We start from the raw sequence: 72,089 nt of genomic DNA, 5'->3' as shown, positions 1-72,089 counted from the left end.
AATATCGCGGCTTTTCAGGATTCACGCGTTACAGCTTCTCTCCAATTCAGTCATATCCCCAGAGGTCAGGGCCACCCCTTTGCTGTCACCTTGTCCCCCAGAATGTGTGCAGTGAGGTCTGACATGCTGGGGACCCCAGGGAATGGGGGCTGATAGGGGATGCTCAACGCCAAGGCCGCGTGTCCCAAACAGCCCTTTTATGTCTCACCCTCCCAAAGGACGGCCCCATCTGAAAACAGAATATTGTATTTATGAACCGGACGCCACAAGGTCTACTGGGCTTTGGGGTCCATGAATAAAATGTAAGCTAATTGTCTGACAGGAGAAGGCGTGCCAGTAGGGCATTTGGAAAATAAAGAGAAAACCAGAGTGAAGAATGCTCTGGAGCGTTTCAGGTGCTGCTTCCAGGCATTGGTCCGTCCGGGGCCACCACAGCTGTCTGCAGCGCAGCCCCGATGTCCTTGACCCACGTCCTGCCTCCAGGCTGCTGGCCGGGGCACGTTTCACCACGTCCACCCCGCAGGTCCGTTTCTTGTTCACAGAGGAGCACGGAAAAGAGACTCTTCCTGACACGAAGGCCACGACAGGGAGTTTAAGGAGCACTTGACCCCCCGACAGATATTTGGGGTTCGGTTCTGACTCTGCCACTTACGCCCCGTGCCACTTCCTCTGTCCACCAGGGTGCTCCCTCCATTGTCCAAGGGCAGAGAGGAGGTGGATAGAGACTTACCAGCTCAGAGACGGTCATTCCCCCTCCTGCACACACACGTGCGCACACGCACACACACGGACACGCATGCACACAGGCACGCGCACACCCGCACTCGGAGGGTGCGGCGACAGACATCGCAAGCCCATCCCAGGGCCCTGCCCTCTGAGCCCGCACAGCCTCCGCACCCTCCGCACGGCCCTCAGGCCACGCCGACTGCCACATTGAGAAGAAACCCCAGTTTCTCCAACCGCAAAGATGCAAATTGTGCGGAGGTCTTGCAAAACGCTGCTTCCCACAGCCCTGTGAGGAAGCAGCCGTGTCTGAGTAAGTGCATTTGTTTTTTCATGAAAGCTTTTCTGCCACATTTTGCGAAACTTTACAGAGATTATTATAACCTTTAAAAACCAACTAAAACAACATCCTTATTAGAACGTCCAATTAGAAATGCAAACACGCTCCGCTCCACAATCTCCGGATGTAATTGTTTAATAGCCAAACAGAAACTGAAGAGGAGAGTGCAAGCCTCGGCTCCCAGGGCTGCAGGGAGGAGAACTTTGAGTGTTGTCTCAGCTGCCGACTTCAGCATGTGGAAACCCGCAGGAGAGTCGAAGGGAGGCTCCAGTGAACGTGCTCACATGCTCGCTAAAACCTCACTGTTTTCTAGTGTTTGCTTTATAAAAAGAGCATTGCCATGCCCATAGCCTCTCACTGCATCTCTGCAACAATCTAGTGAGCCTGGGTGATCGTTACCCTGTTCAGAGATGATGGGGGGATGGGGTCTGAGTGAAAGTGACTCCCAGGCGCAAGTCCCACGGCAGGTGAGTCTAGACCAGGGGTGGGCAAACTTTTTGACTCGAGGGCCACAGTGGGTTCTTAAACTAGACCGGAGGGCCGGAACAAAAGCACGGATAGAGTGTTGGTGTGAACTAATATAAATTCAAAGTAAACATCATTACATAAAAGGATACGGTCTTTTTTTTTTTTTTTTTTTTTTTTAGTTTTATTCATTCCGGCCCGCGGGCCGTAGTTTGCCCACGGCTGGTCTAGACTTAGGATGGAGCCCAGAGCTGCGTGAGTCCGAAGGTCCCTAAAGAGAAATGCATGAGGCCGAGCCTCACCGTTACCTCTGAAGTTTTCATTCAGTCTCCTTGATGTACGGAGGAGTCATCTGAGGCCCAGGAAGTGAAGGGACTCACCCAAAATCATGAGACAAGATTACACTAGATCTAAAATAGACTCCTCATGAGTCCATGTCTCTGGATCCACTCCGTTCATCAGTTTACTTTGTTACTTCGATTCTACGTATGAGTGGGATCATGTGATATTTGTCTTTGTCTTTCTCTCCAGGTCCCTCCATTCTGTCTCAAAGGGTAGGAGATTCTTCTTTTTTACTGCTGCACATCCATTGATGGATAAAAAAGATCTAAGAAGAGCTAGCAAGGGCTCCCTGGGAAAGGGCGCTGGGATGGGGGTGTTAGATGCAGTGAATGGAGACCTGTAGGCAGAGGAGTGGGAGCTGGGAGGGATGCGACTGGGGAGGATCCAGGAAGACAGTTCCATTGGGGCGCAGCCACGCCCAACATTTCCTTTTTGTCTTTGCTGCTTCCTGCTGCGGCAGCCCCGCTGAGTCACTGTGAGGCCCTCAGAACTAAAGAACTACGCACTGGCCTCTTACAGAAAAGTATGCTGCCCACTGTGAGCAATGAGGCTGAAGGCTGCCGCCCTGGCGTGCCTTAGCCTCAGATCAGGTAGGCGACCGCAGGCAAGGTCCCTATCGCGCCCCAGGCTTCATTTTTCAGTTTCTCCATCTGTATCATGCCTGGCTTGGGAGGAATCTCCTCCAGGGCCCCATAAGATGTCCCATTCTGTAGCTATTCTCTCTACCCTCTCTTCCCCGTGTGAATCTCATGCTCTTTCTCTGGTGAAGAGTCCATGGACACAGGCCACATCGGTAACGTCAGTGGTGACTAGACCAAGTGGGAAGAGAAACCAACATGGAGCCAGACTTAGGCCATTTCCACAGTCTTGGATGTTCTTGCGTTGAGGATATTGGCAAGATCAAGGTTTCTGGGAAACTTGGATCTCTCCCTCCTCTTGAATAAAAAGTCGCTTCGGAAAATGTTTCCATTGTCTCCTTTGATCTTCACAGACCCCCAACTCACCCCAAACCACCTCTACAGCCCCCCGCTGCCTCTCAAACTCAGGGTCCCGGGCCCCATCCCTGGGGCCTCTGCGGAGTCACTGACAACCATGTCAGGAAATATTGCAAGGTTAACAAAAAAGCATATATCTGAAATCTGTTCATATATTTTATTCATATTATAATATAATACATATTATAATTGATCCACAGATATACATTTAGAATTCATAATTATTTAAATCACGTCTTGAGATGACCATTTATTGCATTTAAAAATGTCGCAGGTTACCCGAAATAGATGTCACTTTGACATAAACTTCCCGACTTTCTAAATCTTGCTTCCATAACGCTTGAGGCGAAAAATTTCATCTAAATATTATTGAATTCCAGCACGACATTAGCATGCAGAGATATTTACAATAACAGAGCCATTACAACTCAATCAAAAGCTGATTTCAGCCAGAATTATGCAGAATTAAATCTTGCAGGATTCGAATTATTAAAAATCAGAGACTCAATAAAGTGTGGTCTGGAAGTCCCATTTATCAAGGGAGCCGGAGTGCCTCAACAGCTCCAGTGACTTTTTCATATCTCGTCTGCAGGAATTTGCATGCATTTTAAAAGATCAGAGTTTCATTCTTATGGAATTCAAGTAACGCTGCTATATTTACGAGGCGATGGAAGCCAGCCCGGAAACCTTTCTCTGCGTTTGCCTTCCACGTCTCACATGTGAAAGGCATTGGTTTTTATTTCTGATTCCCACTCACTAGAAAGACCCACAGTGAGAACACAGCAGAGAGAGTAGCTGGCTCCCATAAAGGCCAGATCTGGGCAGCAACAGAGATAGCGAGGGGAAGCCCAAAGCCATTATAAAGCTCCTTGTGCAACTAACATGCTAGAAACGCCCCTCCTTGGCTCATTTGATCATCCCAATATTTTTTTAAATTATTCTTTATTGTTGAAAGTATTACATATGCCCCTCTTTTCCCCCATTGACTGCCTCCAGCCTGCCCCCACCCCCTACCCCAGGCCTTCACCACACTACTGTCTGTGTCCATGGGCCATGCCTATGTGCATACAAGGTCTCTGGTTGATTACCTCCCACCAACCCTCCCCCACTTTCTCTCTGAGATTCCACACTCCGTTCCATGCGTCCATGTCTCTGGATTCACTCCGTTTCTCAGTTTAATTTGTTACTTAGATTCCACCTATGAGTGCGATCATGTGATATTTGTCTTTCTCTGACTGACTTATTTCACTTAGCATGATACTCTCCAGGTCCCTCCATGCTGTTTCAAAGGGCAAGAGATTCTTGTCTCTTTTTTTTAATGCTTCATCGTATTCCATTGTGTAAATGTCCCACAGCTTTTTTATCCACTCATCTACTGATGGGCACTTGGGCTGTTTCCAGATCTTAGCTATTGTAAATAACACTGCTATGAACATAGGGATGCTTACATTCTTTCTGATTGGTGCTTCGGGTTTCTTAGGATATATTCCTAGAAGTGGGACCACTGGGTCAAATGGCAGTTCCATATTTAGTTTTTTGAGGAAAATCCATACTGTTTTCCATAATGGCTGCACCAGTCTGCACCCCCACCAGCAGTGAACTAGGGTTCCCTTTTTTCCACATCCTGCCATTTGTTGATTTGTTGATGGTAGCCATTCCAACAGGTGTGAGGTGATAATTTGCTTTTGTTTTAATTTGCATCTCTCTGATGATCAGTGACTTTGAGCATTTTTTTTCATAAGTCTCCTACCGATATTTTTTAAATGTACATTCCCTACCAGGACCCTTTCCAGAACACTTTAGCTAAATAGAAAAATAACTTATTTCAAGAAGAGAGGTAGGGAGAGACACAGAATAGAAACGGGAGATAAAGGGAAAGAAACAGAGAGAAAGAAACCACAACGTAGAAATATAGAACTTTTCCACAAGTGTGAGTTTTGCTGTCCAGAAGTCCAGTCCTCTTGACAAATGGCATTTACTTAACATCTATTCTATACCAAAGTCAAAAATGATGGGTGCATATCTATTGCCCTCCAGGACCCTCCCAACCTGGTTGGGGTGACTGAGGAATCAATAGACCTTGGCAACTCTGCAATTAAAAGTGACCATAAAGATATGGATAAACATTCACATAAGTCAGGAATGCAATTCGCTGCAGTATAGACGCATGTGAACATAGGCTGTCACAGGCTGTGCAGGGAGAAGCTAGGGACTCAGTACTGCCATCAAGAACCCAGCTGCCTTCCCTCCGTCTACGAAGCTATGCTTAGCGTGTGGATTTCTATTCTCATGCATATTGTCTCTTGGCTACAAGAGGGCTGCCACTTTCCAGAACATGCCCTGGGTCACTGGCCCAAGGAGGCTGATGGACCTGTGGCTCAGACCTGAACACCGGAAGCCTGCAGCCAGACCCAGCCACCCCACGTCCCAATAAAGAGATCCTCTACTCCCCCCCCGCCCCCCGCCCGCCTTGAAATCTACAGACAGATGAGCAAAACAAAACAAATGCTTGAATGCTTGAAGCTGTCAGCATCGGCGTTGTGGGGTGGTTTGTGATGGAGCCGTACAGTGGCAACAGGTAATACAATTACTACCCTTGCCTTTATTATTGCACGCCCCCCCCCCCCAGCCCCAATCAGAGCTCTCTGAAGAATCCCTTTTCTTTCATTTATTTGTTCATTCCTCCACTAATTCAACAAACACTACACCGGGCGCTGTCCTGGGTGCTGAAGAGGCGACGGGAGGAAGAAGGTAAGCAGAGCCGGCTGTCTCCCCACGTTCCCTCCAGTGGGTTTGCATGTGCCATCAGCTTGTCTCCAAGATCCCTGAGACCTATCATCACAAATGCCTTCACCTCCCCATCTCAGAGAACCTACTTCATGGAAAAACAAACAAACGAACAAGCAAGGAGGCCGGTCCTCCAAACAGCGTGGAAGAGACTCGGCAACTCACAAAGAATAACCATGAAAACCTCCTTCATTTCACAAAGTAACTGACACTGAGCTCTGGCCGGCTTCTCTGAACCCCACAGCACAGCCATGGCTCTATTTTAGGCTCAAAATAATTCCAAGCTGCTTTGTGCGAATGGAGGACTCACAGAGCCCCACAAAGCAAAGACGGCGTGGGCTTCTTTCACATTATAAAGCCTGACATCCACATGAGGATACCATTTGCTGTTGTTTCAAACACAGAGTGATTAAACATTGCTCACTGTGCATCTAAACCAGCCGTGGGCAAACTACGGCCCGCGGGCCGGATCCGGCCCCTTTTGAAATGAATAAAACTAAAAAAAAAAAAAGACCGTACCCTTTTATGTAATGATGTTTACTTTGAATTTATATTAGTTCACACAAACACTCCATCCATGCTTTTGTTCCGGCCCTCCGGTCCAGTTTAAGAACCCATTGTGGCCCTTGAGTCAAAAAGTTTGCCCACCCCTGGTCTAAACCCACACCGTCGCGGCTCCAGACTCTGGGCTGCCCATGCTACCCACCTTGTAACCTGAACTTCCCAAGTGCAGGTACTCAGAGGATGCACTTTAAGCAACTCAAAGAAAAATGGCTGGCAATTTGTAAACCACCTGGTTGGAAGTCAGCACACCTGATACCCTTGGGCCAGCAACCTGAGGTGTGCTTGCCAGAAGCCTTGCTCTGCAAGGTGATAAAACAGGTTCCTTGAGAGACACTGAGTAGAAGGAAGCTAAATGGGAGTCTTTGCTGCAGGACTTATCAGAGCCTTTACTACACTAACATGCAGAGGAGCCCCACAGGGAGGTTCTGTGAAGAAGTGTCCAAACACCCCTGGCCTGGCCTGGCCAGTCCACGGCTCCTGGGGCAGCTCACAGGAACAGCAGCCCAGAAACGCCTGCGGGAACTCAAGACAGAGCACCCATGCCCAGGCACATATCTCAGACCGCTCGGCACCACCAGAGGCCTTCCAAATGCCCAGAGTCCCAGGGAATGACAGCTGGCAGCCCATCAATCCGCATTTCTATAAGTTCACCTGCAATTCCCTCTTTCTTAAGGAAAAAAAAAAAAAAAAAAGGCAGCACTGAGAGACCAAGATGGCAGCGTAAGGCAAACACCTATACTCACCACCTCCCACAACCACATCAAAATTACAACTAAAATACAGAACAACCATCACCCAGAACCCCCGGAAAGCTGGCCGAATGGAAGTCCTATGACTAGAGAAGTAAAGAAGAAAGCCCACAGAGCCTGGTAGGAGGTGTGGAGGCACGGACCGGGCTGGCCCAGCACCCACGTGGGCCGCTTTTTTAATCGGGAGGGAGGTGTCTTGGCAGAGGCCACTTGGAGGAGCAAGGGGTCCCAGCCCCACACCAGACCCCCAGCCCAGGGTCCCAGAGCTGGGAAAGGAAGTCCCTATGGGCAGTAAGAACTACAGGCTGTAAAAGCCAGTGGGGACTGGGCTCAGCGACACAGAGGCTGCTGGAGACCCAGCTGATCCTCGTAAAAGGCCGGCACACAAACTGAACTTACCAGATCCCACTTCCTTTGAGCTCCAGTGCCAAGGTGAGGCTCTTGGAGATCCAGACATGTACAAGGAGGAACTGGATTGTCTGGCATCGGAGCAGGAACTTGGGGGCAGCTTTCTCCCAGACGGAGGTGCTCGCAGGGGTCATTGTTCCTGTCCTGGGAGCTCCCGGGTCGCAGGGCTGACTGGCAGCCATTTCTGTTTGCTCCTTCCTGGTGATTCCCTGAGACCCCACCTCATCCAATTTATAACCCCACCCAAGCTGCCTGCAGCAGCTTTTGCAAATGAATGGCCTTTCTCAGGGTAAAACCTGTCAAACAAGCTGCAGCTGGGTGAGGGAGCTGCAAACCTATCAATAAAGGGCCCAAGACCCGGCCCCAGCACCAGCCTGCCTTGCTTCACAGCTGGGCCTCATCTGGGCACTTCCAGACCCGATACAAAGAGGAGGAGTTGGCAGATCTCTCTGTAGCTCCTGCCGGGTGGCCCCAGGCAGTGCCTGACTTTGCACCTCCCTGGAGACCCAAGAGCCAGTATACCTAGTGGTCAGTGTCAGACCATACCAGATTACAACTCTTCACATTCATAAGCCAGAAGAAGAGAGAGAGCAAGATATTAAAAATCTATTTGAAGAAATAATAACAGAAAACTTCGACAGAGCACTCATGCCAACGCACACATCTCAGACCACTCGGCACCACCAGAGGCTTTCCAAACGCCCAGAGTCTTAGAAATAGAAAGAAATTAGACTTACAAGTCTAAACAACCCCCTAAGTTGGTTTAGGGCAGTGATGGCGAACCTTTTGAGCTCGGCGGGTCAGCGTTTTGAAAAACCCTAACTTAACTCTGGTGCCGTGTCACATATAGAAATTTTTTGATCTTTGCAACCACAGTAAAACAAATACTTATATTTTTGATATTTATTTTATATATTTAAATGCCATTTAACAAAGAAAAATCAACCAAAAGAACTGGTTAGCGTGTCACCCCTGACATGTGTGTCATAGGTTCGCCATCACTGACCTAAACCAACACAAAAAGGCCTTGGTTATTTGAAAATCACACTAAGATCTTGAGACTATTCGTGCTTGCGACACAAGGCATGATGTTTATGTCTTGATAGAGCAGATCTGGTTAAGGTGCACCTATGTTTGCTTTGAGAGGGTCTGAGCTTTCTATTTTCAAAACCAGCAGCTCGGTGGGAGCGAGAACTGTTAATTTTGCCCTGACTCGCCTTCTGCGGGTGTGACATTCCCAAGTTGATGGGTCTTAAATACAGCCCTTCGGGTGACTTCTGTCACAGCGAAGCCGATTAAATTATGAGCTGTGCCGTGCTGGTGTATTTTGCTGTGTTATAATTCTTTGAAAACCGGTAATTCGTGCGTGGCATATATGAGAACTCTCCATTAACCAGAGTCTCTGATTAATGGGCCCAGCGTGGGCCTCTCCCACCTGGATGCAGGCAATACCCTGACTCCCCCATGTTCCTGTTTGTTTTAAAGGATTATAACCGCATCACACCAAACAGTAATAGCACAGGAACTGGAGTCAGAAAACACGGGTCTGAGCCCCGCCTCCGTGCCTGTGTTGCTAGGAGAATGCCCCGTGTCCAGCGGGTGTTTAGTGAGTGATTACTGGATGAATGAGTGGGCCGGCGGGTAAGTACACAAGTGAGCTCATGAAGGACTGGGTGGAAGGAGGCTTCCTGACTCCTGCTCTGTCTGAGTCAGAGGCCTCTCTGGGCTACTTTCCCCACCTCCTGTGCAGACCTCTGACACCACCCGTGACATTGCAGAAACATTCCTGGGCGCCATGGGTGATACAAGACATCGTCAGAGAGGACTTCTGTCCTTGAAGGGCTTGGAACTTCACTGCGGCCCCACAATAAGGAGCTTAAGGGATGAGGAGGAGGAGAGTGAGGGACTGCATCCTGGTGTTTAAGAATTCAGCGGTGGAGGACACAGGGGCGTCTGGATTACCTGGGAGGACTTCCTGGAGAGGGAAGGACTGCAAATGAGCTTTGAAACATATGTAGAAATTTGCATATGTAATGAATACTGATTAGGATCATACTCAGCTACTAGACACAAATTCCTGACTATCGTGACTTAAGCAGGGGGAGGCACATTCTCTCATGTAAAAGAAGCCGGGCTGTAATAAAGCCACTACCTCTTCAGGAATGCTGTCTTCTGTCGATATTTCCCTCCGCAACAGAATGTCACTTCGTGGCCCACAGTGGCTGCTGGAACTCCAGCCATCGCAGCAAAGTTCCAGACCGGCCAAGAGGAAAAGCAGAGGAGCGCATCCCCTCTGAGCCGAGTCAGCGGCTTCTCCGTAGCTGTTCTCGGGGTCCCCCCACACATCACGGGCCAAATGCATTGCAAGGAAAGCCAGGAGACGCTGCTGTGCATTCTGGAGGGGGCGTCTAGCTAACAGTGGAGATGGTGCTACTAAAGACGGAAAGGCAACCCGGGGAAATGCCAGCGCGGGAGGGAGCAAGCATTTGGAGACAATTAGATGCCAGGCCCGTGCCCTTAGGGACTGTTGGGAAAGTATCGCAAACACTGCGGCCTCAAGCCCTGCCCAAATCATTCACGCTGACCCTGCCCAGCACAGGCTTTCTCTACATATGCCCTCTCTCCACAGTCCTTCTGGGGGGCTACTACGTCTATTTTGAGGATGAGGAAAGGGAAACTGAGGTTCGGGCAGGCTTCAGCTACGGCCAGGGCTCTGGTGGGTTCGCGCCAGCTGCCTCCTGTGCCGAGGGGCTTGTCCCCAGGGCTGCTCCCTTCTCCTCTGCCAGTGACACCTCGAATCTCCAGCCTCCTCGGCACACAGCCAACAGCTCAAACACGACGGGCAAAGAGGGACCATAACGCTCCTCTGGACCTGCACGTGAGGGAGGCCTGTTTGCTGGAGGGTCCCCGGGATCCGCGATGCATTCAGATCCCAGCGCCGACACCTTGATTCATCTTCCCGTAATCGGAGCACCTGCAGGGCCCAAACCACCAGCAGGCGCTTGCGATTACTTACCCAGACATCAAATTGAAAGGGGGGGGGGGAATGAATTGAGGCCGCGAGTCCCCAGGCATCCGGGGTCTTTGCGTGGATGCAAATGGACTCATGATTGAGTTATCACAGCAAATCCCAGCCACCTCCCTGGTCCTTCCCCACGCGGGGTTTCCAGCACGCCTTCCAAGATGAAACTGTTCATTTCCCACACGGCGTGCGTGTGCGTGTGCGTGTGCGTGTGCGTGTGCGTGTGCGTGTGTGTGTGTTTAAGGAAACAAGCACCTGGGAGATAATTTTGCAAAAACATAAAAACAAAATGGATATAACATCCACTTGCTTTTTCTTAAAGATGAACGGTGCAAAGGAGGGCTCAATTGCACTTGCTGCAGAAACCTGAGTTTCCAGAAGAACATCATGTTCTCTATGAAAATAAATGATTTCTTTCTGGGGAGCGCGCTCTCATGGCCTCTTAACCTTGACGGCATTTCTGATGTGGGATGACGAGGCCTCTCCACTGAAGAGGACACGTGTGCGTGTCCTTGTAAATTACTCCGCCGGCCAGGGGGTGAGGGGAGGGGGCCACGTCTCAGAATGTGGGGGGTGGGGGGTGTTCCTGACGAGAAAAGCTTCCTTCCCCGTGTCTGGAAGGCGGTTGCTGATGGAGACGTGTGTCCGGGGAATGCATTGCACCCGATCACTCATCCCCTGAGCATAAGCTAAAAGGGGTGCCCGTCTTTCCTACGGATGGAAACCATTCCTCCTCCTGAAAAAAAAATGAACAAAGACCCATTCTACCAGGTGCAATTAAATATAATTGTAAGGCTCTATTGAGATCCGCGTCGGATCTCGCCCTGGCGTGACAAGCCCCAAGACACCGGGGCGCCCAAATGGATCGTTTAAACCTTTGGAGGAAATTCGGGTTCCGTCTTCCTTGAGCCTGAAACAATGCCGGGCGAGGGAAACGCGAAGCAAGGATGTTTATTTAGAATTAGAATCGATTTTCATTTTACATAACACCTTTCATTTCCAAGGCTCCCAGAGTACTTTACAAAGCAATAAGCGAGACAGTAATATTGCTACAGACAAGTGTAGCCGTCATTATGCTTCTGTAATAGCTCGCAGGCTTGGAAATTAGAAATCGAGGGAGAGAGATGGAGAGACAGATGAAGAGGGAGTGAGGGGCGAGAAGGGGGCTGGGGGTGGGGGGGAGGCGAGGGACTGAGATGAGAGACCTGGAGGAACCAGGGGAGGCAGAGGAGGAGACGAAGCCGGCACAGAGCCCAGGGCGGCTTCCTCTGGTGCCTGGCTGTTTTGAAACGTTTCCCAGAAATGCTTTCTTCCCATCTCTGATGACAGGCAGCGACGTCCTCAGCCTCCCAGGACAGAGGGGGTCGGAGTCAGGTAGCCCCAGACTCATGCTCCTACCGGCTGAGTGGCCTGAGAGAGTCACTCAGCCTCCCTGAGCCTCATCTTCCCCATCTGTACAATGGGGTCATGCGGCCGACGCCACAGAGCAGGGGGAAGGGGCCCAGGCCCACGGGGATGGGAGGCAGGAACGTTCATCAGAGCCCTCCACACCCCTCCTCCTAGCCTCCCTGCGTCAGCCAGTGGGAGGTGAGCAGGTCCTATTGGATTTCCTGGGCACGGGAATTTAATAAGCGGCATGACGCCTGTGGTCGCAAAGCCCACGGTGTCACTGATGACATGAAGCCGACCGGCCGGAGCAAGGGTTTCACAAAGCACCGCTGACCTTGAGAGTCTACTGTCCTCATCACCATTTCACAGAAAAAGAGACGGAGGGTCCGAGGAGCTGAGGGCCCCCGGGACCAGCAGAGCCAGGGCTCAGCCCAGCCAGGCTGAAGCCCAGCATTCTTTCCACCAGGCCAGGCGCCGCCTCCAGGAGGGACGGGGCCCAGGGGACCCCCCACTTCTCTGCGATGCCCATCCAGACCCCAACACAGTGGAGAGCCATTGCAGGTATCCATTAACCCTTTGAAAACTGATTTTGCTCATTCTTTCTTTTTTTAAAAAAAATATATTTTCATTGATTTCAGAGAGGAAGGGAGAGGGAGAGGGAGAGAGGGATAGAAACATCAGTGATGAGAGAACATCACCCAGCGGCTGCCCCCTGCACGCCCCTCACTGGGGACCAAGCCCACAACCCGGGCATGTGCCCTGCCCGGGAATCGGCCCGTGACCTCCTGGCTCATAGGTCGCCGTTCAACCCCTGAGCCACGCCGGCCAGGCATGATTTTGCTCATTCTTTAGCTGCGAACCCAACGGGCTGCTTCTACACAGAGAAAATGTTTTGACTTTGCATCTTGGTGTCAGCGTACAGGGGCGCAGACCCTCATTACCATGGACCCCGCCACACGAGGATGGGCAGTAAACACGTGTGGTGAGTCTTGCATTGATGCGGTTGCTTATTCACAGAGACACGCCCACTGAGAGCCGCCGCGTGGGCACGGAGCTGGAGCTGGGCGTGTGAGCCACCGTGTGGGCACGGAGCTGGGCGCGAGGCCCCGAGGATGACACAGAGACCAGGCTGATGGTTCCTAGGTCTGACAGGCTGGAGGAAGGCAGGGCCCTGGGAGCCGGAGCCGTCTGGGGCACACGTCCTACCTATCCCGGGAGCGGGCAGGGCAGTTAGGACAGGCTCCCCAGTCTGGGCCAGGAGCAGGAGGAGGCACTGCGGGATATTCTAGAACCAATGATGGTCAGGACCCGGGGAGGTGAGAGGAGAAGGAATGTGAGAGCTGTTGGGAGACATGGCCGCTCCTGGAGGGTGGAGAACCGTCTCTTTTCTTACAAAGGCCTCGCTCTTCCTATCAACTGAGAATGAAAGAAAGTGCGGGTCACTCGCACCCCGTGGCAGCCCCACCTCTCGTCCCCCTCCCTCGCTGACCTCTGGCTCCCTCTCGCCAGGGGAACCCAGGCCAGGGCCCCTGGCGGCTGGGGGAGGGGCTTTCTCCGTGTGATCTATTCCTTATTTTAATCAAGTGCCATTTTTTGCCTAATTGTCACGGCGCCGGCAGCCTCGAGGGGGCTGGTCTGACTTGTGTTCGCCGTGACAGGGGAGCGGTCCCAGCAGCTGCCGCGCGCCAGCCCGCCGTGCGCGGCACCTCGCGCGTCTTGTCACTCACGTCTCCCCTAATTACGGAACATCTGCTCGCCGCGGCCATTAACACCGCGCTACCAGCTTGTCTCGTTTAATGCCAGTGACTCCTGACCTCCCCCACGGAAGGCGCTTTCTGTCAAAATGTTCCCCCAAAGAAGCCAGTTCTCCACGCGGAACCGGCACTTTCTTCCTTCCTCTTCTTCCTTCTTCTCCTTTTGGCTTAAACGCTGCCTCACCGCAGACTTCTGAGCGGGAGTGGGTGGCAGGAGGCACCCTGGGGAGAGTGGGGAGGGGGCAGTCGGAGCTGCGGGAAATCCTCTCCCTGCGCTGATTTGTTTGGTTTGGGATTTTAGAAAAATAAGACTGGAATCCTTGTCAGGGCGAGAAAAGCAGATGCCTTTCTGGTCCCCTGCACTCCCCGCCCGCCGGCCCCCCAAGGCCAGCTCCTCGCTGTAAGGACCTAAAGGTGGACCCTAAGGACAATTCCAACCACCCATATTCTTCTAATAATAATAATAGGTTCGGTGGTGGCGCTGTGCACCCGGGCACACCCAGCACCCTGAAAGCCGGGCAGTGAGAGCCCCCTCTCTCCAGGGGTGACCCGGAAGCAGCATCTTGCCCTGTGGACATCAGGCGGTATTTACAATAGTTCACAGCTTCCCTCTCTTCCCCATGATGAGAGTATAATAGAAATGCAAGGAGGAAAAGTGCAGAAACAGTCTTCCGTTCAAAGCATAATGGATCGCGGCACCAACAGCTCCCAGCCAGGGCCGAGGCTCCTTAAAGCTGCTGTCAGCCCGCTGTCCACCTATGAACCAGGAGGTCAAGGGGTCAGGGCACATGCACCAGTTGGGGCTCAGCCTCCCGTGGGGGGCGTGCAGGGGGCAGCCGATGGGTGATTTTCTCTCATCATTGATGTTTCTGTCTCCCTCTCCCTCTCCCTTCCTCTCTGAAGTCAATAAAATATATACATTTTTTTTTTCTTCAAAAAAATGCCATCAGAGGGCATATGACAGCTTAGCGTGGTCTCGGGCACAGCATGGAAGGAAAAGAGCTGCAAGCTTACTCCCATGAAAGCAGGGCAAGGGAAGGAGCTCGGTGTAAAATCATCCCATCGTGGGGTGTGAATCATGTATTGTTTAAACTGTTTGGGGCGTTCGATTCTTGCTTCTGCTCCCTGTGCTGACACACGGCAGACCCTCTCCCTCGCAGGAAGGCGAGAGCGCGGATGGCTTGCGGGGCCCTGCAAGGGAGCAGGGGTCGGTGGACCCGGATCTTCTCCTGCAGGTGGACTTTGCTCCCCTAATGGAAAAGCCTGTCTCCAAGGACGCCTCCTGGCAGAGCCGGGCCCTTTAAACGGCCTGCAAGCCAGCCCAGTGCCCAGGGGAGGGAGGGCGGCTGGAGCTGATTTTAATTTTACTTTTCTCTCAAAGAGTCCGAAGCGATCACTGACCCACACACACACACGTAAATTCCGACCAGAGTGATGTCATTAGGAGAGAATAATCCCAGTGCCGCTCTGTCGCCGGCTCGCTCGCGGCATCTAAACCCACTCGCCGTCCTTGGCTGCAGGGAATTTTCTGCCGCAGTCACCCCGCTGCCTGCGCACGCTTCCCTGGGGACAGGGACGGCCGAGGAGGCATAAAAGAGGGAGGAAGGTGGAGGGTAAGCGGGTTAAAAGATGCTTCGGGGCGGGGGTGTACCTGTAACTACATTTCTTAACCCTGCGTTCCCAGCACACAGCCCCAGTCTTAATTGCCGACCTCTCTGGAGCGCCTCTCGGCAAACGGCAAACGTTTTAACAAGGGGGTGGGGTGGGGTTGGGGGAGATCTTGTAATCGCAACAATAAAAGCGCGTCCCTCCTTTGTATATGCTGACTTTAAAAAAAAAAAGTGCTTTCCTCCCACAAAAGAGGGAGCGGTAATTACATAAATCTCTCCATTCTTGATGAAGACACAGTGGAGTATGAGCAAATCAATACTGTGGCTGCGGTAATGCTTGTTTTTATTATGAGCCGCGCACAAACTTGTTAAAATGGAATTCTGCTCCTTGGGTATAAAAAAAAAAAATTCGAATTTGCACAAATCCGGAGGAAAAGAACACATGTTCTGGAAGGGTTTGATTTTTTTTTTTTTTTTTTGGTCTGTGCTACTTAGGAGATTTATGATGAAGAAGAATCAGATTCAGGCACGAATGTGACACCAATAATATAACATCGCTGCCTGTGTCCCCGAAAACAGGACCTGCCATCCACCTCCTGACATCTCAGTTTAGCTGTCGTACTATATACCTGTTCAGGAGGCCCAGAAGTTACCTCCTCAATTTTTAACCCCACTATTAAATAAACTAAATGCACCCTAAAGTCGAACATCTCCGACTGACTGCCAATAAACTGGCTGTAATGATTTTTCCCACAACCTACATTTGTAACATTTCCCACCGAAGACTAAGTAATAGTGTTGGTTTTCCAAAGAAAAGGTGAAAAATCATTGCATTTAAAAATAATTAATAGATGGGCCTGCCTAGCTTTGAATTAAATTAAAGGAAAAATATTTTCTTTTCCTTTTTTTTTTTTGTGGAGATGATTGCATTCATATCCTGTTTGGTGTGAAAAGTAGATTCCAAAAAGCTTTTAACTAATTTGTTCAATTTGTTTCAAAGCCAACATGAATAGGCTTGGTGCAAATTCAGATTCATTAAAACTTAATTAATATGCATCATTATGCAAATGAGGTTGCAGTTAATGAGTTCTTAAAAGAAGCTTTCTTTAATTAGTTCAGTTTTAATGGCATCATCATTTATCTGACTTGTTTTTAAAGCCACATGACATGCAAAAAGTGACCATCCCCGACAATGGGCTGCCTCGCCGCGTTTCATCCTAATCGTTTAATGTTGAAAACTTTGAAAAAGTTTCCATGTTTTGAAACTCGGTTCTATTAAATGGCTTTCACAAACTTTCCCATTCTGGTGACGGAGATGCGCTTCCATTCCTTGGCTTTTTTTCCTTCTGTTGCTTCTGATTTTTTTTTTTTTCAACGTAGTCATTTTGATCACCTCCTAGCACTTTGATCATCAGACTGTCCTTCCCGTGCGTGTGTATCTGCACCCCGATGAGTCCTCCAGGGGCACAGGTGAAGCTGACCAGCCCTGCTCCGCCAGCCCGCTGCACCGCGCCGCACACGCATCCGTGCGGGTGATTATACTTAGGCACTTGAAAAATTAAAACGCGCTTTCTGCAGGCCATCTGCTCGCTTGGGGAAGCTCGGTAACATGTTTTAACGCAAGACTGTAAAATGTAGTAATTCATAAGAATTACAGCCCCTGCTATCGGCAGCGTCTACCTCAGAGATGCCAGCCTGGGAGATAAGAGCGCTTAATAATTATTGGGGAATATGGAAATCAGAAAGGGAAAAAGGAGAAAAAAAAAGGCAGGCTTCGTGCAGAAAGAAAAAAAAAAAATGCTAACCCAGGAAATGACTTTGGAAGCTTCGAAATACAATGGGTTTTTAAAAACATTTCCAGATTTATGAAGTAGGGTGCTACGCAATTACAATCGTGTTTTGACATGTGGTGCCGAATGTAATTCTTTGGGGAAAGAAAAGGGAGTTTTTTTGTTTGTTTGTTCGTTTTTTCCACGGGGTCCTAGAGAGGGGTGCAGCATGCCGGTTACAGGCTTTTCACCACGGGCAGGTTTAAAACCGAGACACACTGCTTGCACTGGGAGCTGACGATGACTACGGGGCTTTGCGCTGGGTGACGTGAAGTTCAATGTTTTGTTCCAGCCAGGATCGAGCCGTGCGCGCTCTCCCCTAATTAACAAAAACGGCAAAAATTGCCGCGTAAGCCTTGCATTTATCCAGACACGGGGCAATGCCACAGACATTGTCACGTAGAAAAGAAAAAGGAAAGAAAGGAATATTCCAACCTTTTTGTGTTGTTGTTTTTGACACCTTGTCTTTTGAGTAGCGCCCAGAATATCCTGATTAAATAATTGGGAAAGAAGAAGCCTCCGGGAGAAGGGGCTGAGAGACCGTGATTTGGGGGAGCTTTCTAATGAGGGTGCCGTCCGGGCTGAGAGAGGGCCTCCTTTCCCCCGACTCGGCTGGCCGCAGCCTGTCACCGGCACCACCGCCATATGGCGCTGGAGATCATATTAATAGAACGACACGGAGAACTACGGGGGACGTTCCGCTCGCAAACAGGACGCCGTGCACCAGCGTGGCGCGGAGCCACGGCCTGAGGGGTGTCCGGGAGCACGGGGGCGGCCACGGACGCTGTCGTTCGCAGACACGGCGAGGACGTGGCCGAGGCGGTCAGCTCCACGTAATAAAAACAGGAAGCAGCGCCATCGAATGTGCAGGAACTGGAACCAAGCGAAGGAGATGTGTAAAACATTTTTATTTGGCTTTTTAAAAAATATATCTTGATTGATTTCAGAGAGGAAGGGAGAGGGAAAGAGAGATAGAAATATCAATGATGAGAGAGAATCATTGATCGGCTGCCTCCTGCACGTCCCCTACTGGGGATGTGCCTGCAACCAAGGTGCATGCCCTTGACTGGAATCAAACCTGGGACCCTTCAGTCCACAGGCTGACGCTCTATCCACTGAGCCAAACCAGTCAGTGCAACGGTTCTCAACCTGTGGGTCGAGACGCCTTTGGCGGTCGAACGACCCTTTTACAGGGGTCACCTGCATATCAAATTCTTACATTATGATTTATAACAGTAGCAACATCACAGTTATGAAGTAGCAACGAAAATAATTTTATGGTTGAGTCACAACATGAAGAACTGTATTTAAAGGGCCAGAAGGTTGAGAACCACTGAGTTAGGGCTTTATTTGGCTTTTTGTAACGTCAGTGTCTTCTTAGGGGCGGGAAGGATTTGTCTTATGTGTCTGTCCCAGCAGCACTGCGCGTGGCGCCTGGAACAGCTCGGTGCTCCCTCCCTGTTTGCTGAGTACGTGGCTGAGTTCATGAAACCAGGTCCGATGTGGCTAATAAACCCGCTCTCTAACATGTCCCCACGAAGACGGTGCCCTCACAGGACCCTCGTGTGGGAGAGGGGTAAACAGACCTCGTCTCCCACCGGCTGCAAGAAAATACAGTATTTGCTTCTGTGTGGAGGGGAAGCACGCTTCTGTTGGCTCAGTGCTTTCGAGTTTACAGAGCCATTTCCTGTACTGATCTCCTTCTCGTTTCCATATATCCCTTTGAAATTGGCAATGATATCTTTTTTTTTTTTTTGAACAGGAGTAAATATCCCAGCCCAGAGACCGGCTGCGACTCACTGAAGGTCACGGGTCTAGACTCCTTGGTGCAGAGCCTGGAGGACCATGCACGACCCAGGGCCCCTCTCCGGAGACGCCCACCCCTGCCTGCAGCGGCCTTCCCCTGGGGACTCCGAACCCCTCACGGGAAGACAGAGGGGCAGCAGCCCTGCCTCTGCCCCGCCAGGAGCTTTAATAGAAAGGATAAATGATCCGGGTCCTCCGTGCCAAGAAGCGTTGGAATTTAGGGCTTTCGGAGACAATATGCAGAGCGGTAACGCCGGTGGCCATCAATCACAATTATTTTAAAACTCAATAAACATTTAGCGAGCGCTCTCTCTGTGTCGGGGCACTGTGCCAGGCGCGGAAAAGCCTTCCTCCATTGAACCCTCTCAAGGCGGCTGTGCGTTGGCGGGGGAGGCAGGCGGGGACGCGTTTGGGGAGAAACGGGTGTGGGGAGAGGGTGAATGACGGGGGCTGGGCCCCGGGGTCAGGGTGGGGGGACCAACCCCATGGGGTGTGCGAAGGCTGCGCTCTTTCTTCTGTCACCTGGTCTGGAATGCCGAGTGCAGTCGCTAAACATCGATTAAGTGGGGGCAGTCAACACGGTGGCATAACAGTGGCATTTAAAGAGCGCGGTCCGCTTCTCGTGCAGGAAGGCCTCCGAGTGAGTGTGTTCGGAGCGGGCTTGGTGGATGAAGGGGACGTGCCGGGCTGAGGGTAACGTAGACGATGCTATGGTAACGAGCGCAGCAAGAAGCTGTGTTTGTGGGTCCGTGAAACACGCGGGGGAGCTTTGAGTCTCTTACAGGTGCCGACGCATTTTGTCCTCACGACACTTAGGAGGCGAGGCAGCCCTGGAGTCCCAATCCATCAGTCAGAAAACTGAGTCCAGAATGGCTAAACCAGTGGTGCCACAGCAGAGATGGCTTTCTTCCTACAGCTGGATTGATCCTCTCTCTCTCTCTCTCTCTCTCTAATTTTAGAGAGAGAGGAGAGAGGGAGAGAGAGATAGAAACATCCATGAGAGAGGAAGTCATTGACCAGCTGCCTCCTGCATGGCCCCCACTGGCAGTTGAGCCTGAAACCCGAGCCTGTGCCCTGACCGGTAATTGACCCAGCGACCTCTCCATTCCTGGGCTGATGCTCAACTGCTGAGCCACACCAGCCGGGCTGACCCTCTCCCTTCAAACATGAGCGCTTTCTCCATTTCCATGAGGGAGTGAAACGTGCTGCGTTGTTCGCAAAAGCATCCAGCTGAAAAGAAAGTGGTTTCTTGTCTCTTTTCCAAATGCACAAACCCTACATCCCAACGACGTGAGTCATACCCACGGTCGGACGAACACGTGGCTACTGTCCCCTGCCCCGAGGCTGGACAGAGCATGGAACTGCTCGCCGTCACCGAGAGCTCGTAACAGATTTGCAGACTTGGTGGCCACGGAGACATTTCTGGAAGATTGCACAATGGCCATCTCTGAAAGCTAAACTGGAACTGGAAATTGAGGATCAAAATAGGTTTTATCTCCATGGTCACAGGGGAAGAGGGGGAAGGTGGTTCACACCAAAGAGAGGCCCGGAGACACCATCTGAGCCGAGGGCGGCTTCCTCCCGGGCTCCTCATCTGCCCTGCGGGAGCCCCTGGGGCATCCTGGCGCGGCTCTGACTCCCTCCTGTGATGACCACCGGTAGCCGCCACCTGTCAATGCCACCTGCAGAGCCTCTGCTCCCTCTCCCATCCCGACACCAAGACCTTCCTGTCCTTGTCCGGTCTCCTTGCCTCCTGTCCTCCTGTCTCCAAACTGAGGGCATTCTCAGTGCTGTCATCAGAGAACATCTGACTCCTGAGCTTGTCACTACCTTTCTCACCAACATTCAATGGCTCCCCATTGTTTCCTCACTACCTTCTGGACCTGGCTCCCTGGGCCTCCCGTGGGTTCACCCAAACCCTGTCTTCAATCTTATTTCTCACTTCCTCTTATGGGATCCCTCAAATCAAACCAGATAACTCTCCCCCTCCCTTTCACCTAATCAATATCGAAATATTATACTTATTATATATACACTAGAGGCCCGGTGCATGAAATTTGTGCACTCGCAGGGGTCCCTCAGCCTGGCCTGTGCCCTTTCAAAGTCCAGGAGCCCTCGGGGGATGTCTAACTGCCGGCTTAGGCCCACTCCCCATGGGAGCGCTCCTGTGGAGGCGGGAGAGGCTCCTGCCACCGTTGTTGCACTTGCCAGCCATGAGCCCAGCTCAGGGCTTCTGGCTGAGTGGCACTCCCCTGTGGGAGCACACTGAACACCAGGGGGCAGCTCCTGCATTGAGCATCTGCCCCCTGGTGGTCAGTGTGCATCATAGTGACTGGTTGTTCCACCGTTTGGTCGATTTGCATATTAGCCTTTTATTATATAGGATTGTCATGGTAGACAATTTATAGCACATAGAAGAATAGACAAAAAATAAAATGCCCTGCAATCTAAGCACCCAGATATAATCCTCCACTATAGTAACAATGTGGGTTTAGTTTTCTATATATATAATATGTAATAGATAGAATCATGATATATGTCCAACCTGAGATCACCGTGTAAAAACCATTCTGTATTCTACCTTTTTCCCCACTGAGCAGTACAGTGTGAGCATCTTGTGACATCCTAAATAGTCTTAAAACTCCTAAATGGAAGGAGTTATTTTAGAGCCGGGCCTGAGACATAGCAAGGATGCAATGAATGTTAGGATGGCAGCTCTCATGGTTCATATTAGCTATTATCCTCCTCTGAAAATGTGATGAATGAATAACTGCCTATTTGACTGTATAGATATTCAGCAATTGATTTGAAATAGCCATTGACATCAAACATTTAGCTGGTTCCTAATGTCACACTCTCATAGCCAACCCTGCAATGACCATCCACATGCATGTGTGGATATCTTCGTGTGTGTGTGTGTGTGTATTTACATAGGTATGTCTGGGTTTGTATGTGTGTTTATATGTGTGTCTGTGTGTGTGTGTGTGTGTACATATTAGCATGTACCTCTGTCTGTGGTCTGTCTGTCTCATGTCAGCTGACCACTTTGGAATCACTTCCTATGGCCAATAAAGGTTCTCTTTCTTCCTTCTTGAGCTGCTGAGTTTACTTTCTGTCATTTGCAACTTAAAAGAGCCCCGACCCCCGGATTAGCTCCAAGTCTCAAGTCTTGTTGTGAAGGGCAGAGCTGTTCTTAGGAAGGCTCTCCTGGCGCATGGGTACCAGCCCCTTAGAAGCCAGGGTCCTGGAGCTGTGGCCTGGGGCTGGGTCCCATGTGATGAGGCTGACTGAAGCGGGTGGGGGGGCCACAGGAGAGGGCAGGGTGCCTCTCCACTGCTCTTGTATGCACTTGAACATACGCCAGCATTAACCGGGTTGCCTGTGATTCAATAAAGGAAGAGAAGGTTCAAACATCTCTGATACCCCCGCTCAACATAAAATGAGGAGGAAAAAAAGAACGAAATGCCATATCACCCTCTTTTAATTGATATCTTGTCCTTCGCTTAAATTACATGTCAGAACCAACTGCCTATTTAAGGAGAACATTGATATTTTATTCCCTTTGTTACCCCTGTGGAAGGAATAAAACATTAAGACGGTGATTATATAGGAATCACCTTTTATACAGTGGAGGTACAGGGTAATTAGAAAAATAACTTTTACCACTTGAACACAGGCCCATGAAACAGATCCCTTCTTACTCCGGAGACTGTGCTTGAGCCAATGACTCGGCGAGGGGGCCTGTGGAAGAGATACAGAAAGAAGTCACCTCCATGCAACTGTCTCCTGTGCTCCCTGCAAGGCGGGCACCACCTCGAACCCGTGCCTGTCTCCATCTCCGCGTGCTCACCAGGATGGGAAAGCGTTCACTGGGCAGTTGGAATGAGATGCCCACAAGCCACTGACACGCAGGCGAGGCCTGAAAAGAATGGAAGAAAGAGAGGCTCAACCGAGCTGCAGGTTGGGAAGGTGTTAGGATGTGGACACGTGGGAGGAAAAGGAAGCCTGAGAAAGAGAAACAGCTCTGGCTCCTCACCCCGTGGGCGATGCGTCTCACTCCCATCCATCCATCCACCCATCCACCCATCCACCCATCCACCCATCCATCCATCCACCCATCCACCCATCCATCCATCCACCCACCCATCCACCCACCCATCCATCCACTCACCCATCCACCCATCCATCCACCCATCCATCCACCCACCCATCCACCCACCCATCCATCCACCCATCCATCCACCCATCCATCCACCCATCCATCCACCCATCCATCTACCCATCCATCCACCCATCCATCTATCCATCCATCCACCCATCCATCCACCCATCCATCCATCCATCCATCCATCCATCCATCCACCCATCCATCCACCCACCCATCCACCCACCCATCCATCTATCCATCCATCCACCCATCCATCCACCCATCCATCCATCCATCCATCCACCCATCCATTCACCCATCAATCCCTCATTCCCACAGGCAGCACCTCATAGCTGTCCATTTCTTTTCCATATCATTGACATTGTCCAATGCGTAGTCTTCATTCTTACAGAAATAACAAGCTATTTTTGTCCCTTAGTGACAGTAGAGAGAGATTAGCAATCAAATGACAATGAACAAAGGCCAATGGGAACTATGGCCTCTGGTGAGAAGAGGGTGTGAACTGATCGGGAGGAGGAGAGGAAACTGAGGCCAGGAGAAGAGGGGAAGACATCAGCGAATCCTGGCCCTGGGCGCCCCACTCCCAGCCCCGCCCTGTGCCCTCTCATCACTGCTACACCCACAAGGCCCGACGCAGATGCTCATTCCAGAGGTGACGGGCCCAGCCCCTCTGCGTGGGCCCAGCAGCGTGAGTAGAGCCCAGGTGGGCCCTGTGACAGTCTGTCTTGCACTATGATTAGCAATGCCAACTGTACCCCATCCCCCACCTCCCACCTGCCCACCGTTCCAGCAAGTTCCCTGACCACCGTGGAGGCCAGGTTGCAGAGTCTGAGCAATCGAGTTTGAGTCCACGCTTCTCTTTTGGGTGGTGACTTTGGCCAATTCCTGCCTTGACCTTCCTCCCCCCCCCCCCCCCCCCCCCGCCCCATGCACGTGGGATCACAGTTACCTGTAACCTGTAACCTGCCTCGGAGGGTCATTGCCTGTAAAATGCAGCATGGCAGCAGGCGCATCATCGAGTGTTTACTGTGCGTCTACTTCTGCCCTCCGTTTCCAAATCCCCCGTACCCAGCACGATGCCCCCAGCAGTGAAGGTAAACAACACGTTTGTTGAATTTACTTGACTAGAGAGTGGATTCCATTGCAGAATCCTTGAAAAAATGATGCCCATCTTTTTTAAAATTCAGACTTTATACCATCTGTCAAAAGACAGGCTTCCTACATTTACCCATCAAACACATATTAAGCTCCTACTATGTGTCCCATGGGGTGCTGGGGACACAGACAAAGGAGCCCTCAGTCTGACTCCCCCGAGGGTCACAACCGAGTGGGAAAAGCAGACGTCCAAATAAATAGATGGCCTCGTGTCTTGGAAGTTTCTAGAAGAGGTTTGAAGAGGACAGGCAGGGCATAAAGAAGGCCGGGGTCAAGTCCCTCTGGAATGGAAAATCCTTCCCACGGCCCCAAGGACTTGACCTTCCCCTCCCCCACCACCGCTCGGACCTCATCTCCCACCACCCTGTGCTTTGAGGGTGATGCTCCCCCTCGGGCCCCCCATGGGCCCTCAAGCACACCTGCCTCAGGGCCTCAGCACCTGCTGTGCTCTCTGCCCTCAGCGCTCTCTCCCTCAGACCTGCGTGCCTCCCCCCAGCAATGGTGAATTTTATGTCAACTTGACCGGGTGTCCAGATATTTGGTCAGACATTATCCCGAGTGTGCCTGTGTGTGTCCAGGTGAAGTTAACGTTTGAACCTGAAAACTGAGACTAGCAGACCGCCCTTCCTCATGGGGTGGGCCTCCTCCAATCAGTCCCAGGCCTGCATGGAACAAAAGGCTGCGTGAGAGGAACCGCCTCCTGCCCGCCCAACGCCTGGGCTGGGACACAGGCCTCTCTCCTGCCTTCAGACTTGACCCTGAGCATCGGCTCTCCCGGGGTGTCCAGCTGCTGGACTTGAACTGCTGCCTGGTTCTCGGGCCTTCGGACTCCAACGGGGACCACGCCTTTGGCACCTCTGACTCTCCAGCTTGCCAACTGCGGGCCTTGGGACTTCTCCGTCTCCACAATTCTGGGAGCCAATCCCTGACAATATATATCTGTCCACACACATCGTGTTGGTCCTGTTTCTCTGTGATACACCCACCGTCCTCATCCAGGTCCTGTCTGGTCTCCCCTGCTAAGTCCATCTGAAATAGCAACCCCACCCGCACTCCCCTCCTCACCCTGCTCATTCCCTTTAAACTAGACACAATTCAACATCATATAACACATGTATTTGCTCATCTGTGATGGTCTGGTGCCCTGCTTGCAATGTCAGCTCTGTGGGAGCAAGGGCTCTGCCTGCTGGGTTTGTTGATATGTCCCAAGTGCACACTGTAGACATTCGTAGATGTGTGACGAATGAAGAATGAATGAATGAATGAATGAATGAATGAATGAAGAACAAATGAATGAATGAAGAACAAATGAATGAATGAATGTTGTCGGGGGAGCTGGGCTCTGATACGTCCGTCCTCCGTGGGCTTCCAAAGGGGATCCAGAGAGAAAGGCGTGCGGTCGTTTTCATCCTGGCCCCACGTCTCAGGAAGAAACGGAAGTTTGCCAAACAGAACAGATTCCTCAGCCATGAAACGGGCTGTGGAGTTTGGGGCTATTCTCCTTCTTCTTCAGGAAGCTATAAGGAGAGCGCTGCCTTGCTCCCCCGCGCTGCGAGGGGTAGGCTGTAAACAGGGAAGAGGACATAAAGTTGATGAGTGCCCACCCTCCCTTCCCCGCCGAGGCTTCTGCTCAGGACTACTTAGCATTTCAATCTATATAAACCCAATGGGCCATGGCACCCTCTTTTATATTCACTCGGCAATTAACATGATTCTTTAATAGGAAGAAGTTTAGGGGATTGTTTTTAAAAGGTGGATTCAAGGGAACGCGCTTCCACGAAAGCCTGATGCTAATGAGTGCAGCGGGATCGGAGGCGGCTGGGGAAGTCGCATTCAGCACTTTTATGCTGGCTGTTCAGCAACCTTTCAGAGGCCTGGAAAAGCGCCTCCTCTGACGGCATGCAAGGCCTCCTGCGATCTGACCCTGCACCGTCTCCTCCACCTTTCCCCTGCTCCGTCTCTCTGGGCTGCCTGAGCATAAATCCCACTGAAATCCTCAGGCCCTCCAACGTCAGGTCTCCGTCATTTCTTCTGTCAGCGGGCACTTTCTCCCCCTCTCGGGCCGCCCACACCAGGTTCATTCCTTTAAGATCCATGCTCCGTGCAGGTGTTAAGTGCCGCAGTCAGTCCTGCTACTGCCCCAGCCCGACTCCTGGCCCTTAATATACCCTTCCCTTTCACAGCAATTCTTTATTCCCTGGCCTGCCTCCTGGATACAGTGGAGATGTACCCTTCTGGGAACTGCTTTCAGGAAACAAGAGCCCTCACCCTCCCAGCCTTCAAGTCAAGTGCTCTGGGTGGGCTGCCCAGGCCTAAACCAATCAGTGTTCAGCAGTACCCCAGTCTCTATCATTGGCTCAGGGGTGGACATGTGACCTAGGCTGGTCCAGTCACAGAGAGCCTCTGAACTGCTGCAGAAGCCACCAGCACAGCAGGTTGGTATCTTTACTTGAAACTGCAACTGGGGAGGGGAGAGCTGCTGGAGCCATTGTGTCGCCCCTGGGGCCAAAGAAGGACCCGAAGAAAAGCCGCAGAGCCCGGAAACTAAGCTAACATCCAGGCCCTGCCTGCCGCAGTCAGAGCCCGAACCCAGCCATGCCTGATGCCAGACCTGCCCCTGAACTTCGCAGTTAAGTCCCAATATGGGTTGTCCTTTGCCACAGGAATCCTACCACTGAGATGCCCACCGCCTCAGCCACGCGATCAGAAGCGTCTAGAAGGCAGACGCCACATCCAGGCGACCGCTGCATCTTCCCAGCCATTTAGTTAGGATAGCACCTGGCACAGAGTAAGTGCTCACTTAACGCTTGCTGAATGTGCTCCACGAAATGAAAATATTACTTTTTAATCACTTGGCTGTGCTCACCGGACTAAATTGCCCACGTTTTTATCTGATGCAATTATGAAACAGCACCTTCAACCCATTTAGTGCATAAAAACATTCTGGGGCAGGCATTTGTCTTCATTTACCTATTTCTTGATATTACTGGTCCTGCTTGTGGGAGGAAAACATTCAACTGCATTAACATGTTTGTGTTGAATATGAGATAAAACTCCTAAAGACTAATTTTCCAGATTACTTATTTTATGTTTAGTGCCATTAATTCCACACGTGTGAAAAACACATAATTATACCCACACTATTAGGGCTGAATAAAATTCTGTATTATTCAAGTGTAGTAATAGATAAATTGGCACCAGACTCGTGTACACAAATGAGGCTTTTGAACTCTGGTGTAATTTCCATTCTCTCACTTCAACATCGAAAGTGCGGAGCAAAACGCCCAGCTTCTGCCTTTGCTAAACAGTTCTCCCCCTCTACCCTGACTCCAGGGGAACACCCCGCACGACACACTTCTGTGGACACAGGGCTCCCGAAAGATGTGAGTTCTTCCCAGGAAAAGGGTGGCCGTGGGAGCGTGGTTCCCAAACACTGTCCCAGGGAACCCCAGTCCGTTGAGATGCTTCTGGGGAAAAAAAAGAACTGCAGGATCAAATGGGTTTTGGTGGGGGTACATCTGACACGCCCCCTGGAGCCCTCACAAGGCACGTTAGTATGTGAAAGGCTCTGAGAAGTCCTGCAGCGAGGGATCCCCTAGAATGTTGCTCTGGGCAGCATTTGGCATGTGTTGCCGAACAAAGGGCTCCTTTTTGCCTCGCCAGCCGAGGAATGTCTCCCCACTAAGCGTTAGCTGGACATCGCCTGCGCCGCTGCAGCTCCGAGGAGCCGAGCTGTGCTTATCCTTTCTGCTCCGATTCCTCAGGTGAACAGGGGCCTGAGTTCATTTGTTTTTTTTCCTCTTTTAGGAGCAAAGGAGGAATCTGTCCAGCCCGCTCCATTGAATAAAGTTTCTCATTTCTTTTCTTTTCTTTTTTACACACAAATGGAGAAAACCATTTCTCGGTCACTCCCAGTGCGCCAGCAAATGCGCTGGTCCCCGTGTCAGCGGGCCGTCCCAGCCCCCGCAGCTCAGGCCCATGTGTCTGAGCCCCTCGCTGTGACGTCCGCAAACCCCCGCAGGCTCCCCCATCCTTGTCCTGTGTCCACGCACTGTGTCTTTTTCACTCTGATGCAAATCTCAGCTCTTTCACTGCTTTCCACTAAAAAAAAAAAAAAAAAAAAGCCCGCCCGCAGCAGGCACCCGTGAGGGCAGGGCTGGGCTGGGCTGGCTGTGGCCCGGGCGCGTGTCCTTCATCAGTGTGAGCACTCGCAGGCAGCACGCCACGCAGGACGGCCGTGAGCATCACGGACACACAGGGCTCTGGGGGCTCTGGGGCTCTGGGAGGGGAGCCCCCTCTTACCTGAGGGGCAGCCAGGGGGCCCTGCTCAGACCATGACCTTCCCTCCATCGGAGCCTCCGTGGACTGGCAGGAGTTCGCGCTCCTTCCGGAAGGGGTAGGAAGAACCCGATGGAAGGGCAGGCCCAGGCCAGGGGGTGAATGGCTTCCCCTCGCTGCATCGTAGCTTCCTGCCCTGTCAAATGCCCAGGCCCGTGAGAGAATCCAGTGGGATCAAACCCGCAAAATGCCTACCACCGGGCTGGGCACGAGGCAAGGCTCCAGCAGACGCTGCTGCTCCGGCACCATCGTCGTCCCGTCGGTGCATTGCGGTGTGGCTTCCTCCGGCCAGAATGTGTGCTGCGTTTCCGGAAGCGGAAGGGAAGGGACACGTCGGAAACATGAATGTCGCTCTGGAAGAGGACACCGTGAGAAGCTCTGCGGGATGGTAAAGGGCGTCCCAAAATCCACGCAAGAAGTAATTTTGATAGAAAACACAGGTTTATAATTTAAAATTGTAAATTGTTTATTGATTCATAAATTATACAGTATAGGATTGTGTATGGAATAGCATGTCGGGTAAATGGCCTCTTTTGTTACTGCCTGAGCAGCCGCATTTTCGAAGAGGAATGGTCCGACAATGCCTCCAGCCCCAAATCCGCACCAAACGGTGACACGTTGTGGATGCATTTGTTTCTCAACAATCACTCGTGAATTTTCTGAGCCCCAAATGCGACAATGTTGTCGATTAACCAAGCCATCAAGATGAAAATGAGCCTCATCGAAATTCAGCCACATTTATGCAAAACGGTCCTGGAAAATTTCAACAAAAGAGTGCGTATGTGCCAGCAAAGCCGTGGAGGCCATTTACCCGATATGCTATTCCATACATAATCCTATACTGTATACTTTATGAATCAATAAAAAATTTACAATTTTAAATTACAAACCTGTGTTTTCTATCAAAATTACTTCTTGCGTGAATTTTGGGACGCCCTTTAAGTACACGGGGAGCCTCCTGCGATGGGAGGGAGAGTCTGCCTCCTCGGTCCTGGGAGGGCTCAGTCTCTCTGGAATGAATGGACGAGCTCCTGTGGGCTCATCGGCACCCACCCTCAGAGTCAGGAAGCTATGTCCCGGCACAGACACTGGCGTTAGTTGTGATTCACAGCCCAACGAGGAGGATCGGGGGAGAGAAGAGGGTGAACATTGGGTAGGTGGTTCTGGCTGGAGGGGTCAGGAGACGGGGTTCCTTGGGAAGCTTGTTCCTGGCATGTGTCTGGGGTGGGGAGATATTCTCCCCTTGAGCCTGAAGACTACGCCCTCACCTGCTGGGTTTTCCTCCCGAGAGAAACCCCACTGATGTTCTGGCAGACTATGAGTCAGCACCTTTTCCAGCTCAGAGGCCCGAGGGCGAATCCTTCACTTGCCACCTGCCCCTTCTCCAGCTTCCTCTGCCTGGCCCCCTGCAGGCACTGTCTCATGCTCACTGGGCACTCCCAGAGGAGATTCCCGGAGGAGATTCCCAGAGCTCGCTGTGGATGGGGCCTCTATGACAGAACCAGGTCAACACCCCATCCCATCCCTCTCACAGCTCTCAAAAACGCTGCCCTGTGCTGCCTGTGTGTTTGGCTCTGAGCAATTTCATGGTGTTCCGGATGAAAAAAAAAAAAAAAAAAAAACAACAACAAAAAACAGGACTCATCTCAAACTAAGAATTTGAAACCACAGGGCACCAGAGGTCAAGAGGTGGCGTGACAATGGCAAGCTTCGCATTGACCTGGTCGAAAGCCTGGACAGTAGAACCGGCCTCTCTAGACTTTCACCCAAGCCCAGCTGCGCCTATAACGCCGGGCAGGGCGGCTCCTCTTCGCAATAATGGGAAATGAAATATAGCAGTGCTGCTCCATCTCCCATTGGCAGAACATTTACATGCATAAAAGCTCAACTGGGATATAAAAGTTTATGAAAATCATTCAAACGCTTTTCATGCATTCACTTACTTACGACGCCTGTACACCATGCCAAATATTTGTTCCAAGCACCGCCGCCCCCTGGATGCTCGCAGGCATCTTTGTGTCGCTCTGGATAAGGGAGGGGTGGGAGGACTGCAGGAGAAGGTGGCTCACACAGCAATCACCAGGGAGGAATCCCCACCTCGAATGTGACGTCTGTGGAACTGGCTCTCCTCTGGACACAGCTCTATGGAAGGATGCGCTATTGCTCCTTTAACACAAATCTCAACATCGAGGACAAAGGTGGTGGGTCAAGAGGCCCCACGTATTCTGTGTCTCCTTTTCTTCCTTCGATGGTGTTATTGCTCTAACCCATCCCTGCCACCCCAGTGACCCCAAGCACACTAACACATCCGTGTCTATTTCCTTCTTTTTTAAAATATATTTCTATTGATTTCAGAGAGGAAGGGAGAGGGGGAGAGAGATAGAAACATCAATGATGAAAGAGAATCATTGATCCTGCATGGCCCCTGCTGGGGATCGAGTCTGCAACGCCAGCATATGCCCTGATCGGGAATCAAACCATGACCTCCTGGTTCATAGGCCAACACTCAACCACTGAGCCTCGCCAGGCAGGCCTGAATGTCTACTTCCACTATCACGTCTCCTGCTCTCACCCTGAGCCTCCGCTTCCCTCTCCAGGGACCTTTGTGATCACATTGGACCTCCTGCATAACTAGGGATGATGTGATTTAACATCCTTAGCTTAATCACATCTGCAAAGCCCCTTTTGTCATGTGATGTAACATAACCACAGGTTTGGGGAATTGGGACAGACACCTTTGGGTAAGGGGTGGCATTTTTCTACGGACTACATTGAACAAAATAAACAAGGAGAATCCATGTTTTTGGACGGAATGTGTCTCTCTTCCCCAGCCCCACATTCTTAGTTAAAACCCCACCCTCCACTGTGAAGGTATTCAGAAGTGGGGTCTTTGGGATGTGATTAGAATTAGATGAGTTCATGAGGGTGGGGCCCCCATAAGGAGATTAGTGCCCTTCTAGGAGTCGTCATGGAGCCTAGAATATCTCCCCACCCCTCTTGCCTCTCTGCTCTGTTCTCCACTCTTGAGAAGTTGGCAATATGGAACTGGAAGGAAGGTTCTCCCCAGAATTCAGCCAGGCTGGCACCCTGATCTCAAATATCCAGCCTCCAGAACTATGAGAAATAAATGTCTGTTGCTTATAATAAACAAACAAACATCTGTTGTTCATGGTGCTTTTCATAGCAGCCTGAACAGATGACACACAGTTTGTGTGGCTGGAGGGCCCTCTCCTTCCTCCCTGCTCTCAGCCAGGAGGTGGGCCTTGCCTTGAATGAGCTTCTCCCCTTCCCAGCACATCGCAGGACTACACTTCTTGACCCCCTGACCTTGAGTGGAATCATGTGACTAGTGCTGGCCTATGAGTTGCAAGCGAAATAACACGCATCACTTCTTGTCTGGAGCATTAAGGTGCCAGCACAAGACCTTCCACAGGTCTCCTCTCCTCCCGCTTGGTGCCCGAGTGAGTAGGGGCCCCTGCAGAACACGGGGAGGATGCAGTGGGAGCCGCCCTGCTGGTGAAATGCAGGACGCCCAGTTACATTTGTGTTTTACATAGACAGGTCTTCGTATGTTACTTGTGCATTCTCATACTAAAAAGGTATTTGCATATTCAACGGGGCGCCCTGTGCTCTTCCTGGGTAAGTCCGCACTCCCAGGCGGGAGTGAGGGACCAGCCTTTGTTTAGGCACCGAGATTTGGCGGTCATTCATCCCCACAGCGGAGGCTAAGGTTTCTGACGGCCACGGGCCACCTGCCTCGGTGACTATCAGGACTGTGATGACCCAAGCAAGGCGAGTCCCCTCCGGAGAGCTCGAGTGTGCCAGCCGGCGTACAGGCCAAGAGCGCATCTTACTCCTCAGCACCCACGGCGGCCCGAGTAGCAACACAGGAGGCAGGCGGGACGCCTCCGGAGCACTTGCCTGCATTGCTGTCCACCCTCGAAGGCCACAGGGCGATGCTCTTTCCTTGCTTTGCAGAAAAAGGAGGCTTTCTCTACGTTCAATCTTCTCCCGTGATTCTTACCCAAACCCTCGGGGTCCACTTCTGCTTGGCAACGCTACGGCCACTTAGCAGGTGAAACGTGAGCTAGCACAACAGGATAGATTTTGTCGGCTTCCATTTAACCCATCCCGCATCTCGCGATGTGAGCAAGAGAGCCCGGGTACCGTGCGTGGCATCAGAAAGCCCTTTCACAGTCACCACAGGATGAGCCCTCTCGGTGACACTGATCATGGCCAGACTGGATGCTTTTGAAAGCCCCTAGAATTGCATGTGACAGTCAACCCACTTAAGTGGGTTTGCGGCAACTGTGGTCAAAACAACGGCGGCCCAGGCGTGGGTTCCCCAGTGAACCCTGAAGACAGGCTGCGGGCTTGTCTGGGTGCTCATTTCCCTGGAACCCAGAGAGGCTGGCGGAGGAGGATGGGTGTAGAAAAGGCCAGGGCCTTCCTGCCTGCACTGTGGTCCAGCTGCCTTAGCCTCCCCAGGGCCTTATTGGAAATGCAAAGTGTTCCTGACCCACCTACCCTCTCCCCTCTTCCCACCCACTCCCCACCCCGCTCCCCACCCAGACCTCCTGATACAGAATCTTTGGTTTAAGACGATTCCCGGGAGGTGTTTACACACATTATAGACCGCGAAGCACTGAACTGGAGCCGCAGTTTGCAGACTTGGCTGCACTTTAGCTTTAACGGGGGAATTTCCAAAAAACGTCCCTGGCCCGGCCCCTCTCCCTAGACGATGCGATGTAACCTATCTGGAGTGGAGCCCAGAAGCGGGCACTTTCTAAAAGTGCTCATAGTGAGTCTCATGTGCCGCCAGGTGGAGACTCACCAGGCCAGAGCTCCCCATTCCCCTGGGCTGGGCCCTGCACCTCAGGACCACGCTGGGCCTGCAGCGGGAGGGCAAAGGGCCGCAGCTGTGGCGAGAGGAGAGCCCCAGGAAGGAGGGACCCTGAGCGGCTTGATAAATACATCCTCGTAAGCAGGCGGAAGTGTACACAGTCTTATTACAGTGCGGTCGCATGCTGTGTGTATAACAACAGAGTTGCCAAAAAAGGGGCGTCAGTAAAACAAACCGGATTGTCACAGCGGTTATTATTATTGTAAGGAAACTTTAACATTCCGTCCCCCTCTCCAGTGCAATCACAATGCATAATGCATTCGCGATGGCTTCCAGCTGTCTCCCACTCCATGAATGGGGACACTTCCGTGCGCACAGCCCGCAGACACTGCGCGCATTTGCATGAGGCGCAGCCATCTCCTCATTCATGAGATGCTCCTCGCCGGGGATGGCCCTTCAGCGGCCGCACGATGGCTTAGACTTGGACGGAGGCCCTCTTCCTGAGCCTGGCCAGTCTGCGCTCGGTGGTAGATAAATCTGAAGGCCTCATTTCCAGTTCCCGCTGTGCCACCCAGTACACTGCATGTTCTTATGGAAAAGTGCAGGTGGATGGACCTGTCTTGCCTACCTGAAGTGCTATTGTCAGGCTCAAATAAAATAGTGCTTAGCCATGAGCTGTGTGACAGAAGAAGACTATGCTAACCAAGGGAGTGGCTCCCGAGTGCTGGGTTAGAAGCAGGAGGAGTGACACCACCACAAAGGGAGACTCGGTCTCTCCACAAAACCTGCAGAGTTTCCCGTTTTGTTTTGTTTTTGTTTTTTAAGAGAGAAGGGATGGATGAATAGATGGAAAAAATAGATGAATAAATGATGGGTGAATGGGTGAATGGATGAGTGGATAGATGGGTGATGAGTGGGTGGGCGGATGATGGATGGATGGACAAACAGATGATGAGTGGATGGATGGATGGATGGATGGATGGATGATGGATGGATGATGGATGGATGAGTGGATGGATGGATAAGTGGGTAGGTGGGTAGATGGATGGATGAGTAGGTGGATGAGTGGATAGATGGATAGGTGATGAGTAGAGATATGGATGGACGCAATGCAAACTTGACATGCAGCCCACTTCCCATTCTTACTACCCAGCCTCTCATAGTTCCAGGTCAAAGGTCTGGATGCTTTCTGGGTCAAGTTCTATCACATTGATGAAGCCTGAAAGGCCTTTGTTATCTGTCCAAAAATGTCCTTTTCACTCACTTCCTTCTATTCTCTATTTTCTGCCACCACCCTATAGCCTATGCTCTCCCATCTCCATTCCTTGGCCCTAACTGACTCTACATACGAAGCTAGGTGCCAGCCCCAGCTCCTGTGACTTCTCTGCGGAAGCCTTCCCTAGCTCAGTCAGTCCCACGGAGCTGCTCTCTTCTTCCCCGTCATAGCGATAGCCTTATTTCTTTCTATCGTATAGACTGCATACCTTTCAACACACCTGAATTACCTCCCCTACTAAAGGGAAAGGGACAGGACGAGCATTTGCTGAGCATCGACCTCATGCAGTCCTAATAACCACCCTGCACGGAGCTTATCATTGTTCTCAGCTCACCAAAGCAGTGGCACAGGCTCTAAGAGATGGGCAGACTTACCTGAGCTGTATCAGTGGTGAAACTGGAATTTGAACCCAGGTCTTCGGACTCCGTATGTCTACCATTCTCTCCAGGGCAGCCCTCCAGAGTGGCCTGCACCCCTGGCAGACACTGTCTGCCTCACGGCTGAGTCATCTGTCAGGGGGAGGTGATGGCAGCAGGGGGGCTGCAAACGGTGAGAAGTCATTGGTCAGTAAATGTTGTTGATCATATTAGCCCCGTTCTTCCTCACCGGGGACTCCCACCTGCCGATGCCTGCACAGGGCAAGCCGCCAGTGGACGCCCACCCATCACAGTCATTTCTGAAATCAAAGTCAAAGTCCTGTGATCTGGCTCTATGGGGACCACTAGCTGGTCGTGTTGGCGGCAAAATGGCACCAGGTGTTGGACCGGTGGAGTCAGACAGGACCTGGGTTCGGCAGCCTGGGTACGTGAGTTCTGGCTGAGAAAGAATTCGGGCCTGTGACCCAACCTATAAGAGTAAGTTTTACTTAGAAAGTCACAGAGGAAAGGCCAGGGGTCTAAACCGCATGGCCAGCTGTGTGCCAGGGGAGGAAAGGTCACCCTGAGAGCAAGGCCCTCGTTTTCCCAGCTTTGCCCCTTGCTGGGCACGCGGGACTTTGCCCCCTGGTGACCTCCCACGCTGGCCTATTGTCCTGCTCTGCACAGGGCTGCCTGGCTGCCTACCATTGCCAGTTATCAGAGAAGTCCATTAGAGAAGAAAATCATATTAAAATCTTCATTTCCACTTTAAACATTTAACGCTCTTGAATTTACCGAACACGTGCTTTAGACCCAGGCCTTGTCCGTGAGGTTGGCTCACCCGTGACCTGGTTTCCAGAAGCCGCATCCTTAATGCGATGCCTCCGATTCCCAGTTTGAGTTTCTTTCCAGCATAGCCAGAACATGAACACACCCCAAGCCACCAGCGCTCAGTATCCTTCCAAATTGTGATCCTTTCCCCCCCGCAAACCTCTGGCCTTACCTGAAGGCAGTTTCCGCAGTGACCTCCCTTTATAACATCTTTCAAAGCTTTCATCTCGCGTTTCATAGCTACAGGAGCTCTCGTTTTACATTATTCCACTGGCTCCCATGAAATATGTGGTATTTCACTCAATGAGCTCATTATAAGAACAGGAACCTGAGGCAAGGGGGGCTGGGAACTAACCAGGTGGCTCTCGGGAAGCAAGCAGAGGGCCCAGTGGGGCGCACCTGAGCAGGTGTGGAGAGCGCAGCCAGCCAGAGAGTGGCCAGCAGGCTGTGGCAGCCTCTGAGGGCAGGAGGGGGTGGAGGAGGGAAGGGGAAGAGTACCCAGAACTGAGAAGCGCAGTGGGTTCAAAAGAGAGCAGCACCTGTCATTTCCTGGGATGCAGTGGAAATAGCAGGGGCTACAGATTTCTTCAATTCCCCGGGGGCAAGCTGCCAGTGGGCGCGCCAGGCTTAGAAAGAGCCCTGGCCTGTGTCTGTTAACTCCACCTCATCGCTCCTTAGCTGGGTGACCTTGACCATGCCACGCCCTCCTCCCCCTGATTACAATGGGGAGGTCGTCCGTCTCGCTGGGAATCCAGTGAGATGTTACAGAGAAAGCACATAGTAGGTGCTCCCCAAAGAAGCTGGCCATCCTTGGGGGTTCTGAGCTCTCAGCTGTCATTAGGTGGGTTGAAAGGAAAGCCTTCGCTCTCTCCCTCCCCAGGGAGCACAGGGAACCCTTTCCAAAGGAGCATTTACAACCCTCTCCGACCCTCCCTCCCCACACTGAGACTCACCACTTACCCTGTTTGCACTTGCAAATTGTTTTCCTTTGCATTGGAAACAAATCACACCCATGCAGGAAGGTCAAACCCCACCGCCCCCTCTCCGGTTTCAGGCAACCTGCCATTTTAATTGCAAATCTACAAGCCTTTTCTGTGAATTGCATTTGGTTTTTAAAGGAAGAGGGGTGCATAAGTCACAGGATCCTCTGCAGAAGCCAGGTCGAAGCCGTCACACGTCCTAATGCACATAACCAGATAGCGCGGTAATGCGGCCAAATTGGTGGCTTTGGAACCCTAAGCAAGATCTAAATCACAATTTTTCTAACATTCATAGCTGATAGACTCCGGTAGCCTACGTTGCACTGAAATGTATTCTCTTTGTTTTTCATGTTGGCAGAGACAGGGAGGGACTTGCCAGCAATCTTTTAAAAGATGTCCTATTGGAGCAGGTTGTAATAAAATATGGGTAAATACGGACTTAATAAAATGCAACGCCTCTGCGATCAATTGCTTCATTGAGATACAGAAATTTATTGTAACCCATAAAACGCACACAAGAAATGGCATGAAGCCGAAGTTACCTTTATTGTCAGTTATTTCTGAACGGGACTAAAATGGAAGATAATGATTACTCATGGAAAAGAAAAAAAAACCTTCATCAGATGCGATGTCAACATTGTTGGCGGCATTTTCTGACGCATGGGTGGGATTCGTGGTCCTGGAGAGGTGCCTACGCATTGTAATTCACAAGAATTATAATTAACAAGGATAAATTACTCATTTATTTACATTCCCATTTGAACACTAAATAATTTGCTAAAAGTCCCTTAATGATCCCAAAGTACATCATTATCTAGTACACTAGTCCGTTTTTCAAAAGATAAAAACTATAGAAAAAAAACTTTTCCCCTCCAAAACTATTTCTTGACAACTCCTGCTAGACATTTCTTTTATGGTTTTTAAAAGTTATATTGGGTTTTTTTTTAAATATCAAAATATTTTATGCAAAATATTTCATTTTTAAAAAATTCCCTCTCGCTCTCGGGAGAATGTGTGTGCAATTGTTAAAGATATACTGCAGATTGCAATAAATCCTGAAATTAACACTGAATATATTTTCATATTCTGTTTACATATGGGTAGGTTTTTTTTAGACTCCCTATCTTTTTTAGATTTATGAGAGTCTCTACAATAAGATTTTGTGTGAGTATATTTAAATTTCATATGTGTATATATTTATACACACACCAGAGCAAGATTACATACTTGCTTTAATTTCTCCCAATCTGAAAAACCCATAAAATATTTAAGCCGTTTCAGGACCAGAATAGAAATGCCTCAAACTGTTGTTTAAAATTACATCCAACCTTCACCTCCCCATGCTAATGAAGGGGGCAGTGCGGCCAGGAGGACTATCCATCAAAGGGATCCACGCACCACGGCTCAGGGGTTAGCCCTGTCCTCAGCCCACTCCTGCCCTCCTTCGTCCTTAACCACGGCTGCTCCGAAGATGACTCACTGGTCTCTTTCCTGCTGGCCTGTCATCCAGTTGATGAAACTTCCAGTCGGGAATACGAGGATCGAAGGGCGAGTAGAATGAATCATGTGGACACTCTGGCAAACAGCCAGGGGTCAGTTGATTTAAGGTTTCCGTGGCTTCGTTCATCCACTCAACAAATGCGTATTGAGAGCTTCGTATGTGTGACGCCTTGGCTAGCGGTTGGGGCCACGAGGAGGAATGCGTGGAACAGTTTCCCTGCTTTGGTGGTGTCTGCAGTAGAGGAGAGGGGGCGGCTCTGAAACATAAAGCTACAGAATGAATCACAGTTCGGAAAAGCAGAATAAGAAAACACACACTATGCAGTGAAAGCATAGACCTGGGGTCCTGACCTAGACGGCCCCAGGGGTGGTCAGGGAATATCCTCCCATGAGAAGTGACCCTCCTGCTGAGGGTCCTCCTGGCCACACACCCCTCCTGGCCACACCCCCCAACAAGCAGAGGGCAGGAGCAGAGGGAGTCCAGGCAAGAGACACAGCATGTGCAAAGGCCCTGTGGGAAGAAGAGGTTCATGGCATCACAGGCGGGACAGTGTGTTATGAGGTGGCACATATTCACTAGGATTGACCGTGACTGGGGACTGGTCAGTGTTAACTGGATAATTTAATGAAGAGAGAGATGGGAAGAACAAGAGAGAACACAGAGCCAGCCGGGCCAGCCACTCCATCCGCCCTGAAGGAGAGATGAAATCAGACAGGAATTGCCACGGTTGGAGTGAGCAGTCATGCGACAGGGGACCCTAGGCTGGGCGTGGACCAGAAATCAGGGGCAGCTTTTCAGACTCCCGAGAGCATCCGGATGCTTGAACAACGGAAATTCAAAGCGACCGGCACCAAGCTGGACTTCAGTGCAGACCTTAAACCCTGGTTTTGTGCAGAGCCGAGAAGGCACAGTAATCGAGTGCAACGCGCCCTCGCGGTGGGCCTCTCTGCTCCTCCCGTGGCCTGTCTGTTCCGTTCGGTGCCTTTATGGGGTCCCCTGCAAGCCTCGCTTTGAATTTTTATGCATTAGTCTCGGCTTAGCCCCTGGGAACCTGTGGTTGTTAGTACATCACCACGGAAACTCCTCTCCTAGAGTGGGAGCCACCTCTGTAGGCTATAAATACCAGGCAATTAGCCTACCGCGTGCCTTATTATGAAATAGAAGAGCGACACCTACTTGGACCCGCAGATTAGCAGATGGAGCGTCTGTAGACAGGCCTTTTCTTTCAGGTTGACTTTTTATAGAATGCAGCGGGGGGGAAAGAACAAACCCATAAATAAGAAAACCAGGGTTTTTTTTTAAATACTTTATTGATTTCAGAGAAAAAAGGAGAGGGAGAGATAGAAACATCAATGATGAGAGAGAATCATTGATTGGCTGCCTCCTGCACGGCCCCTACTGAAGATCGAGCCCACAACCCAGGCATGTTCCCTGACCGGGAATCAAACCATGACCTCCTGGTTCATAGGTTCGAAGCTCAAACGCTGAGCCAGGCAAGGAAACCCATTTTAATCAGCAAATTTGGGCATCACTTGTGTTATTCGATTCTCTGTTCTCCAGATCCCGGCTTCACCACATATTCCTTTCGAGAGCCGGGCCTACAGGAGTTACCCAAATGCGAGCACAGAGGTGTTTTGGTAAAGAGAGATTTCCCATAAAGGCACCAATACTGCAGCCTTTGGGGAAAGTGATCTGGGGACATGGGTTACATTTTAAAATACATGGACTTTCTGGTCCAGAAATCCCACCTTTGGGAATCCATCCTACAAAAAACGAAAGAAGGAATTTGCAAGGATACAGGTGCCTACTCGACTAGTTAATGCAGAACTGAGTGTTGTGGCAAAAACAAACAAACAAAACAAAATAAAAAAACTCAGTAAGCTCTCGAATATCCACCAATAGTGAGGTGGGTGCATGTCCTCAGGTAGGTCCACAATGGGGAAGGGTGTGCTGCTGTTTTTTAAACGGAGTTAAACTGTGTGAATTAGAGTTGCATGTACTGACTTCAGAGGCAGGGTCATCAAAAGGCCATTCGGCATCTTCTCTGTTCACTGGAATGGTCACTTTTCAAGCCGCAGGCTGCTCTGTAAGAAGTCTCACTAGTCTGCAGCCGCCATGCTGTGAGGAAGCCCAAGCTACATTAAGAGGCCAAGCGTCGGTTGCTTAGGCCTGACAATCCCAACCCAGGCCCCAGACCTGTGAGGGGACAACCTCCAGGTGTTTTGACCTCCCTGCTGTCTGATTCTTCCCGGCTGAGCCCCAATGCTGTGAGGCAGAGAGAAAGGTGTCTTCTCCAGTAAGTTCTGCTGACATTGCAGACTCGTGAGCAATGAATGATTGGTTTGGAACATGGCTACGGCATATCTATTTATGATCAGAGCCAGCACCGGAGTGACACTCCTTGCACCCTGGTCTCAGCAGGGTGTAACCCGAACACTAGGTGGCTTTGGGCAAGCCCTGAAATGTAGAGGCTCTCAATAACTTTTCTATCGAGTAAATGCATAAGAAATACAAATTTTAGTCCTGTCTGTCCATAATGCGTGCGTGGGAAAACACCTGGTAAATTGCACCGCACTTTGTAAAGTCAGCTTAAAGGAACCACCTGGGAGAAGCCATGTGCATTGCGCTTCCTCGCATTTTCAAGGGAGAAAGGGCTGGAAGGGAGCCATTGCCCCTTGGGGAGCTCAGCGGGCGGAGAGAGGAGAATGTGCCTCGGAAACTCCCTTCCGCCGTCTCTTTGGGATCCCTGAGTGGAGACGAGCACCTGGAAGAGAAGGCCCTTTAAGAGCACAGGGCCGTGGAGATCCCGGCCAAGTCTACCCCCACTGCACACAGTCAGCTGGTGTCTGGCAAAGGGAGGGCTCCTTGTAGAGCAAATGCACAGATCCATTTCGCTGGGTAACCAGAATCCTAACTAGAAGTTGATAAGCATTCACCCTGCTGGGCAAACCCGTGCTCCGTGGACTGACTGGCACAGGTCAGCTGGACGGGGCCCACAGTATCCACCAAGCTCCCTGGGCAGCCAAGAAGCCCAGGACGAGACCCGAGGGGCCTCCGTCACCCAGCGGCTCCGGACACCCGCTGCTTGACTCTGGCACGTCGTGCTGATAAGAGCCATTTACGGAGGGTCAGCTGTGTGCCGGGCCCGCGCTGTTGTGTCACGCAGCAGGCGTCACCACCCCCTTTGGGAGAATGAGGCCCCCGGGGAATGTTCTCAGCAGCAGCAGGGCCAGCATGGGAGCCCACCTCGCCCGCGGGCCCTTCGCCGCGGCATCGCCCCTCTGCTTGCTCTCGGGGAGGGTGGCGGTGCGTTTCCACACAGACACCAGCCAAGTCCAGGGCGTAAGCAGCGTCACTCAGCGCCGGCTCTGATCATAAATAGAGGCTGTTTGGGGACAAAACGGACACTTAGCCCCTCCTCTCAGTGTCTCCTTCTGGACCTGACGGCCAGCAAGGGTGGCTGCACAGATAGGAGACAGAGGAAGCCAGACGGCAACAGGTGGCCGGGAGCGGGAAGGACAGAATGTCAAGGACTCTTTCTCGGGCTGTGGCCGGAAAAGGACGAGAAGCGTCGGCTGTAGCTGCAGGGCACGTGGAGCCAAGAGAGAGAGCCTGGGGTTAATTTCGCGAGAACGTGGGAGGGCAGGAAACACCAGCTTTGGACCGCGCTAGGCAGCTCAGGGGTAAGATACGGCCAATTCACGGGACAGAAACATGTTCATGGAGAACCGTGGGCTGATCCAGTCCCACTGCTTCCTTCCCTTTGGGCATCTCAGGTCCACCGGATTCTTGCATTTAAAAATGTAAGTGTCGAGGTTGGGGAATACAGTGAGTAACCGTATTTGACCTGTAAATGACTTCCTTTTTATTCCCCGGGAAGTCATTCTTAGGGTCCCATGACCTATCAGTGTAAGTTCTCAAAACAGCCTTGAGATCTATCCAGGCTGCTGTGAAAGGCTGTTTTCCTTGTAAATAGGCATTTTTTCATGGACACCACATGCGGGTAGTGCAGCCAGACAGGTGAGCTGCCACACCCAGCTGCCTGGCCCTAGCATCGCACCTAACATCATCATTTATCAGTGCGGAACCTGGGGGATTGGCAAATGGGAGGTTCTGTCCCACCACTGCTCTCTGCTGATCAAAGCTCCGGAAGGATCCAGAACTCTTCCCGGTATGTCAGACCCTGATCTGAAGGCAACTCCAGCAGCAGAAAGCGCACAAAGGAAGGAGACCTCGAGTCTAGACCCACCTTGGCTACTGACAGCATTTCCTCGAGCTGTCACTTCCTCTTCCGAGTCCCCATTGTACCAGCTGCAAAGTGGAGGGAGACAACAGCAATGCCCTCCTCCCTGGCTGGCCTTACAGATCAAATGAGAGAACAAGATCAGAGCCGGCAGCCCAGTGCCAGGGGCAGAGTGAACACTCACAAAGGATAATGGTAGTGACTTCAGTTCACCTTGACCCAACACCCACTCTACCCTCGGTACGAGTTCTATAAGGAGTCTCAGGGAATGAATGAGTGAACAAAGGCATTGGAAGCTACACTTCAACCTGCTGCTCCCACTGGCCACAGCGAGCAGACCTGGCAGAAGACTGAGTCACGTGGGTGCTTAGTGGCGACGAAACACGTCATGGGAGAAATGTTCCTTCCCAGTACCATCTTCTGGAATTCCAGAATATTCTCCCGTGTCCTTGTACCCCACCATTTTCCCTGTTCCTAATACTCTCCGAAATGGGCATCATCATTTCAAATTAGATTACCCGACAGGGGGAGTGTGTGTGTGGTGTGTGTGTGTGTGTGTGTGTGTGTGTGTGTGTGTGTGTGTGTGTGTGTGTGTCGTAACCAAATAAAATAATAGTTGTGAATCTATGTTATAAATGTATTAAAAAGCTGAGGGTGAAATCTGCTAAGCTAAACAGGAATTAATGCTTAGAGGTAGGGTAATGCATCATTGCCACCCTCTGATGAGAAGGCCCTTTATGGGTTACCTTTTATGGGTTTGGGTGTGCATCTGTGTGTTTTACAAATTTACCATCAAGGGTACATATTACTTTTATAATGAAAAGCAAAGATTCACTTAAAAACACCTGCCAACAGTAACATCCTACAAATATATAAACCCTATGTTTACACAGAAAAGAAGGTGGTGTTGGTCCTACCGCCTCACAGATGCTGAACTCCCCTTTGTGTTGGGCACCACTGTGCACAGGTGACCCGGTGAGCCCTGTGAAGCCTGTGGAAACAGCGGGGCAGGGTCCCCCGGGTACTCTGTGTGTGACTGCGGGTCTGCCTGAAGGACACCTGTCTCCACAGAGGTCCCAGCTGCCTGTGACTCCCATCCAGGTCAGCGCACCCCTTGCCCATTCTCCACTCAGGGCACAGGGACACCGCTACCTGGGCGGGTGAAGGAATTGGCACCCAATGTCAGAAAAAGGACAGGAAACGCATTGTCAGAGGAGCATCATGGCCCAGACTGATCTTCCCCTGTGAGAAGGCTGCTGCCAGGAGGGGAAGCAGGTGACAGAACCCCCAGTGCACGTACAAAGCAAGGCAGGCCAGGGGCAGCAGGACAGCGAGGCCATGCCATGCCAGGGGAGCTGCCGGTCAGTTGCCGGGCTAGCCAGAGCGGGGCCATGAGGCGCTATGAGCAGGAGGCTGAAATCGAGAGCTGGGGCCAGGCCGGGGTTTTGGGGGGTGCAATAACATGACTCAAACTTTGGGGACCAGGACAGGGGGAAGCCGAGGAGAGGGTTGAGTCGCTTTCCTGCAGGAAGGACAGAGGGAGGAGGTTGACCAGCTGGCCAGCATCTTGCCTGCACGCAGACAGAGCAGGGGAAGGGTTTAACCATGGCTGATGGGATGGAAATACCATTAAAAAACATAATAGATCAGAAGTCATAAAAACTGTAAGACACAGCAAAAGAATGTCACGGCATCCCCCTATGGACACATTGTTTATCTGTGTACTAGCCGTGAGAGTGGGATGACGACTTCAGGGAAGTGGCCCCCCTGGGTCTCCTCGGAAAGCCGAGACATAACCTTGGGACACTATCTCACCAGTGACTGACCAGAGGACTGAGGTGGGGACCAAGCCGTTTTCTGCAGCCCCCACCCCTTCCACCCAGGTCGCTGTCCCTGCAGCCTCTGTGCACGGGTTCCGCCTCGCGGTGGGTGGGCACGCGGAGTTTTCTATGCAGAGGCAGGTGGAGAGGGTCACAGCAAAGGGGTCAGCAGGAGACGATGCCCAGCCCTCTGCCCTCTAACTCGGATCCCAGGAAAACGTGTCGGAGGCAACTCCTCGGGGCACGTCTGTTAGGGTTCTTTGGTGACGGGCACCAAAGGGCCCCGGGTGTACCCCACAGAGGAGGCGTGGGGACCCGAGGGACTGTCACCGGGGAAGGGTCAGACTCAGAGGAGAAAGGAAGCAGGGCGCGTGCGAGGACCAGGTGTCAGCGGCCAGGGACCTGGTCATTAGGACGAATCCCCATCAGCCACTCTGTTCCTGCCTCAGTTCACCAAGAAAAGATTCAAAGGAGAAAGAGAGAGAGAGAGAGAGAGAGAGAGAGAGAGAGAGAGAGAGAGAGAGAAGAGAATCTGACTGGCTGACTGGCTTGGTTCACACATTCACATATTGGGGCGCGGGGGGGGGGGCTGAAGGTGTGTCCAGACCTCCTGTGGGGGGGGAGCAATTCTCCAAAAGGAAACAGGGGTGCTGCTCCCCAAGAAGCAGAAGGCAGCTCCCTGCCCTCACACTGAAGAATGACGCCCGGGAGCACCAGCCTCAAAGGCTTTGGAGCCCGTGTCTCAAAGACGGGTTTCCGTGACATCCATTTCCCCACGCAGCGCAAGATCTCACTGTCAATCCCCTGCCAACATGCGTGGAGCAGCAACTCCATTCCTAGCACAAAAGCACAAGGTCAGAGAAGGTACCGGAATCCTGGGCCCCAAAGACTCTCGGGAGGGAGAAGCCATGAAAGTCGGGAAATCCCTCAGGAGCGAAGGGCAGGGCGCGGGCTCCCTGGAGCCGGGGAGCCGGGGAGCCGGGCGCACTTTCTGAAAGGCGGTTGTCAGCGTATCCAGGGCACTCGCGCCCCTCAGGGCAAGACATCAACCCCGATTTCCTCTGCGTCTGTGTGACTCTGTGCCTCTCTACCTTCATGCTGCAAAATCTATATTTGGATGTTAAAAAAAAAACTAGGTTGGATGGGGGAAATAGGCACGCTATAAAATAGTTCCTAATTTTAACACATTTTTTATAATGAAGGCGCTGCTTTGAAAGTCTGTGCTTCCACATATGCGGATGATTTCACTTGACTGATTAACTTCAGTGGAAACGAAGGATGTTTGTACTTCTGGCAGCTCCCGTGCTCCCGCCGCGCCACAGCCTGGCCCACAGCTGCGACTGCGTGGCCACGGGACGGGCCGCCTTGAACCAATTTACTTCTGAACCCCAGGCGGTGTGTGAGGGCTCTGCGGGCTCGGCTCCCCGACCCTCTCCCGGGGGCGGGCTGCCTGCCGGTCCCCTGGCGACAGACCAGGCCCTGGGGCCCACAGCCTCTGACACCCGAATATGAAAAGGAAAAGCAGAGCCTGGCAGCGTCTGGTCGTTGTAGATTTCCGAAAGGATCCGCAGGGGCCTCAGAAACCTCCTGGGGTCTGGCCTCGCCTGCGGGGCTGCAACCGAGGTACCCGGGGGCTCCGTGGCGGGAGTGAGAGAGAGGAGAATCCATTCCTAAAAATGAACTTTGCGCCATCACTTGGATTTCTGTCCCCGAAAACTCCCTGGAAAGAGGGACCAAAGGAAACGCTGCCATCTCCCGTCTCGCCGAAAGTCCACGAGAGTCCACGGACACGGCACCACGCGTGTCTCCCCATCACAAGAGTTCTCACAGGTCGGGAAGGACATGTTTGAGTGACACCCATGTCCTCAGGAGCGAGACCCGGGCTCCTGGGACGTCCTTCTGCCGGAGCCCACAGGTTCCGTCCTGATTCCCTGACCCCGAGGCAGCCTGCGTGATCCCAAAGCCAAGCAGTGTCCTCGCCGTCCTTCAGCTAGACGCCCCGGATCAGGACGTGTACCCCTCTGTTTCTGCTTGCTGGGAGGCAGGCTACCCAGACCCTGGGGGACCACAGCAGGGTCCTGCTCAGCAGGCTTCCTCCCAAGGACCCCCCCCACAGGTCCTGGAATTTAAGAGGGACACGCCCCCCCGGGGACTCACCGACAGTCCACCATCCTCAAGCCCAGGGGACGGCAATGCTTGCACGACCAGAGGGGCAACTTGGGGTACGCGGGGTGGGAACCCTCTCCAGCCCCAGTAACCCCTCTGGTCCGGAAGGATGAGTTCCAGAGTGAGGGAGTGAACAGGAAAGTGAAGGAAGGACAAGGCCTCAGATTCTCTGGACAGTGCCTCTGACTCCTAAGGAGATGGAGTTCCCCGGCGCCCCTCTCTGGTGCTTCATTCCAGCCCGGAGCCTGCTGCCCAGGCCACACTGCTCCCCTGGGAAGCCTGCCCGCCCTCTGCACCCTCAGGCTTCAAAGGCATCTCCTGTTGTCAGGGGAGAATTTAGGATCTCAAGATCAAACGCGAGAATCCAAAGCAGTTTGCAAAATTGCACACACTTGGCTACGTCCCTAGAGTTACTATTTCCGTCCCCCCACCACCTCCCCGAGATGATTACCCATAAATCCCAGGGAAAGGGAAGGGGTGTGTGGGCCTGGTGCCTCTGCGGCGAGGAAGAAAGAGCCGAGGGAGGTCTGGGGATGTCACATGGGGGAAGAGAAGGGCTCAGGATACACCGACCTGCTCTCAGTGAGTGAAGATGGGACGAAGATCCCGGGTCTCAGACGCACGCGCCTTCGTGATGGGGCGCTGGGGTTCACCCCTCCAAACCGGCTTGCAGTATCCATCATAGTCCCTGCAAGAGTTTGGATGAAATAAAATTACTGGTTCCTGGAATATTTGATAGAACCACCCCCGCTCCCCCCCCCCCCCCCCGCCCCATCATCTGGTTCTCCCGCCTTCTTTGTGAAAAAATTTTTAACCACCGATTCAATTTCTTTAATGGTTATAGAACTATTTCCTCTCGAGTCAGTTATGATATTATATTTTTCCTCGTATTTTATTCATTTAATTGAGGACTTCAAATTTATTGGCATGCATGTTTTATTCATAATACCCTCATCAATTTAATCTCCGCATCATCCTTTTATTCCTTAAATCATTCATTTGTATGTCCTTTCTCCATTTTTCTCAATTAACTTTGAAAAACGTTTGTCTATTTTATTCATCTTCTCAGAGAACCAGCTCTCGGCTCTGTCTGTTCTCTCGTGTCGTATCGTTATTTTCTGTCCCGCGCATTTCTTCTCTGACTTGTGGTCTCCCTGCCGGTCTCCCTGGGGTTTAACCTGCTCTCTTTTCTCTCTGCTCTTAAATCAACTTCTCGTTCATGCTCAGTCCTTCTCTTTTCTATTTAGATTACCTCTTTGGTCTTTTTTTTTCTTGGTTAATCCTCACCCAGGATATTTTCCCATTGATTTTCAGGGAGAGTGGGAAGAGGGAAAGGTAGAGAGAAACACTGATGTGAGAGAAATACATCTACTGATTGCCTCCTGCACATGGTCCCCAGCCAGGGATGAGCCTGCAACCAAAGTACCTACCCTTGACCAGAACCGAACCCAGGACCCTTTGGTCCACGGGCCGACACTCTATCCACTGAGCCAAACCGGCTAGGGCTAGATGGCCCTCTTTTTACTATTTCCACTTCCTCCCACACACTTTGATATACACATTTGCTGTCAAACAGTTGTACAAAGTGTATTATTTTCTTTTTATTTAGTTTGTGTCTCAAACACTGCTTAGAGGGGTTACGTTAACATCCTATATAATAAAAGCCCAGAAACCATAATGGTGTAACAACTGGAACAACCGCTCAACCAGTCGCTATGAGGTGCATGGACCACCTCTCAGTCCCTTCCCCGCCCCCCCACTCCCCTGGCCCACAGGTTCCGATCGCAGCATGGCGAACGGGGAACCACGAGTAACTGGGCTGGGTGTCGGTGGGGCAGGGCTGGGGACTGATGAGTGGGCAAAAGATGGCCCTGATAGCAGGCTAGGCCTAGGGACCCTACGCATGCACGATTTCATGCGCTGGGCCTCTAGTTTTAAATAAATGACTTTTTCAGGTTATATTTTTGTAATTGCTTCCTCAAGGAATCACAGCCTGGCCAGCGCCCCTCTGTTGAGGGAACTTTCGGCTGGAACAGGTCAATCTCACCATATATGACAGCCACGGTGGCACACGGGGACGGCCTGGGGCCCCGGTACCCATTCTAATCGCATCACCACACCGGACATTCCTTGCATTACCATATCCCAGGTGGTTCCACCGGTCGCTGCACTCGAGAATCAGAGATGCACAGGTGGTAGGTTTGAGAACTCGTTTATATGCTTCAAAACAATGTGTCCTTCCGTGTGGGTACAGAGTGGTACCCAGCTCTACATCTGTCCCTTAGATCCACGTGGGACTTGTTCACATTCTCTCTTTAACTCTTAGTCAATTGCTAGGGGTGGGAAGTGTCTATGGGTTTGTCCACTGCGCCTTGCAGTGCCATCAAGTTCTTCACACGCCCTCGTCTGTATCTCGAAAGACACCTACAAATAGTCTGTCCTACGCGAGGCTTTTCTTTGTATGGAATGACCTTCTTTTACCTCTGTCCAGCCCCTCTGTCACAGTATCCCAGCTCCATAAAACAAGCTCTTGTACGAAATAGCTGATTTTAGCCCTTTTGTCCATGTTGCCTGACACTCATACAGCATATCGACTTGTTTTGGGGGTGAGTTAATTTTTTTTTTTTACATTTCTAATCTGTGTCCTTATGTCTATTTTAAACCTACAACTGTCTAACTTTTCCCAAGCCTGTACTAAGCCGGAATGTCAGTTTGGTATGTTTCTATCTGGTCACTAAAATAATAGCACTCATCTGCCTTTTAAGAACCATCCTAGACGTCAGATTCTCCCCTAATTTGAGCTAAATTATCCCAAATAGTCAAAATTAGGAAGTGATATTCAGGTTAAGACTTCCCAAACACATGGTTGCAGCAAGCCATGTCCCCAGGGAGAGAACGTGCAAATAATCACTCCGTTATGAAAGAATACAGGTTTGCCTGTCCGTCTCCAACCTGGACCATCGCTCGGTCCTTCCCCAACTGCAGACAGACAGATTTTAGTAAGCAGTACAAACACGACTGTGCCTCTAGCCCTCAGAAACAAAGCATAGGATGGACCTGTGTCGGGGTCCCCTCTCTGCATCAGGGTTGGCCGCCTCTTGGGGTCCCAGTCCTGGCCGGTCCACCTGCTCAGCCCACGGGCTCCCCAGGCTGTGCCTGAGCTTCCCACCAGCTGCCCAGCCGGTGCCCGGGGGCCTTATCTTCAAGGGTCCCATTCGTGGGCAAGACTGTGTTCACAGAGTCAGAGGTCAGACAATCCCCAACTTGAAAATGCTTTTACAGGCCGCCATGAAAATGCTTTTTTTTTTTTTTACTTTTTTTTTTTACGATTAATAAATTGTTTGCAAGACACCTGTTGCCAACACCTAATTTTCATTGAGCAGTTTTGCAGAGAACGCAGCCGAGTGTCAACGTATAGTTCCTGCTTGATGTTGCGTATAATTTTTAGGATATTCTGAATGGCATGTGCTAATTATTTAGTACAATAGCTAATTTTATGGAGCTGAAAGACTGTAACAGAAGGGCTGTAATTACATAGAACAGGAATGTCTCGTTTCTTGTGAACACCCAAGTGTGGGAGGCAAGGAAGAAAATGAGGGGTAATTTTGCACTATCCTCAGAAGAATGAAATAGTTAATGTTTCCAGGACTTTGCGACTAGTAACACTGGGAGACTAACCATATGTCCTAGACTTCTAAGGAAAACACTGTAGCTTAGCAAAACTTAGAGCAGTTTCTAAGATACGTGTTTAGATCTTATTTCCCAAAGGCAGATGAAAATTCTTTCAAATTGTGGCTTATACCACAGTCTCCGGCAGGCCGTAGGTCTCCTTAAGAAAGAGGGGAGCTCGCCCGGCCGGCGTGGCTCAGGGGTTGAGTGTCAACCTCTGAACCAGGAGGTCACGGTTCCATTCCAGGTCAGGGCATATGCCTGGGTTGCGTGCGGGCTGGATCCCCAGTGGAGGGCATGCAGGAGGCAGCCGATCAATGGTTCCCTCTCATCCTCATCGTTGATGCTTCTATCTCTCTCTCCCTCTCCCTTCCTCTCTGAAATCAATAAATATATATTTTAAAAATGAAAAGGGGGAGGAAAGTGTTCCAGATTTTTGTGAGCTAGTGGTGATGACGTCCCCTCTGGAGGTTGTCCAGCGCAGCAACGCTCACAGGACGGAGAACTCCCGTGTAGGGTCTCCTTCAACCCTGGTGGGGAGGGCAGAGAGGGAAACTGAGGTTCCGAACCCTTTGGCAGTAGCACCGAGAGCTTTAGATGATCCCCACCTTTTGACCGGGCGGTCCACAGAATCTACACCTGCAAATGAACCACAGACGCGGTGTATGCTTCGTGTATCACCCAAGAGCCTTTCCCTCCACATCCGTGTAATCATGAAAAATGGGAAACCGTCTAAAGACTGAGGGATGGTTTATTAAATTATGACCTGCCCAACCCATGGATCTCACGCTAATCATTAAAATTCCATTTGAACAAATATGTACTGAGCCAGAACAAAGAGCGGCATATCCATACGCGAAAATTATATCATCTGTGAACACAGCAAAGAAAACTACTTGGAAGGAACACATCAGCATGTGCACCATGATGTCTGGGTGGTGAGGTTACAAAAATATTGATGTTTTTCTCTATATTTTATTGCATGATTTTTATTCTACAATAAACTTCTTCTAGTTTATAATAAGAAAAAATGGAAAGTGTTTTAAAGTATAAGCAGTAACGGGTCATCTTGGAGTTAAAGACAAAGAACTGAGTCCAACTCCAGAACCTCCCAGCAGCCTTTTCTTCTGGAGGGCCCGTCTTTCCTACTGAGCGCACCCTGAGGGCGCCCTTCTTGTTTCTCGACATCTCTCTCTCTCTCTCCTGGCTCCTTCCTCACTCCCCGCACTGCTTCCCCTGAATCCAGCTTTCCCTCTGTATCTGCTGCTCCTTTCCTTGTTCGCTCTCCTCTCTCCACTCTGGTCTGTTCCCGGGTTTCTGCCCCCCCACCCCTCCCCTCCGGCATCTCGAGTTCCTTTTCCGTATCTTCCCCACAAATCGCAATCCGTTTGCTTACAAAAAAGACTCTGAAAACTTCCATTTTTCTCCCTGGTTGATTCCTCCCCGGGTCCCACAGTTGCATGACTGGTTGTTAATAAAATTGGCTAAACCATTCTGTTCACTGTTTTATCAACAACTGCTATTCACTGTGAGCCAGCCTCCATTATTACGGTATCTGCAGAGCGCTCGGTAATGCGCTTCTGAACAGAGGCTCCACAGAATAGTTTATTAGTGGATTAATTATATGACTTTTGAACCTCACACAAACGCAACGATCTGATGAAATATGTCAGCCGGCTTTGCCAAACGCAGGAGACTGTGCTGCCGCCTGATCCAACGTGCCAATAATATAAATAAGTTTGTTTTGTTAGGCGGGCCTCTACACCAGCATCGTCACTTCCAAATAGCCTTAATATTTATTGTAATGCCAAAGTAATGTCAGCATTATTTACAGATTATGAGAAATAATTTAAGGCTTGAGCAAACTTGCTGTTGGACTGTAACAAGTTTCCTAATCACAGAAATATTTATTGCGCGGCAGTCGGCACACACACCCCGCCTTCCAATAACGAGCAAATACGAGGAAGTTTTAACTGTTTTACGTCTTGTCAAAATATTTTCCGGCAGGACTGGAATCTTCCTGATGCGCTGAGTAACACTATTGATTATATTGTGTAGTCGGTATAACCTCACCTTTTGTATCCAAAAATCTTACAGTAAATTGTTAGCTTTCCGGAGCGGCAAATAAATCATTATCCTAAATATAGGCTGTCAGGTGAGTTCAGTACGCAGCACAACCTTAGCAATTAGCCGTCTTATCTGTGCTTTTTGTGGAACCACTACTTTATTTAGCAGCACATTAAAATAAAGACTGTTTGATGGGCTCAGTAGGAAACAAAGAGAGTTGAAGCCCAGAGAGAAGAGGCATTAAAATCTTTTTTTTTTTTAATTACACAATTCCGTGTGTTCAAAATGAGTCCTAGACGGTTTGGCTCAGTGGATGGAGTGTCGGCCTGCAGACTGAAGGGTCCCGGGTTCGATTCCAGTCAAGGGCACGTCTCCGGATTGCAGGCTCCATCCCCAGTAAGGGACAGGCAGGAGGCAGCCGATCAATGATTCTCTCTCATCATTGATATTTCTATCTCTCTCTCCCTCGCCCTTCCTCTCTGAAATCAAAAAAAAAAATATATTTTTAAAAATGAGGTCTGTTTAAATATTGTGGTCTTTCGTGTCGTGGAGCAAGTGAGGGGAATGTGTTCCCTAAACCAAACCTACGATAACCTGTCAAAGAAACGAGCCGATTTCCAAGGCGGTCCCCATGGCATCTCTGCCCCAACCGCTAAACCAGCTGGCGCAGGTCAGGGCCCTGCTAGCATCTGCCCTTTCTCGGGGGTGAATCTGACTTGCTCAGGGCCACGGAGCCGGCCCTTTGGCTTTCCCATCATGCCCTGCATGTGTGTTTGTTTTGCTTCTTCCAGCCTCCAGAGTCACATTCCTCGGCATCTCGTTTTCATTTGGTTCGGTTCTTCTTTAAGACCGTCCAACCTGCTGCCTTTTAAAGATGTCTTAATTGGTCTAATCCTGACTGGGCTCTCTCCAGCTCCTGTTGGCAGAGGCAGATTTCAATTAGCGTCCCAGTCCCCCGCTGCGAATGCCCTTGCTCAGGCTCTCTCTCCGGATGTGTGATGGTGGGTGCCACCTCTCCTCAGCTTGCTTTCGCCTCCGAAATGAAACGGCTCCCGAAACGTGTCAAGGCACCAGGCACACGGGAGAGTGCTGGCCACGAGTCGGCAAGGAGCATTTCAAGGAACTCGATTCTGTTCGGCAGCCTCTGCTCCCAGGACTGGAAGCTTCGAGAGGAGGAGGCGTGCACACCCTCCCGTCCTTCGATTCAGGCCCCGGGCCTTCTCCTCCATGGACAATGGAGAGTTTAAACCACGGACGTGGTGATGCAATCCGGGCTTAGATTTACCAGCCGCCAGCGAGTAGATGTTAAAGGCTTTCAGACACGCGAATGCACTCGGCCTCCCCATGAGCCCTGTGAAGTGGGCATCGCTGATGCCCATTTTATAGATGGCATCAGAATATTTCAATAGGGAGACCCATCTGGCATGGCTTAATGGTTGAGCGTCAACCTATGAACCAGGAGGTCACGGTTGGATTCCCAGTCAGGGCACATGCCCGGGTTGTGAGCTCGATCCTCCATGTGGGGTGTGCAGGAGGCAGCCAATCCATCATTCTCTCTCATCATTGATGCTTCTCTCTCTCTCTCCCTCTTTCTTCCTCTCTGAAATCAATAAAAAGAAAAAAAAACATTCAAAAATATTTTAATAGGTAAAATATTTTACTTATTCCTTTAACTTAGTAACCAGGCTGCTAGAGATCTAAAAATCACACACGTGGCTTGCATGAGGCTCCGTGGGACCCGCTGTGCTAAACACTCCCATCTCACCTCCAGGAATGACTCCAGATGGCTGTCTCAGCCGGGACCCTTGTCTCTGCTTGGCCACCGGGCACCTCCACTTGTCTGCCAGCCTATTGTCAGAGTGACCAGGCTCGCCCCCAAACTCTCCGTCATGGCTCCATCCCACCCCAGTCCGTGGAGCATCCTCGTCCTCCCAGGTGACCTCCCCTCCCCTCCCCCCTGTCCCCTCACCCCAGGCTCTTTCCCTGGCTGCTCTGGAGTTTCTAAATGTGAACAGGGATCGTCAAAGCAATGGGACACAGAGAGAAACTGGAAACAGCGTAACCGCCAACAACAGGGGGCAGGTTCCTCTCCGTGACGCAGCACGATGAGGCTGTCGGGACTGCAGGCGAGGACGTGGGGTAGCACAAGACATGCCTACGGAACACCGAGGAGAGACGGAGCGGGACGCGCTACAGAAAGGGCCATCTTACTCTGTAGCAGAAGTGCCCATGCTGATGCCCCCTGGATGCACACGAGAACCATGAGGTCTATTAATGGCAGCTGTTGACGGCTGGTGAGAACGCAGACGACTTTCAGTCTCGTTGTAGAGTTTTGTTTTGCTCCCAAGTTTTCTAAAAGGAACAGAGATCACTTCTAAAATAAGAAACAGAGAAGACATGCATCTGGCTGTCTTTGTGGTCTTAAGGTACCATCCCTGTCCGGCTCACGGCTTTTTATCAAAAGCTCTATGTTTGTGATGCCACTTTGTAATGGCAAGGCCGATCCACGTCACCCGGAAACTGGCATCGGATGGTCCACGGTAATGCTGTCCCCCAGGGGACACGGGAAAATGCCCGGAGACATTTTGGCTGCCACACGTATTGGCATCTAGTGGGTAAAGGCCAAGGGTGTGGTAAATAGCTTACAATTCACAGAATGCGCCCCCCCCCCAAAAAAAAACCCCACAAAGAACCACCCAGCCCCAAACGTCAATCACTGGGACCACTGTTGTTCAGTGTCACTGTGGAGAGAGTGGTCTCAGCTAACATTTGCTCAAGGGGCCGTGCTCAGGTGGTCAAACAAAAAGCACCTCCTCGTGAGCCTCAAGTCCAGGTCAGGCCCTCGCCTCGCAGGGTTCCTGGGGGCAGCCAACTGACACCTAGCCCCCCAATTAAGATAGGAATTTGATTAGTTACCCAATGACGAGCTCGCCCGAGGTAAGACACTCTGTGGGAAATAGCGTGGTCACCCACAGGCGAGACGGTGACGGTGACGGGGCAGGAAGAGAACCCCCTCCTGGGCTGAGAGGCGGTGTGGGGGCCACCGGGATGGGCGGGAGGCCGCGCCATCTGCCGAGCCTGCCCTGCTGGACCGACGCGCTGCGCGCCTGCAGTTCTGAACGTGGTGTGTCTGGCGCCCTTCACAGGCACTACATTAACCGGAGTTCATTTGAAATTCATCATTTCCACAGAGATCCCAGACACGGGGGTTCGCATCCAGGATGCCAAATGTCAGGCATCCAAAATGCGCCGCGGAGACGCAGCCTCTGGAAGTCGACGCTTTTGAAATTTATCTACAAACAGGAGCAGCTCCCCAACCGGGCTTCCTCCAGAAAAAGCAAGCATCCCTCCCAACAAGCCTGGCCAGCGCCTCGACGGGCCTCCCCGCCTGGACAAGCAGGACAGTTAGCCCTAACACTGAAGTATTCTCCCGGCCCGCGTGGCTCAGTGGTTGAGCATCGACCTATGAGGCAGGATCACGGTTCGATTCCCAGTCAGAGCACATGCCCCGATTGCGGGGTTCGATCCCCCGTGTGGGCAGTGCAGGAGGCAGCCGATCCATGATTCTCTCTCCTCATTGATGTTTGTCTCTCTCTCTCCCTCGTTCTTTGTGTGCATACATGTACTAGTATGTATGTAGATTTGCATGTGTATATAACATCCATGTATACACACATCACCATGTATTATATGTAGCTAACATGTACCATGTATATATATAAAATATATATGTATTTAACTTTCAAAAGGATTTGAAGCTCTTAATAAGGAAAATATACACATGGAACAGGACAAATCACATTAAATGAGAATGTACACAGATTCTTTTAGGATGTGCCAAGACGTTCCCTTCTTTAGGGACAGCATGTGTTTCTGAGCTTCCTACTGGCCACGGTGGTCAAGGAGACCACTGTCTTACTAATTCTTACTTCCCCCTCCCCAACAAGCCTACGAGTTCATCTAGAGCAGTGATGGCGAACCTATGACACGCGTGTCAGAGGTGACACGCGAACTCATTTTTTTGGTTGATTTTTCTGTGTTAAGTGGCATTTAAATATATAAAATAAATATCAAAAATATAAGTCTTTGTTTCACTATGGTTGCAAAGATCAAAAATTTTCTATATGTGACACGGCACCAGAGTTAAGTTAAGGGCTTTTCAAAACGCTGACGCGCCGAGCTCAAAAGGTTCGCCATCGCTGCCCTAGAAGAACAAACGCTGCCCTGAGAGCATCTAGGGATGCAGAAGCCCAGCTCTTCACAAGAGGCCTCTTAGGGCAAAATGAGCAACAGCTTCACAAAAGAGGAGACATCCCGTAAATGGTTTTTTTAAATATCAGAATCTTCGATAAAACTCAGGAGCATGACATGAAATGAAAGCTCAGCATAGACACCTTCCCCCCGCCCCCCGTCCCACCCCCTTGCCCTGATCATAACAGTTTTGAAAATCATGCACCGGCTGCACTTTTCCTGCCAGTGGTGTGATGGAGCTTCTGCTAGGGCCACCGTTGCCTGGATGCCCGCCGACACCATCCCCAGGAGAAGAACGTAGGAGCCTCCATTCTTCATTTGCCTGGACTCAACTCTTCATTCCTAGAGTTAGCACTTCTCATTGTGCAAACAGGCGGCTCAGCACACAGCAGCGTGTCCGTGTGTCCGGCTGAGAAAGTGAACAGATAAGATCCCCCATCCACCTTCTGTGACGGTGGATTCTCCCTTGTTCTGCCAGTGGATGAACCGCTGATGCCTGGTGAGATGGGGCTGGTGCTCGGGGGACCTCCCTGCCCTCAGCTGGCTCCCAGTCTAGACCGGGCTGGCCAGAATGTACGGGAATAATGGTCACAGCCCAGGGGCAGCCAGTCCCCGAGGGCGCTTGGAAGCACAGCCTGATGCCCTCCCAGGGGAGCCACCCATCACCTGGGGATGTGATCCACCATAAAAGGCACTGCCCCCAGCCAGCTCACCTCCCCCCTCCCCACAGAGACATCGTCTCGGGGAGGAAATGCCACTTTGTGGAGTACAATGAAAAGAAACAACTAGACAGGCCTGCCCTGCCCCCTGAAAATCAGAAACCAGACAGCATCAATAAGGACAGGAGTGTCTCTCAGGCCCGTGACAGACGAGGAGGGAAGGTGCGCTCCCCACAAAGGCGGCACACAAAGGCGGCGCTCGCATGAATAGGCCCGCGTCTGCCTCGCTCCGCGCAGCGTGCCACACACGCCAAGTACCTGTGGGCGCTTAATACGTGCCTTTGACGGGTGATGAATACCGTCATTATTACATCTGCCATTATGTGTTTTAGTGAATGAACCTTCCTTATCAATCTTTATACCCTCGACTTCAACGGTATTAATTCAACCATCTCCGGGCCCAATGCTTTGCTAAATACCGGTCCTCAACTCTTGTCAAAAAACAATGCGTTTGATTTTTTTTGCAATGTCACATGCCAGTAGCAAAGAAAACTTAAGCTTGCACGCCATCTTCTCACAGGGCTCCGGCGGAAGGTGGCTCCTCGGGAAAAGAAAAGAACCCTTTCCCAGTCCCCGATCCGCGCACCGCGGCGCTTTAATTCCCGCGTGATAATTGAAGACTGCTTTCAGAATGCCACTTGGTATTAGCAATCTGTGGTTTTTGAAAACAAAGAGCCTTTGTTTCTGGAAGTAGTTGCTTAAAAAGTAAATACTCGGGTATGGCCGCGGCGCCACAAGCATTTCCATCTTATTTATTTCACGGGAACAATCGCTGCTTAAAGCAGGGTGGGCACAAACCCGAAAACAAGACAGCGACTTCCCCAGCTCCACTGGCCGTTTCTAATGGGCTCAGCACCCTCTCTGCCCAGCCCCAGTCTCGCCCTCCTCTAAGACTGTCCGCTCTGTCATTTTATCACGCACTGGAGAAACTAACTATAAATGCTCCTCTCTCTCTCCTTCCCGTCACCCCTCCCTCCTGCCCTCCCTCCTTTCCTCCCCAAATCAGCAGGCTTCCATGCTGTGTAAACAGGCATCAGGCTAAGGGTTCAGCCATGTGACTCAGTAAGACTGAGTCCTATGGGCAACGTGCTCACAGTCAAGGCGGACAGAGCATCAGCTACAAAGTAAAACCCAGCGGGGAGAGGGGGGGCGGGCATGGCAGCCGCTGACCACAGTGCAAGGGGACTTGGAAGGGGGAGTCACTAGTTCAGGGGGGAGGGAGGGACTGGGAACACACTCCCCACTACACGTCAAGAAAACAGGAATAAATACAAAAGCCTTTCTCGCTGCCCTTGACAATGTCTTGGCAACCCTGACTAGGCACCCACTGCCTCCTGCCAGCGAAGGCTTCTCCAGTAGCCGATCTCACTGAACCTGCCCCTTCAGGAGTCCCGGCGATAGCCTTACGCACATGAGGCCACGTGGCTCAGGGAGTGTCAGAACCGGAACCCAGGGAGTCCGGCTGCAGGTTCCATACTTACAACCACACCCCCCCCCTCCCCCACACCAGCATGAAGCAGCCTGCAAACAGGTGGCAGCGCGAGGGGGCAGGGGCTGTGGGTGCCAGGACAGAGAGGAAACGAGGGGGCGCACAGGTGGGGGCAGCCAACTGCTGGGGTCAGGGATGGCTGCAAAGAGCAAGGCTTGAACCGAGTCTTAAAGATTCAACAGGAGTTCAGGAGCCCATAAGAAGGACAAGCATCCTTGGTAGAGGGAAGGTCAGATGCGAGGAGAGAGCGCAGCAAACCCCACGCGCCCTCCCTCCCTCCCTCACCTGTGCAAGAGGCAGGCTCACAGCAGGGGGGATGGGGAGCGTAGGGGGGCTGGGGGGAAGCGGCTTTCTGCAGCAAACCCTCCAGGCTGCAATCCATGGCCCTAACAGGTAACTGAGGCAAGAAGTGAAAGGGCTGGGCGCTTCCCTTAAGTTGAAACCCCGAATCCCTGGGGAGCCCAAATGAGGCTAACAAAAGAGAAATTAAACACAACGCAGGAGTCGCGCCCTTTGACATAAGTGTCGGCTCAGACTTTCAAATAGAATTAGAAGCCTCTTCTAATAACGATATAGAATGGCAAACAAGGTCCAGGGGCAGGCGCCTGCGGCAAGAAGTGACTAATCGTATTTCGCAAAAAAGCAGCGGGGCTGACCCTCCCCGGGATAATGGTGCGGGGAAGGCAGGCAGGGGGAAAGGTGGCCGTGGTTAATGTTAAGTGGCGATCCATCCGACCGGCGCCCCCACCCACTCCTCCATATTCATAGCAAGCGACTGCCCATCCATATTCATGCCATCCGGAGAGTTTTAAAGTAGCAAGCACTTGCCTGGAAGATTTCAGCCCCGATAAAGTGCCTCTGGTGACGAACGCCATCGGCTTGGCCCACCGACCTCAGGATTACAGTGAAGTCATAGAGGAAAATGCCAGTGAGGGGCTGGGACACACCTGGTCTTCCTTCATGCGCCTCCTCTGATGGGCATTGGCTGGGTGCCAGGCACGGCGCCAAACAGGGGCCAGGTGCAGGCTCTGGGCTCCTGTGGCCTGAGTGGGATCCCAGCTACAGCACTGCTCTCTGCCTCCATTTCTCCTCTGTCAACGGGCCAGAATAACAGCGCCCACCTGTGTGCCGCGCCGGCACGGCCAAGGGTGACCCTGAGCGGGGGCAGCTGAAAGGCTTAGAAAAGACAGACAAGAGAATGAAAGCTGGGTCTCGGTGGGACGCTGCTTCTCTGATGGACAGCGCCAGCGCCCACCAGCCGTGTCTTTAGTTTATAGCAGATTCCTGGAGGCAAAGGCAGGGCCTGGTCAAGATGTTTACAACATTCTCATGGGTTTCAATCCTACTCAACTACATGCACCTGAACTCTATCAAGCCTACATCACTCAGGCACATAGGGCCACGTGTTCTGACCATAGGTTCAAGCTCACAACTACAGCTGTTGGCTATAATTGTGCTGGGAGGTCCCTGCCCTCCAAGCTGGGACTTGCACGTGGCCATGAGAGGACTGTGCCCTCTCCTCAGTCCAAGGCTTGAACCTGTCCAAACACTATACCTGCTCCCCACACACCTCCAATGGCAGCTCCAGAAGCATGCCCTGCGACGCTTGGGTGTGATGCTTCCAACACAGGATAGAGGTGCCATCAAGCCCAGAAGAGGGGTGGGCCCCCGGGCAAGGCGGCTCAGCTGGCCAACGGCTGCAGGTGAGCCTGCCACACCCACCGCTTCAGGGCGCTCAGCTTGGGGAACTGAGGTCTCGGGGTGCACCCTGCTCCACCAATGGGCTCAGCACAGCTCCCCAGGCCTCGGATTTCCTCGTAGAAAGTAGCTTCTGCAAAGAGCGGAGCAGAAGGGTAACAGCCGCCACCCCTCTGCCAGGCACCGCAGGCTCAGCTTTTCATGTTCAATCTGATTTAGACTCATCAGGGAGATGCCGCGTCCTTGCGCGGCTATTGGGCCCCGTCTGCAGAGCAGCGGGCCCTCTCTATCACCAAACACAGGCTTGTCGGAGTCTTTTGAAAGTGTTTACCGACACAGGACAGGTGGGTTGTTGTTTTTTTTAATTTCATATAATTTTCGTATAAAAGGAAAGTGAAACAAGGAAAGCTAACATGGCCCAGGGCAGCGAGACACTGTCAAGCCAGGAGTTCTGACTGGGAGGGTCATCTTCTGCCCAGTGCAGGGGCGGGACGGTGTGTGTGTGTGTGTGTGTGTGTGTGTGTGTGTGTGTGTATGAATGTGTGTGTGTATGTGAGTGAATGTGTGTGTGTGTATAAGAACCTAGGGAGAGATTATTCGTGGTGGTAGTGGAAGCTGCCTGCCCTATAGTCAAACCTTTAAAACTCTGTCTAGCCCGCGTTCCATTAAGATCCCAAGGGCCTTGTTGGCTTGGCTGTGATGCCTGGTCTAGTCCTTGGACCCACAGGAAGCAGCCGGGGCCCTGTGGTGCCTCAGGCATGTAGGGCTGGGATCTGTGTCTCTATATGTCCCATGTGCAGATGACACAAACCAAACATCCAACACATGTCAATGTGTGTGGGGGGGGTGGGGCATGTCTTGGGGACCCAAGTCACTGACTTTCCTCTCCAGGAGAGGTTTGCCAGGCAAGATAGGCCCGGGGCAAGAATTGGCCCCATCCCCACCCATGACCCCCAGATTTAGAGGAAGGAAAGAAGGAAGGAGGGAAGGAAGGAAGGAAGGAAGGAAGGAAGGAAGGAAGGAAGGAAGGAAGGAAGGAAGGAAGGAAGGAAGGGAGGAAGGGGAGCTTAAGTCACTTCACCCTTAGGTGAAACCCACCAGTGCACAGAGACTGCGTGGACAGGTAGGAAGCGGAGACCACCCACAGCTCCTGAGATAAGCAGAGGCAGTGTCCCTGCCGACCTTGATCTGGAGTCCTGGCACCCAGACCACCACCCCTTCCCCAACCCCTTCCCTGTGCCTGGCCAGGTGCCCCAGGTTCTGGGAAGATTAGTGGCAAGCAAGGCGGAAGGGCAGATTCAGAAAGGAAGCGCGAGGAGAGTGTGTGTGGGGGGGGGGAGGGGGGAGGAGAAATAGATTGAATCCAGCTAAACAAACGGGAGCATAAAAAACTGCTCAGGCCGGGACCCCTGTGCAGACCCGTGCCTCCCGCAACCCCGGGCTTGGAGGCGAGGGTCTGTCTGGGGAAAGGAGCCCGATCTTCTCAAATTAGAGGCTCTTCAGAAAGAGAAATGGATGAAATGGATGGCAGTTGGGGTGACACGATCTGGGTGGATTTCAGAAGGAGCAGAGGCGCTTCCCAGACAGCCCCCGACCCCCCCGCGCCCCCTGGACGCCGCCCCACCCGCAGTGCACCCCCGGGGAGGGATGAGGGGGACTCCCATCTGTCTCGGGGTCGATGCCTCTCTGGGGGTCACGAGACAGAGCCTCATAAAGGCGCCCCTAAACCGAGACAGTTCAGGGCGGCCTCGGCGCTGGGACACAGGCCATTGTAGCTTTTTAGCTCTGGGGAGGGCCCGCCACCCCTGGCCAAAGGCAGGCAGACAATGCGAACCCTGCAGGGCTGCCCCATCTGGCCTGGCCTCCTGGCTTTTTTTTTTTTTAATTATTGTAGTTGTTATTGTTGGGGTTCAGTTCTGCACCGCCCGCCACGAAATGAGACCAAAACTTCGAGCCAGATGTTTCACCGCGACCCTTGTCGCCGCGCCAGACTTCAGCCGCCTGCGCTGGAGACCAAGAAACCTGGGCGGCCCTCTCCCTCCGCTTCTCCGGCTTCCTTCCCACCTGGCTCCCGAGTTGAGTTGCCAGGGTGAGGACTTCCTCAGCAGGCACAGCCACGGTGGCTACTGAAGCGGGTCCCCAGGGTCCCCTCTGCCTTTCGGGGGACGGGGGTGGGGGTGGGGGGGGCGGTGGGGCACTGGTGCATCCTCCCTGCTCGCTCCTGCAAGGGGCGGGGCTGCCTGGGCTCTGGGCTCTGCAGACCTGGGAAGCCGGCTTTCCGCTGCCTCTGGGTGCTCTAATTCACAGCAGGGGTGACACTGAGCTGACATAAAACTCCACTCTGATTCGCAGGTACATCCCTAACACGGTAAGTGCTTGAAGTTTTTGGGGGGTCTTAGTGTTTATGTTTTTTCAGGAGGGAATGCCAAACTGGTAAATCAAGTAAGACAGAGTGCAATGGGACAGACACTTCCCGCTGACGACGCAGTTAAAAGATTTACACCAAGTAAATGGTCATGGTGTTCCAGGCGGGTGACTGACTGCATGTGGAGCACCATGCATCCGTGATGGCAGGGCCTTTCCATCTTGCCAGTGACCGTGGGGCCCCATTTGGAGAGATGACCAACAGCCTAAATCAGTGGTTCTCAACCTTGGCTGCACATTAGAATCACCTGGGAATCTTTTTAAAATTCCGGAGGAGGAGGCCCAAAAATCAGGATTTTAAAAAGATTCCCAGGTGATTCTAACGTGCAGCCAAGATTGAGAACCACTGGTCTAAATGAAGACCTTTGGTGAATATGAGTTCCAGCTAGTTGGCCCTCCTCATCCCCGAGGTTCCCCTCCTCCGGGCCTGGGAAAAAAACATTAGAGGCCAGAATTCAACCCTTTCACTTATAAAATGGGTAAACCAAGGCACCGACAGGTGAACAGTGTTGCCCAGGCAGTTGAGGTGGTGACTAACCCAGGCTTGACTCACTTCTGCAGACTGTTATGCTAAAGGGCACAGCGCGTAAAGCGCAACATGATCTTATTCTCGGTTCCATTCCACAGATGAGAAAACCGAGGCCAAGAGCAAGTGGCCGCATCTAGCACTCCTGCTGGGAAGGGGCAGAACTAGGCACCCTCCCTCCACAGTGCTGCACTCCTTCCCCCCTCGTTTTAGGTCCCAGAAACTTCCTCTTTGTCCCCTCATGAGACTTGGGTTCCATCCAGTTTGCTGTGCCTCCACCCAGACAGCGGACCTCCACCCCTTGTGGAATTGAAAAGTGGATTTTCTGAACTTTTACTTACATGCCCCAGAACTCTTTTATTCTTATGGCTCCAGAGCAGGGCTCCAGAGCAAGGGGCAACTTAGACTGATGGGGGTTAAGCAGGCAGGTGTGCTGGTCCTGGCGCCCAAAGCAAAGGGATGCATTGTTTTAAGAGGTTCAAGTTCACAGCTCCCTGTATGGAAGCCTCTTCATGTTCCTAGAGCCAAGCTTAAACGCCTCTACAAACTTGGCCTGCCATTATCCTGTAGCTGTTAATTATGCTTCCCAACTTTACATGATGTTTACAGTGCACCCCGTGAATTGCAAAATAAATTAGAACCCGCAGCAAAGAAGCTGAGGTTTTCCATACAATACGTGATGCCAAACTAGGGACAGTCTCCTCTTCGGAAGTGTCCTCGCCCTGACATTTCTTTCTAAGGGGGAGCAGGGGCTTTGGGGAAAAAGCCCACTTTTACTTTTTGAAAACAAAACGGGATGCCCCAGGGTTCATCGTCCTCCCCTGGAACCGCAGTCTGGGCTGGTACTTCTGCAAAGACCAGGCAGCGAAAGAGAAACAAGAAGAAAATAAGAGGAATGTGTGAGCAAGGCGTTCCTTTGTCTTGTCCGAAACCGAAACAGAAAGGATTCCGGCCGTGAACAGCAACAAGGATTCGGGCGGTGAACAGCAATGACAGAAAACTGAATGAGGAGATGACTTACTGCGAGTTCAAAAGCAGAGTCCGGGGAAAATGTACAATTGCTTTATTATTTTTTAAGCGACCTGCACAAAATTCGGAAACAAAAAAATATACATATTTAAGGGAAGAGCATAAAGAAAAAGAAAGAAAGAGGAAGAAACCCGCACACGGAGAAACAGCTGATACGTTTCAAAACGCCAGCCTACAGGGTGTTCTTCAGATAAAGTCCTTAGAACATTATTTCTCAATTTTAACATTTACATATGTGCCTTCTTCCCTCCGTAAATGTCAGGCCTGGGAAGAAAGGGTTGAGGGGGCCTGGAAACCTGAGCCCCAAATTGCTGTTGTAAAAGGCGGCAGATCTGCAAGCTTTGATGAACAGAGGAAGGAAACCTTGTGCTTTGCTCAGATAAATCCCTTACAAGGAAAAGAAATCCTGCCCGTTACTCACAGCAACTCGATGCTTAAAATGTTGAGAGAAGAAAGAGCCCAAGCTATTGAATGATTTAATCATTTGTTTTACAATTAGAGAGTTTTGCCGTCTGCCCCTCAAACAAATGCAAACATGAAAGACGTTCCAATCATCCCGGCTCTTTATGGTTTTATCCTGTGTTTAATGTCCTGTTATAAACAGCTTGGCGTGAAGGAGACACCGGAGATGTCCTTGCTGGTGAGTGGGAGGAGGTACACCTCTCCGTCCCGGGCGCTCAGCCGCACCCTCACCCACCTGCGCGTCCCGGGGTCCCCTTGCGGTCTGGGGATTGCGCCCCTGGTTGTCCGTGTCCCGTGCTAACGGCGCGCTGTCCGCAGTTCTCTTGTGTTCACGGTACTGTCCCGCAGCGCAAATTATCACGGACCAACTCCAGTGGCTCTTTGTCTAGTTTTGTTTCCCACACCGGCCACAAAATTGTGCGTGAATGACCTTGGGACTTGGGGCTTTTGATGTTTGGCATAGGCAGCCTTGAACTTCTAGAGAGATCAAGAAATGTTCCTCACCCTAGCCGGTTTGCTCAGTGGATAGGGTGTCAGCCTGCAGACTGAAGGGTCCCGGGTTCAATCTCGGTTGCAGGCTCCTCCCTGGCTCTGGCCCTGGTTGGGGTGCCTGCAGGCAGGTGTGTTGCAGGCAACCAACAGATGTGTTTCTCTCACATCATTATTTCTCTTTGTCTTTCCCTCTCTCTTCCACACTCAATGAAAAAATATCCTCAGATGAGGATTAAAATATATATACATATTCCTAATGCTCCATGAACAGGAAGCGGCCAAGTGAAAATGAAATGCTGTTATTATCATCGGCTTTCTTTCTTCCCACACTCCAGACTGTTTGGACACCCCACCATTGACGTTCAAGGTCAATGTTTGTTTCGGGGAAAGAATGAGCTTTGGATTCGACGTGAAGAAATGAGATCGAGCCCAGCCCCTCGCTCTGAGTCCCTGCGAGTAGGACACTGACCCCCTCTCCTCGCCTGTGAAGTGGGCTGTGAGAATCTGCCTCTACTCACAGAGGGGTGACGATGGTGGAGACGGAGCCGATGCCTGGCACCCACTGGGCACTTAAGTTGCATCAATTCCGTCTTCACACATTTGCATCTAATTCTCACCATCACCCTCAGAGCTGGAGTGTTTGAGAACCCCCAGCTCACCGAGGAGGAAATGAAGGCACAGAGAGGTCGGGCGACTGACCCATGTCACAGAGTAAAAGGGAAAGCCCTCAGGGTCAGTTTCACTCTGAGCCTTTGTAGGTAGATTTTGAAAGTGCATCCAAAAAATGCTTTGACGCGGGTTAAAAAAAAATGCGTCCAGCTAGAGGTTATACGCACATTGCACACTTTTGTGGTCGCGTTGATTTATGATGCTTTCATGGGGGTCCAGAGAGCTGAACTCAGTTTTGCCTCAAGTGCTGGCCCTAGCTTGTGAACTAGAAATCTTTGCAATTCTTTCCACTTCTGAAATTCTGAGCTTTCTTTACATAATCAAACCCTGCTCTTGGTCCCATCCGGGGATCAGACAGGATGAAGGTTTGGGGGAAACTGAAATTCCTCTGACCATAAATGAACCACATAGGGAGCTGCAGGAGGCAGCCGATCCATGATTCTCTCTCATCATTGATGTTTCTATTGCTCTCTCCCTCTCCTTCCTCTCTGAAATCAATGAATATATATTTAAAAAATAAAAATAAATAAAACTGCCCATCGTGCCAACCTCACCGGATTGGCTTAAGGACCCAGTGACATGGTAGATGGATGGGACTTGCCAAACCAGAGAGCGCCCGAAACACGTGGGAGGCTCCTGAGTTCAGTGTTCGTGGCCGGCCTGTCCTTGGCTTTCCTCGCATTCCCCCTGCCGGCCTTTCTCTGCTTCTCTCTCTGGATTTGTTTTAGACTCTATTTACCAAAAAGGCAGGGGGCGCGTCTGGACTGAGGGTGGTATCTCTAGTGCCCCCTTGGTCCTCTAGCTCTGTTGATGAGGGTGGTTCTACCCCTTCCTTCCAGCTCACTGTCCCCCTCACCCCCACCCTCCCCACTCCCTCCGAGGCCCGCATCTTTCCGAACAGACCTAGAACTGGAAAGTTCCTGAAGAGAAGCCTCGCTTTCAGCAGCTAGTTTGTTTCCCTGGTTACATTCCTCCTGAGTTTCAGTGAGAAACGGCATCGTCAGCCATCTGCACGTGGGAAAAACAAGCCCACCTGAGCCGTCTATCACCTTAGGTTTCAGGGAGATCGTGGCTTTCACCTGCTTTGACTCATTACCTTGGCAAAAGTGTGGGTCTCTCGTGCTGACACCAACTTCTACCATGTGCATGTTCATAAGAGTCGTGTTCACAGCATCAGTGATGTGTGATTTTATAACTCAGCTGTTTTCCTTAAGTGCCCGAGCAGAGTGGCCTAGAAAATAGCACCAATATGCCCCTGCTGGTTGGCTCAATGGATAGAGCATCGGCCTGCAGACTGAAAGGCCCCGGGTTCCATCCCAGTCAAGAGCACATGCCCAGGTTGAGGGTTGAATCCCCAGGAGAGGGCATGCAGGAGGCAGCCAATCAGTGATTCTCTCTCATCATTGATGTTTCTATCTCTCTCCCTTTCCAAAATCAATAAAAATCTATACTAATACAAGGGTAATATGCTAATTAGACCGGATAGACCAGACATCTTCAGGACGTCCTAGTGGATGTCCTTCTGGACAAAGCCACAGTGGCAGGGACTGAGGCAGAAGCAGTTAGGGGATAACAGGCCAGCAGGGGAGAGCTCTTAGGGGCATCAGGCAGGCAGAGGGGTTAGGGGAGATCAGGAAGGCAGGCAGAGGTAGTTAGGAGCGATCAGGCAGGCAAACAGGTGAGCGGTTAGGAGCCAGTGGTCCCAGATTGCAAGAGGGGTCCCAGATTGGAGAGGGTGCAGGCTGGGATGAGGGATTCCCCCCCTCCCGTGCACAAATTTCATGCACCGGTCCTCTAGTATATTTTTTAAAAAAAGAAAGAAAGAAACAACAATACAATTACAAAGGCTTTTTTCTTAGTGATGCATTTCAGAGCTTCCCAAACATTGTTTCTGTGTAGAAAGGGAGCTTGTCTTTTCTAAATGCACAGCCCCACCTGCTAATAACACAAGGCCGCACTCCCTTCCCTGGCAGATGTTATGAACCCAAAAATGACTGTGTAGGTGGGAACCCCTCCTTCTCCAAAAGTCGCCAGCCGCGTCCTAACTAAAGTCACATGTTAGGAAATGCACTTATTTCATTTTAGTTAAAATATTTATAGATGCCCGTGGGGTGCCCAGCGCTGGGGTAAGATTGAACGACACAATCTTAGCCTGCGTCTGGTGTGTTGTGGCATGAAGTCACTCAGAGCACCTCTCTATTAAAGTGTGTTTTCCAATACGTGCCAGGGTCTTTTTCTCGGGGCAACAGAACAATGTTTCATTAACGACGGAGACACATGAGTGTGTGTGATCCCAGTTCTTTTCACTTTTAACATGAGGCCTCCTCCCGCCGAACATTTTCACAGCAAGTTGATCACCATTTGACGTGCATACAATTTAGGAAGGTTGACTCATTATGCAATTTTTAAAAATTCTCGAATTGCGATTGTCAAATAATGATTGTTCGGCCGAGCAGTTTTGATGTTCTGAGAGTAGCCTTCTAACTCTACCCCACTGAATAAACTTGCAAGGATTTCAAAATAAAATGAAAGGATGGAGAGTTCACAGAAATTCAGCATGAGTTACATCAAACACTGATCCTACTCACCATGAGCACTAATAACATCAGGCGATGTGTCTTTTTTGGATGAAGGGGTCAGAGTGAACAAAATCAACATTTGTGGAATGTCTGCTGTGTGCCAAAAATTGGGCGAGGTATTTTCACATGTATCAGCCACCTAACAAGCTGGTAATCACTTCCCTGTATAGGAATGTAGAGGAAGAAAATATTAACTCGGGGAGGTTAAGCTACTTGTTTGATGCCACACAGCGTTCAGTGGCTAAGTTTCTCATCACGCAGCTATCACTCTGATCCCACAGCCCACGTGAATTCTCCCCTGTCCGCCCTGGGCTGCTGCTTAATCACAAATCCGCTGCATTTTGTTTTATTCTTCTGGTTCTAAGAATAAATCCCTGAGCCTCATTACAAATTGAAAAAAGCAGGACAGTCTAAAGGTAAAAGTTCACCCGGAACCGATACCCGTAGAACAGTCACTTCTCTTTGCAGTCTTTTCTTCCGCCTCCTGCTCTCATCAGGATCCTACTGAACCGGAGAAGGACTGAGACGGCGCACAAAGCCTCCAGACCACCTCAGCCGTCCATAGTCTGTGCTTTTTCAGGAAAGAACCCCACGCGTCCGTGTGTGGATCTCCAGGTAAACAGGACAGCGAGTCCACTGCTCACCTGACATCCTGCCCCAGGTGGCACTGAGGGCCACATGTGCACGGTGCTGGCTGGGGCCATGTGGTCGGGCTCTCTCCGCCTCATCCGCGTCTATTTTTCACCGAGTCCCACCCACACCCCTACCACGGCGCTGACAATCCCCTGCCTGTTCTCCCCCAAACACAATGGAAAGTTAATTGAATGTTTTATGCCCTCGCGATATCAAAGAAATGAAAAGCACGTAGGTTTCAACCATATTTCAATAATCAGTGCATTCGTTTTCACCTTTTAACTGACACTTGTACTAATTTCCTTAAATGCTCTCCCCGGCTCTTTTCTGATCTGTCTGCTTTGTCGGCTGACGAGGAGGGCTGACTGCAGATGCGGACCGATTAGCTCTGGTTTCCTTAATAGCACAATTACGGGTCCTGTGATGTCTCCATCATAAAAGAGCGGGGACAGACTCTTAAAGTCGCACGAGTTTATTACAAGAGTGGCAGGACTCATCTTCATTACTTGACTCTACAAAAGACATCAAGATCGCCCTAGTCGTCGGGTGCCACTTAGAAATTGCCGTGGGTAAAATGGGAGAACAGCATTTAGTAAGGTCCCCCGCCCCAACGCCCCCGCTTTAATCTGACTTGGGTCACTGTTAGACATTTTAACCTCGAGCCCACATATTTACGGACCGCAGGCATCGGATGGTCTTGGGTAATGCAGAATAGGTTTGTCTCTCTGCGCAGCCTTCGAGATGAGCGAGAAACGATTATTCTAAGTACTATTTGTGGCTTCCTATTCAAAGCCCAGGAGAAACAAAGAATAAACTGTAATTTTGTCAAACGCGTACAAGGTTTAAATTCAGCGGTGACTTCAGTTCAAAAGACCAGATGTTCTTGTGTATTTATATAATTATTTTGCACAATAGTTTACCACCGGCAAAAAATAAAAATAAAATGAAAGCAAATTGTTGTATTTGGCATTTCTATGCTTGACACACACACACAAAAAAAAATCTAGAGATTGCATTATATTAAATTAATTCTAATTTCATCAGACCCAAAAAAAAGAGGGACTTGAGGGAGGAATACATGGAGAGGCAGGCATCTGAGTCTCAGACTAAATTAAGTCCGAGAATAAGCAGCAACATTGATCGGAGAAGAAAGGGCTTGGCGCTAATGCGCAGGGAGGGGCCAGGCAGGATGACGCATTGTCAGTCTATTTTAGGATGAACATTTGTTAAATTCTAATGAAAAATGTTGCACTTAAATGCTGGCAAAGAGACAATTAGTACTTCCCCGGCCCTGCCAAGATTCAAAGGAAAAAAAGATAAAAAGAAAGAGGAGAAGAAAGAATTTTAAAAGTAAAACAATAGCTAAGAGACAGGCGCACTTTTAGAACAACCTGGCCCGGGGCTGTGTGGAGATGACATCAGACGCTTCCAACAAAATGACCTAAAACTAAAGGGATCGTGAGTTCCATGACATATGGACACTCGGGTGGGAAACGGCACAAGTTCCCGTAAGGAAGGACTGTTCTGATGATACATTTATTAAGTTAAAAAGTAGGTCCTCACAAGCAAGGGCACTCACCTAAGAGGGAGGATTCTGGGCTATAATGGAATGAGTATCCATATGGCGATTAAAACACGATTTCGATTCTTAAATTTGTATCTTTCTCACTCTTTGTTCACATAGATGATCAGTGTGGGAAAATATTATGGGAGGCGGAGACTTGATATAAATAAGTAGCACATCATAAAAGAAGAAAATCTTTTCTCATTTAATATTGTTCAGATTTAGTAACTATTTTTTTCTCATAGACAAAAAAAAAATGCTTTGAGCCCTAGCCGGTTTTGCTCAGTGGATAGAGCATTGGTCTGCAGACTGAGGGGTCCCGGGTTCAATTCCCATCAAGGACACTTACCTCCATTGCGGGCTCCTCCCGGGCCCCGGTCAGGGCTCGTGCAGGAGGCAACCAACCGATGTGTTCCTTTCATATTGGTATTTCTCTCTGTCTTCCCCTCTCTCTTCCACTCTCTCTAAAATCAATGGAAAATATCCTCAGGTGAGGATAAAAAGAATTGCTTTTACTTAAGAGATATGGGAAGTGGAGGCCCAGAGAGGGGTTCTGCTGAGAGCACAAGACAAGCCTTCTCTGTGCAGCCACCTGAGTGCAGCCCCGAAGGAGGGACAGGTGAGGCGCTGGGGCGGACCTCGGAGAAAGTTCCCTCCGGAAGAAGTTGGCGTTTTGGCCTCAGACTGTGAACTGGACCAACCACCTTCGTCAACTATGAACAGCAGCTCCTGGTGCCGATTTTACTGAGGTCAGGTTCCCATGGGGATGGATGATGTCACGGTCGGGTTCCCACGGAGATGGATGACGTCACAGTGCTTTGCAGGGGGGGGGGAGAGGGGGGATGGGTTCCAGGAATGTCACCCCTGAGGACTGGGTTTTGTTGTCCACCCTCATTGCTGCATCCTACATGCCGGGCACACAGGAGGCCCAGCAAATAATTATCCATCAACTAAATATGTGCACTGCAGACAAGTGATGACACAGACATCATCCTCACTCACGGGGAAGATCGCTCTCTAAACACGCTCTGCCCCCCGGGTGAGTGACAGAAAGTTCCCCTCCAAGGCCACTCGGCGTCTCCGTACAATTAGGAACAAACTGCCCCTCTTCCCTGGCCTCACTGAGCCTCGCGAAGATGCCCCAGAGACCGCGTCACCCCCAAAGCATTTTGGTGAACCTGGGTACCCCTGGCTCCCCCTCCCCTGAGTTAGTAGCGCTGCTGCAACGAGCCCGTTCACAGGAGCGCACTCTTCCGTCAGCACTTCGCACACACGCGGTGGCAAGAGCTGGCGAGGCAGGCAGCAGCGTCCCTGCCAAAATCTCGAGAGTGTGACACCGCAAGAAAGACACCGCCAGG

The sequence above is a fragment of the Myotis daubentonii genome, chromosome 1 (assembly GCF_963259705.1).
Source record: "Myotis daubentonii chromosome 1, mMyoDau2.1, whole genome shotgun sequence".
Classification (NCBI taxonomy): Eukaryota; Metazoa; Chordata; class Mammalia; order Chiroptera; family Vespertilionidae; genus Myotis; species Myotis daubentonii.
This window is presented reverse-complemented; position numbering follows the sequence as displayed.